The 55,208-nt window shown below is 54.5% G+C and overlaps 3 protein-coding genes and 1 long non-coding RNA gene across 9 annotated transcripts; 2 read left to right on the forward strand and 2 right to left on the reverse strand.

Annotated features, from left to right (window-relative positions):
• Positions 1–6: 6 nt before the first annotated feature.
• Positions 7–8,337, forward strand: LOC116272717 (histone deacetylase 7). The gene is made up of 10 exons (XM_031661482.1): positions 7–1,029; positions 1,264–1,319; positions 1,494–1,581; positions 2,678–2,797; positions 3,034–3,131; positions 4,259–4,377; positions 5,217–5,350; positions 5,631–5,715; positions 6,871–7,009; positions 7,202–8,337. Coding segments are annotated over exons 2-10 (831 nt in total). The 5' UTR covers positions 7–1,029; positions 1,264–1,317; the 3' UTR covers positions 7,248–8,337.
• On the reverse strand, positions 5,100–6,389 carry LOC110740671. Its single transcript, XR_002515632.1, has 2 exons — positions 6,284–6,389; positions 5,100–5,845 (listed from the first exon to the last, which is right to left on the reverse strand). It is a non-coding gene; the product is annotated as an uncharacterized LOC110740671 (long non-coding RNA).
• A 1,052-nt stretch (positions 8,338–9,389) lies between the features above and the next one.
• LOC116272718 (heme transporter HRG1) lies at positions 9,390–31,977 on the reverse strand. 2 transcript variants are annotated; one of them, XM_031661484.1, is made up of 4 exons: positions 31,872–31,977; positions 31,379–31,554; positions 11,841–12,008; positions 9,390–10,912 (listed from the first exon to the last, which is right to left on the reverse strand). In XM_031661484.1, exons 2-4 carry the CDS (start codon positions 31,467–31,469, stop codon positions 10,776–10,778), a joined length of 396 nt encoding a protein of 131 aa, XP_031517344.1. In that variant the 5' UTR covers positions 31,470–31,554; positions 31,872–31,977; the 3' UTR covers positions 9,390–10,775. The 2 variants fall into 2 exon arrangements, with proteins under 2 accessions (XP_031517344.1, XP_031517343.1); XM_031661483.1 differs by lacking the exons at positions 31,379–31,554; positions 31,872–31,977 and adding an exon at positions 17,555–17,826.
• On the forward strand, positions 31,901–54,299 carry LOC101025773 (rap guanine nucleotide exchange factor 3). Of its 5 annotated transcripts, none has more exons than XM_003906264.5 (28): positions 31,901–32,424; positions 32,897–33,109; positions 38,993–39,046; positions 39,133–39,239; positions 39,442–39,563; positions 39,746–39,920; positions 40,539–40,623; positions 40,973–41,033; positions 41,146–41,222; positions 41,419–41,565; positions 42,025–42,137; positions 42,414–42,502; positions 42,804–42,882; positions 43,092–43,242; positions 43,328–43,410; positions 44,055–44,094; positions 46,885–46,966; positions 47,276–47,422; positions 49,356–49,453; positions 49,922–50,047; positions 50,140–50,321; positions 50,567–50,657; positions 50,772–50,822; positions 51,712–51,799; positions 52,624–52,688; positions 53,105–53,159; positions 53,260–53,331; positions 53,669–54,299. In XM_003906264.5, exons 1-28 carry the CDS (start codon positions 32,419–32,421, stop codon positions 53,785–53,787), a joined length of 2,778 nt encoding a protein of 925 aa, XP_003906313.2. In that variant the 5' UTR covers positions 31,901–32,418; the 3' UTR covers positions 53,788–54,299. The 5 variants fall into 5 exon arrangements, 4 of the variants coding, with proteins under 4 accessions (XP_003906313.2, XP_031517339.1, XP_031517340.1 ...); XM_031661479.1 differs by having other exon boundaries at positions 32,252–32,424; positions 44,055–44,178; XR_004181324.1 differs by lacking the exon at positions 50,140–50,321 and having other exon boundaries at positions 32,252–32,424; positions 44,055–44,178.
• Positions 54,300–55,208: the final 909 nt, after the last annotated feature.

Below are 55,208 nucleotides of genomic sequence, written 5' to 3' on the forward strand. Positions count from 1 at the left end.
GTCATGGTGGTGCTTCCAGTGTCCTTGGCGATCCCAGCACTTCCCTACTCCGGGACACAGCCCCAAACTCACGAGCTTTGCTTCCTCAGTCCTCACCCCTTTGTGAAGGGAGCTTCCCGCCCCCTCTGGCTCAGCTCTCCTCGCCTAACACTATCTCTGCAGTAGTTTCTCAAGCAAGGTGTGTAGAGGCAGGGGACAGAGGCCTCATTCTGGAGGGAAAGTGGGAGCTGTAGCTGGTGGGGGACTTTGGGAGGCAGTCAGTGCCCTATTCACAACTTCCCATTTCTTGCCACTTTCTGGTTTTTCCAACTGTTGTTGCTTCTGTTTTCTCCTCCCTCCTCTCCCTCTCTGTCTTTCCCTCTCTCTCTCTTTCTCCAGCCTCTTGCGACTCTCTCTGCCTTCCTCGCCTCTCTTGGTCTGCCTCGCCCTTCCCATCTCCCCATCATGCCCCCCGGCCCCTCCCTAGCCTTGAGGCCCAGGGACTGGGTTTGGGGGGCCTCCCAGCCTGGGCTAGGGGCCCTGAGTGGAAGACAGTGGTGCAGACGGCCCCTCCAGCTCCGACCGTCCCGCAGGGCCTGAGCAGAGTCAGCTGGGGCTTAAAACCCCCTCCCGGCCCAAACCCCAAGTCCCGCCCAGGTAACGCCATGCCCCCTCCCCTGACCGGGGAGGCAGGCGTGATGCTGCCAGCAGAGTGCTGGCCAGATAATGGGCTGGTGCTGGGACTTAAGCTGGGAAAAAGTCATGCTGGGATTGGGGGACACAGGAGGCCTTGCCTTTGGGCGGTGGGGCACTGGGGAGGCAGCGCTGTCTGCCCAGCTCCCTGCCCCTGGGGTCCTGGCCGTGGGGTGGGGACCGCCCCCTTGGGCCCTGGCTCCTGTGTGAAGCCTTGGATGATGCGGGCCCTGACTCTGGCTCCCGCAGGTGGACACTGACACCATCTGGAATGAGCTGCATTCCTCCAATGCAGCCCGCTGGGCCGCTGGCAGTGTCACTGACCTCGCCTTCAAAGTGGCTTCTCGTGAGCTGAAGGTAGGAGGTTTGGGCTGAAGGTGAACACACCACAAAGGAGGCAGCAGAGTGGGGTAGTGCGGAATCCAGGCCCAGAACCCCAGGCATTGCGTTCATCTTAGAAATTGCCACAGGGTTTTCGAGGGGAAATTGAGGGCTCTGGGGACCAGGTTGAGATTTAAACTGTTGGGGTACGTTCATGCAGCTGTGGGAGAGAGCTGTCTGTTGATTGACAAGCATTCTTCCTTTTTCCAGAATGGTTTCGCTGTGGTGCGGCCCCCAGGACACCATGCAGATCATTCAACAGCCATGTAAGGCTAGGGGAAGACCTGGGTGGGATGAGGTGGGGGGCAAGCCCCCAGGAACTTCCTTTAGGGACATTCTTTCTTATTCCCTGAGCTTGCTCAGGCTGGGCCAACCCAGGGGCCTGGGGAGGTGAGGGCATGTGGGGAGAATGGGCTGGCAGGAACTGTCTCTCCTTCCAGGGGCTTCTGCTTCTTCAACTCAGTGGCCATCGCCTGCCGGCAGCTGCAACAGCAGAGCAAAGCTAGCAAGATCCTCATTGTAGACTGGGTAGGTGCCTGTTCGTAGCACCCTCTGATTCGAGAGCCCTGGGGGAAAGGCCCTGAGCCTGAAGTTAAGAGATGTGGCTTCATGTCTTCGTTCTGCAGTAGCCTCTCTGAGCCTCAGTTTCCCCTTGTGTAAAACTTGAGTGAAGATAACACCCACATCACAGTTGGGAGGCCTAGAGGGGATGGTGTGTGGGAACGCATTCAGCCATCGCAAACCCCCGCAATGGGTAGGAGCTGTCATTTGAGTGTTGTCTTTTGACCTCTATTGGCTTCTTTTGGCAGATCTAGTAACTTCTGCATTTCCTGTACAGGTAGTGATGATAAGAATAATAGCAGATAACATCAGTACACCACTAATCACATCCAGACACTGATGGTTTTACACATGATAGATTTAATCCTGACTATAACCCACTTTACAGATGAAAGTGAGCACAGAGAGATTAAGTAACACACACAGTCATTCGTAAGTTGTGAGATGGATTTGAACCCAGCCCGGTTAGCTCTAGAGTGCTTGCATTTAACTGCTAAGCTATGTCCCTTCTGCACTGACAGCTGTGAAAGAGACATTTCTAAGCAGATGTTGAGAACGGTGGAGGACCTTTGCACAGTTGAGTCCCCGCATGGTCCTGTGAGTCAAGTGTAGGGCCCAGCTTTCCCTAAGAGGGATGGGGCTGGGCCTCGTGTACCTGCCACTCTGTAACCGAGCTTGGTTTCTGATCGCCTCATAACTTCATGACTTTATGCAAGACAGAGTGGTTCCTGATGTGTGTAACCCTGAACCTTTCCCTCTCCTTGCCACTAACCCCATGTCCACACAGTTACTCTCTCAGGTGGGCTGGCCTGAGATTGGGACACCTCCTCTCCTTCAGGATCTTATATTACAGCCAGCCCTGTCCAGCACAGAGAGGCCGAGGTTCAGAGCTGGGCAGTGGATTACGTGGGGCCACTCAACCATGTGGCTCTAGGAACCCCAGGTTCCTGATCCCCAGTCTGGGGTCCTGACCTCAGAATGGCCACTGACCTTGAAACCCTTCTAACCTGTCCTGGTCTCTGTCTCTCTGCCTTCCCTAATCACTGCCCATCTCCCTACACAGGACGTGCACCATGGCAACGGCACCCAGCAAACCTTCTACCAAGACCCCAGTGTGCTCTACATCTCCCTGCATCGCCATGACGATGGCAACTTCTTCCCGGGGAGTGGGGCTGTGGATGAGGTAACCGCATGTCAGGGCCACATCCTCCAGCTTCATTGACTCGCCTCCTGGCACTTACTCTGCCTCTGTCGTGATGAGCTGTGTGATCCTGGGTAGACTGCTGAGCCTCTCTGAGCCTCAACTTCCCTATCTGGAAATGAGGAGGCTGGATGAGCTGGGGTGGCAGCTCTAACAAGCTGGTGGTCCCCTTCTGGGACTCTGCTGTCCTCATGTCTCTCTTGCCTCCTGCTTTCCAGGTAGGGGCTGGCAGCGGTGAGGGCTTCAATGTCAATGTGGCCTGGACTGGAGGTCTGGATCCCCCCATGGGGGATCCTGAGTACCTGGCTGCTTTCAGGTATGTCCTCTGGGGGCCCAGAGGGGCAAGGCCACTCTCTCCTGTCCGTTCTCCCAAGAGCACCAGGGTGGAGGTGATCAGTTGGATTGTCAGCCTGTCCCCACCAGTTCCTAGACATTGTAGGTGAACACTAGTGAGAATAGGACACACAGAGAGAAGAACGCAAAAGTCAAAGCGTGCTTTGCAAAGGCATACATTACCAAGAGCCCATGTCAAACTGATTGCTGGCAGATGGGCAGTGGAGTGAGCAGAGCTGGCACATTTAGTCAGAGAAGGCTGCCTGCAGGAGGTGGGCTTTCAGCAGAAGAGCAGAAATTTAAATTGTGGAGAAAGGGAGAAAGCAGATAATGTCCATATTGGGGGAGTAACTTTAAAAAAAGTCATTCTGGAAGAGGGGTCCCTGCACTCCATTTGGGAAAAGAGAATTCTGGAAATGGATCTTCCAACACTTTTCTGGAGTTATCTCCATGACAGCTAATTCTATGAGAGCCCTGGGCTGGAGTTCTTGGAGTCTTCTCAGAGCCCAGGGCTATGAAGAACACCCAAGCAGACCCCAGAGTTGGATCAGGGTAGAGGGAGGCAGTTGTGGGGGAGGGCTGGAAGAGGGAGAGGATGGAGAGAATGTAGCCAGGTGGCCCAGGACCTCAGAGGACCTAGTTGTCCCCACTCACCTCTCAAGTAGTGAGTAGCTAGGTGTGGTCAACTCAGTCCAAAGGACTGAGCATTTCTAGTCCCTGAAGCTTCATGACCAGAGTCCATCTCCGCAAGGCCATGAGATTACCCTTTCCCTGTGGCTCAGGCCACTGCACCCCACAGATGCTTCCATGCACACACACGTGCACACACACATGGTCACACACACTCCTCTTTCATTCCCTCTGGTGCCCCATCCTTGGCTCTTTTCTGCCTCTTGCTAGTTAAGTCCCCTAGGGGGCTGAGTCCAGGGTGTGTGTGCCAGGGACATGGGTGGCCAGCCAAGATCAAGGAGGTCAGAGAAATCTGCCAGTTGTGCTGGGGCATTGGGAGCCTTGGAGGCCTAAGAACAGGGTGCCCCACTGCAACGTTGGCAGAACCGCCCCTGGCAACCCTGCACAGTATGACGATCACCACTTCTTGTGATCTCACAGGACAGTCGTGATGCCCATTGCCCGAGAGTTCTCTCCAGACCTAGTCCTGGTGTCTGCTGGATTTGATGCTGCTGAGGGTCACCCGGCCCCACTGGGTGGCTACCATGTTTCTGCCAAATGTAAGGGAGCCTCAGCTGAGGGGGAGATATAGGGACTGAGAGCCAGGCGGTGCGGGCAGTCGGGAGGCGGTGCGGGGAGTGGGGAGGCGGTGCGGGCAGTGGGGAGGCGGTGCGGGCAGTGGGAAGGTGGTGCGGGCAGTCGGGGGGCGGTGCGGGGAGGGGGGAGGTGGGGCGGGGAGTGGGGAGGCGGTGCGGGGAGTAGGGAGGCACTCCCAAGTCAGAAAGGGAAGGTGGCAGTGGCCAGCCCAGTACTTTCAGCCTGAGGACTGGAGTATGGCGGCTGGCCCCCGGGATCTGAGCACAGCCCAGGCCCTTTCTCAGGACCAGGCTGGTTCACCATAGAGGGCTTGACCAGGTCATACTCATGGGGACTTAATTCCAGCAGGCAGGAAGCTCACCCATGGGACTCCCCACCCCAGCTGGGTTGATTCCAGGGGGGCTGGCAGCTCCTCCAGAGGAAGGGGAGAGGAGCAGCACTCTCAGACTAGAGGGCGCCCACTCAGCCCGCTGGGCCACAGGGCCCACAGGACAGAAGGAGGAGAGGGTGCAGCTCAGTGAAAAAGACACAGGCTAGAGTCAATGACCCGAGTTCAAGTCCTACCTTGCTGCCACTTACTAGCTGTGGGGCCTTTTCCCAGGCCCTTAACCTCCCTGAGCCTTGAGTGAAGCATACTAGTAGGTTTTGCACGACATTCAATGTGAAAGCACTTTGGAAATAGTGATTGATATATGTGAGTCATTCTTTATTAGGGAGGAAGCAAGCAGGGAAGCCACAGGGGTAGGGAACGGGGTCACCTCTCCACTCCCGCCCCTCCCATTTCTCCCCATCCAACCTCTAGGTTTTGGGTACATGACGCAGCAACTGATGAACCTGGCAGGAGGTGCAGTGGTGCTGGCCTTGGAGGGTGGCCATGACCTCACAGCCATCTGTGACGCCTCTGAGGCCTGTGTGGCTGCTCTTCTGGGTAACAAGGTGAGCCATCTCCCTCCCCTATCCGTGTTTCTGTCAGGCAGGTTAGCCTGGCTCTCCCAGGACTACCCAAAGAGCAGGCAGATGGGATGGCACAGGGTGGGAGTGGCCAGGCCTGAAACGAGGTAGGCGAAGCGGAAGCCTCTGTTCCAAGTTAGGTCCGGGCAGCGTCTCCTGGCCTAGGTAGAGTGTGCTTGTGGCTAACAGGCCGGGGCCCCTGGGGTGGGAGTGAGCTGGGCCTGTGGGTCCCTGAGACTGGTGGCTGATGGACTGTTTTCTATAGGTGGATCCCCTTTCAGAAGAAGGCTGGAAACAGAAACCCAACCTCAATGCCATCCGCTCTCTGGAGGCCGTGATCCGGGTGCACAGTAAGTGTGGCGATGGGACACTCGCTGAGCTCAGACTGAGGGATCTTGGTGGTACCCTGTCCCCCGTGGCCAGAGTCCTAGGGCTTCCAGTGCCAGCCAGGTGACCTGCTGTTGGTCTGGAGTAAGATTCCTGTGAATGACCCAGGCAGCAATGGTGAGCATCCCCGAGAGGGGGTGTCCTCTGAGCCCTCCCGATGGACCTAGCAGGGCCCAGCGGACAGTGGCCCCTCAAGGTAGGGACTGGCCTCCATCTCTAGCTACAGTCCTAGACCACAGCCAGGTGAACAGCAACACTCAGGCCTTGTTTGCCAAAAGGCCTGGTTCCCATCCCTCCCCTCAGTCCTGGCCACGGGGGTCTCAGGAGCTCTGCTGGCTTGGGGGCTGGGTCTTAGGATCACCCCCACATTTGTAAAGTACTTTAAATTTTCAACTTCAACTCAATATCTATTGAGCATCTTATGTCAAGACCCATAATCTATACTAGGGATAAAAATGAATAAAATAGATTCCCATATCAAGGGCTGGGTACAGGAGCCATGATGGTAAAGACATGGCTGATTCCTCTTACGGTGGGTACCCCCACACTGAGCCAGGTTCCAGGACATGGTTCCTCACAGCAGCAGGCAGGAGGAGCATTCTTCTGGCCTGGGCACCCATGCAGAGCGGCCGTGGTGATGGTCAGCTCTCCCACGTCGTGTTCTTCCCACGTCCCAGGCCCTGCTTTCCTGAGTGCTGGGCTGAGCACTGGTGGGGGCTGCATTTAAGTGGGAGGCCTGAGCTTGGGGCTCTGGGAGGTCACTGTGACACAGACCCTGTCTGCAGGCAAGCAGGCCCTCCTGATGCTCTCAGGAGCCCCGCACCTGTGGGGGAATGAGTCAGAGGTGGCCTTGCAGCCACAAGGGATGAGAGAAAGGCTGGGCACCTGCTAGGACCCCATCACAGCCATGTTGAACCCACTCTGCTTACCCCGTCAGGCTGTGGGGGAGGGGGAGCGAAGTGAGGAGAGGGGCAGGTGGGAGAGCCAACCCCAAGTGGAGGACAGGCCTGCTACTCCGGGGCCCTGGGCCTGAGACACCAACCTCAATATCCAGTCTAGGACATGGTGTGGGGGGGCTTGCTTTCTCTAACCCTTTCTGACGTGGCATCTTACCCCAGGTAAATACTGGGGCTGCATGCAGCGCCTGGCCTCCTGTCCAGACTCCTGGGTGCCTAGAGTGCCAGGGGCTGACAAAGAAGAAGTGGAGGCAGTGACCGCACTGGCATCCCTCTCTGTGGGCATCCTGGCTGAAGACAGGTAATGCCAGACCCCCCGCCCTGGGCCCACGGCCTCTCCACCGCTTCATTCCTCCCTGCTTGAAGACCCCGGGTCCCCTATGCAGCCACCCCAACCCTCCCAGGCTTCCTGACCAGGGTTGAGAGGAAGCTCAGCTAAGGCCCTTCCTGCAGCCCTGGCGCTCCAGCATCCCACCCTTGTCCCTCCTCGCAGGCCCTCGGAGCAACTGGTGGAGGAGGAAGAACCTATGAATCTCTAAGGCTCTGGAACCATCTGCCCGGCCACCATGCCCTTGGGACCTGGTTCTCTTCTAACCCCTGGCAGTAGCCCCCATTCCTGGGTCTTTAGAGATCCTGTGGGCAGGTAGTTGGGATGAGAGAACAGCCTGCCTGCCTTGACAGTCATCCCAGGGAGCCTGAGAAAATCCCTGGGTCTAGAATGGGGACTGGAGAGGATCCTGAGAGGAGGCAGCTGGGCAGCGACCCCCACAGGGCTCTCGAGAACACATTCTCCCCTCCAGTGTGGGCCCTGGCTGTGGCCCCCATTCCTCAGGACTGCACAGAGGAGGACTGGCTCTGGCTCCGTCGGGCTCACCCTTAACCACTATTCCTGGCTCTGCAAACCCCAGACTTTGCACACAGCCCCGGGCTCCACACAGAAATGTGAACTTGGCCTCAGACAGGCTGGCCCTTCCTAGGCTCTAGGGGCTGGCGGGTAGTGGGAGCCAATAGGTCCCATATTCCTGAGTGCAGGGGGAGTCCCTCTTACCTGCTTCCTCAGATGACTCTGGAAGCTTCCCCTTACCACCGGGCACTGAGACGAAGCTCCCTGACAGCTGAGACTGGCAGCCCTCATCTGGTCTGTGCCCTCGCCAGAGGCCCCCTACATCAACCTCCTGGCGACGGATGGGTGCTCTGGGAGTCCTGTGCTTCCTGATCCAATGGTGCCAAACCCTTCATCTCCCCCAGAAGCACAGCATACCCCTGGGACCCCTCGACCACTGCCCCCTCGGGGAGCCTTCTGTTTCTGGGGTCTCCCCCACCACAGCTCTGACTCCCACCCCACATAGGACTAGCCTGGCTGAGGGGGAAGGGGTGGGAGAGAAGATACAGACATGGTGGAGGGGAGGCTGCTCTGGCAAAGTCTTCAAGGCTTTTGGGGGTCCAGGCCTGGGGTCAAGAAGGAAAATGTGTGTGAGCATGTGCGTGAGTGAGGAGTGTGTGTGAGCGTGTGTGGGGTGTGTGTGTCTTTCCTAGGACCCACCATACCCTGTGTATGTATGCATGTTTTTGTAAAAAGGAACAAAATGGAAAAAAATCTGAACAATAAATGTTTTATTTGCTTTAAAAGTGCCTCTGAAAGGCCCCCCCGGAAGTGAGCAGTGTGCCGTCAAGTGGCTGTGCAGGGCACACAGGTGCACGGCACAGTGTGGGTCTGAGTCAGTGCCGGAGGAGGGACCAGGGTGGTCTGGGCTGCAGCCCCTCTAACTCTTTGCCCTTCGTGCCCTGCAGGAAGAACCCATTCTGAACACACCCTGGCTATCCCTGGCCGCCCCACTTTGGGGTGAAAAAGAGGGGGCAGCCCTGGGCTGAGTCCACAGAGACCAGCCCTGATATGGTGGAAGTGGGGGTCGGGTGGGGGAGTGGGAATACAAGAGCTCAGCCCCAGCTCACCACGGCATCCCCAAACAGTTGTGACTCAGACACACCTGGGTTTAAGTCCCAGCTGGGAGCTCAGGTAAGTCAAATAGTCTTCTGGGGCCTCTGTTTATCAGTAGAAGGCTCCAGAAGTATACACTGTTGATGGTTCCTTCCTGCTCTGATGCACCATGCCTGATTAAGCATACATTGAGCCTAGAAGAGAGAAGGGGTGAGGCACAGGCCTGGACAAGCTCGCCCAGCCTAAGCAGAGAGGAGGAAGGCGCCAGGCTGGCAGCACCTGCCTTTGTGGTTCTGAGTTGGCCCGGTTTTTCCAGCAGGAAGAGGAGCACCTCATTACCTTAGACCTGGCCCAAGCTCCCAGCAGCCTGGCAGGGTGTGAGGGTAGAGGTGTTAATCCCTTTCCCATCTGGCCTGGCCTCTCAGGTGTGGACACCAAATCCCACAGGGGTTGCTGCAGCTATGCCCGTGGGCATCCTTGCCCTGGCTGAGGTGTGCTAGAGAGAGGAGAGCTGGAGGAGGAGAGCTGAGCTGGTGGTTACCCCATGCCAGGAGGGCCAAGGCAAGAGGGCCTCCAGCCCCAGAGAGACTGACCCTGTCCCCTGCCCTCCAGGGCACAATTGAACTAGGGGAATGGCTTAATCAGACAGCCCGAGAACTGCCACTACCACTCCCTCCCTGCCCACTCCTCCCAAAGTCCACCTGTCCCCACAAGATTCCCACCTCACAAGCAACCACCAGAGGCTGATACAAATGGCCGCTGTATTTTTGCTAAAGTGACAGTGACACAGATAAGGCAAAGAGCTGAGGGGCAGGACACATCAGGTGGGAAGGGGGAGACCGTGCAAAATGGCAGTCTAACATAAAATCATCCTTGTAACAACAGCCCCTTCCCTCCCAAGTTAGGTGAGCCCTTGGGCCAGTGTATGGGCAGGAAAGCAGATTTGTGTCCTTCAGAAGGGAAATGTAAAAAGGTGAAAGCTCTAGTTGAAGGGCAGTGAGGGGCTGGAGTGGGAGAGAAGGTCTCTCCTGGCCGGTGGTCTGGGTGCAGTAAGGGCACTCTGAGAAGGCAGAGTGGAAACGCAGGGCTAGAAGGGCATGGGAACACGTTTGGGGGCTCCTTCCAGCCTCTGCCATGTTGCCCCCTTCCCCAAAGCCCTTCCAGGGGCGAGAGCACATTCCCCATGACCCTGAGTCTGGCCTCATTTGGAAGTCCTCTGGGATATATGGATGCCTGTGTGTGTGGGTGAGATGGGTGAGGGGCCATGGCTATCTGGCTGTAGCACACTCATGGGAGACCAGCTCTGGGAACAACAGGATGGGGTGCTGGGATGGGGGCTTAAGAGGTCTCTGCTAGATATTCCTGAACTGACCTCCCCAGGTGCCCATCCCGGCCTTGGGAAGAGAGTGCCTAGGGCAGCAGGGAATGAAAGCCCTTGCCTGCAGCATAGGTCCAGGCCTCATGGCCCTACCCCTTAACCTCTTGACTTTGTTGCCCTGGCCTTACATACAAAGATTCCTCACTGCGTGCTAAGAAAACAGATCCAGGCCGGGCACAGTGGCTCACGCCTGTAATACCAGCACTTTGGAAGGCTGAGACGGGTGAAATCACCTGAGGTCAGGAGTTCAAGACCAGCCTGGCTAACATGGCAAAACCCCGTCTCTACTAAAAACACAAAAATTTGCCAGGCATAGTGGCAGATGCCTGTAATCCCAGCTACTTGGGAGGCCGAGGCAGGAGAATTGCTTGAACCCGGGAGGTGGAGGTTGCAGTGAGCTGAGATTGTGCCACTACACTCCAGCCTGGGTGATAAGAGTAAGACTCCATCTCAAAAAAAAAAAAAAAAAGAAGAAGAAGAAAAGAAAACAGATCCATTTGAAGAGGTCTAAAGCTGCCCTCTGGACAGGCTGATGAGGAGCAACATGGCAGGATCCCCTGTCTACCACACCCAGGTCTCCCCTAAAGGGGAGGGGCGGGACAGCTTCCTGGGAGACCACACTTGTCCTGCTGTGTATTTTCTGCCACAGTTCTGGGGTTCCCAGGGGGTGGGAGTAGCCTCTCCCAACGTCTCAGAGGCTGAGTCCAGGTCCTAAGGACCCCCCCGGGGTACAGAGACCTCACCCCCGGGTCAGAAATCACTGAGGATGCTGATGTCGGCAAAATCAGCCCGGTAGCGGTGGGCATAGAGGCTGAGCAGGAAGGCCCACTTGAAGGAAATGAAGCTCCAGACACTGGAGAGGTAGTAGCTGGTGGGGTCTGTGAGGCCTGCAGGGAGAGAAAAACCCACAGTGACTTGAGCACGCCCTGCCCTCAGCCTCTGCACTGGCCACAAGGCCAGGGCCACCCTCCCCACTCAACATCCCTGCAACCTCCCGGCAGCTGAACCAACCCTTCAGAAAGAGATTGTGATGGAGGTTTTAGAGCCATGGTCCCCAACCTTTTTGGCACCAGGGACTGGTTTTGTGGAAGACAATTATTCCACAAAAAAACTGGGGGAAACGGTTTTGGGATGAAACTGTTCCACCTCAGATCGTCAGGCATTAGATCATCAGGGGCACGCAACCTAGATCCCTCGCATGTGCCTCACAACAGGGTTTGTGCTCCTAATGCCCACCCCTGACCTGACAGGAGGCGGAGCTCAGGCGGTAAGGCTTCCTTGCCCTTCACCTGCTATGCGGCCTGGTTCCTAACAGGCCACGGGCCACTACTGTTCCACGGCCTAGGGGCTGGGGACCGTTTTAGAACATTCCAGGGTTTTCAGGCAGAAGGCCGTGGGGATTAGGGAAGGGCAGGGCTGGCCAATCACAGGTCTGTATCATCCACTCTGCTTCCGTGACAAACCTGCTTTAGTTAGCATCAGACTCCAGGAAGACGGGCCTCTGGTTACTTCCAGCCACAGCCACCAGAGGGCGCGCCCATCCCAGAGCTGGGCAGAGACTAATGGGTCCCAATATCATGGGTGCTTGTATGGGCTATGCACTGCTCAAGACTTCACATCAGTTTCACTGACTCCACCCAACTTGGGAGGTGGGGACTTGTTTTCTCCACTTGAACATAACAAAACCCGTGCCCAGGGAGGTTAAGTGATCCACCCAGTCTCTCTGGAGGTAACCTGTGGAACCAGGATGGGAACGCTGCTAAAATCCCCCCTGCTGTCCCTCCCATGCCCTCTTTCCCTGGGACCCGCCCTCACTCTGATGCCGGGTGATGGCCAGCACGAGGAAGGTGCAGAAGGCAGCGATGGAGACAGCCGAGAAGAGGACACCCACGAAGAAGAAGCCGCGCAGCCCCTTGAGCCAGGTCCTCCAGTAATCTTGCATGTACATAATGTGAGTCACCAGGACCCACAATGCCAGCACCCCTGCAGGAGAGACACATCAGGGCCCATCCCCAGGGTGCTCCAGGGCCTTGTAGATCCACTAGGCCATGCCTATTTGCGTAAGAATACCAAGAATATGGTCTTGTCACTCACTCCCTCATAGAATGGAGTTTTCCTTTTCAGGGGCTGTGATATCAGAAGCAGGTAAGAGACTGAGCTGCCTGCTAGTAAGCCCAACATTAGAGAAACCTGCAGAAATACAAAACCCTACTATTCTCTCTCATTTTTTTTTTGTTTGTTTTGGAAAACATGACTCTCTCACAAAAATGTTATGTTAATTCATGTTATTTTTAGTATTACTTTAAAATGCTAAAAAATGTTCCGTTTTAACTTCTAATATAGTATATATCAATAGATAAAACTCACATACATAAAATTTGCATGGAGTTTCACTACTTTTCAAGAGTATAAAAGGATCCTGAAAACCAGAAAATCTGCGCCTCAGCAGCCCAGCCTGCTTTCTGGGAACTTGTCACTGTCTACCCTGAGGGCCACAGAGCAGGGAAGCCATGCTCCTGCCCCATGCTCCTTCTCCACCCAGCCCTCAGAGGCCACAGTCTCAAAGTCACAGGGCCTGCAGGGCTCTTCCCAAACTGCCTGAGTTGGTTTTGCAGGATGAGGAGGTCCAGCCATGAAGACTCCAGGGTCACGCAGCCCCTGAGTGGCCTTATTGTTCTTAGCCAGACCTCATGCCACTCCCTCCATTTTGCGGCAAAGGGCAGGCCATCACCACCTGTACCCCCCACCCCGTCCCAGCTTTTCCTGGGCCTGGTCTCTGCGCCTGGGTGGACACTTCCCCCAGGATGCCAGCTGCCACCCAGCCAATACAATACAATACAATACAAAACAAGCCTCTGTGCCAGGCAGTGACTGCTGGTGCAGCCCAAAGAGTGGAACAAACATCAACTCCATTGGCAAGGGTCCGGGCAGGGCGGTGGATCCCGGCAAGGGACAAATGAGGAAAGAGGCAGAGCCAGCTGCAGGCTCTCAGCTGGTTGGACTGCAAGGTGTGGGCCACTCAGGCCACTGCATCCTAGGAGTCAGGAGGCCTTTCCAAAAGGCAGCTGCATACATGCCACTCAGAGTAGTTACCAAATGTGCACAGGAAGGATAAGCATCTGGTTGGGGAAAGTGGTTATCTCTGGCAATGCAGACAAGGAAGGGAAGTTGATGGGGCGGTTCGGGTGGGGAAGTGCTTTGAGGGAATCTATGCTATTTTATCTATGCTATTTTCTTAGGCTGGGTGATGAATAAAAGGGTGTTTGTTAAATTGTCTATCCTTTTTTATGTGCCTAAAATATTTCACAGTTTTTTTAAGGGGGAAAAAGGCAGGGGGAAGCTAGTCACCATGGAGCTATGCTCTGGTTACCAGCTCAGAGGCTGTCCCAGTTCGGCTGTCCCCAGGCAGTCCAGTGAAGAACAAAAATCCATGAGACTCCAAGCCAAGAAATCGGGAGCCTGGCACTGCTGTGTCCCAAAGCCTTGGTGTTTCCACATCTAAAAATGGGTGGGCCCAGGGGTCCTGGCAGTTTGGGTAACTGGGCCCAGGGTTCTACCCTAGTGAGGGCGAAGGCCTACCAAGCCTACAGCTTCCCTTAGTCCCTGCCACTGTTTGACCCCTCGAACACTCTCCCAGCCCTGCCCCTGCCCACCTCCACTCTTCCTCAGGGGGTGGGGGCCTAGAATGTGGGTCCCCCTCCCACTGAGATCAGGGTGGGCCAGGACAAGCATCTGTTCCTCCCTACCTATTCTGGATGTTGGAGCGGGCCAGAGGTGGACAGGACAATCATCTCACAGCTTCCTCTTACCTCCTACAAGATTTGGATTTTATACCAGCCACCTTTCCCAGAAGTCCCTCCCACTCCTCACATGTGTCCCATGTTTTCATTGGAGGGAGCTGTTTGGTTTCTTAAAGGGCTCTAGGCACAAGGCTTGTTGTCACTGAGCACACTCAAGGAACAGTCTGATGGGCACCTGTCTGGAACAGGTCCCCTCGCCTTCTGTCTCCTCATATCACAAGGGGTTGGGGAAGTTGAGCTCTAAGATCCTTTCCCACTCAAAGATTCTAGAAGCCAGCTTGGGAGAAAAATAAGGTCAGAACAATTCCTCTGTGACTCAGCAGTTTCTGGGTTAGGAAATGCTGAAATAGGGGCCCGTGAAGATGCCATCTCTTAGTCCACTGATCACGATCCAGTGGTTCCCCAAAACTCCCACCCCCATGTACACGCATGTACCAAAGAGGGCTGACAGCAGGAGGGAGAGGAAGACAGCCATTTGCGGTGTTTCAGGGCCTGTTCTTTGTTAATAAGCAGGCATGGTTTAACCACCTCTCACCTTCCCTCAACCCTGCTCCAGGCCCTACACAGAGGCCTCCCCTCCAGATAAACACACACCAAGTTTGGAGGCAGGCCTGCTGCCCACGCCCTGGCTCCTACCACCCTCCTGGGAAGGGAGCTCTCCACCAGCCCTACCCAAGCGGGTCACTGAAGGAGGTGGAGCCCCTCACTGGTCCCCTCCCACGCATCAGGCAGGAGGCAATGTACCTCCCTAATACCCTTCCTTAGCACACTTGGGGACTCTAGGAAGCCTGGTTTGTAAAACTCGGGGTGGAACGGACAGGTTACCAACCCCAACTAGCTGCAAGCCCACACCAGACCACACCATTGCTCCATCCTACCTGTTTCAAGGAGCAGAGCCCCTGCTTGGCCTCTGGGCGCACAGGCAATAAGCTAAGGGCAAGGAAGGCATAGGGTAGGGCGGTGAAAGTATCCCCAGTGGCTGGGCTGGAGGTGACGAGACAGGAGACACCTGGGGGATCCCACAGGGTAAACGCAGACAAGAAGGACACTGGGCCTAGGTCAGGCCCCTCTACTCCTTCCTAGGAGGAAGACAGTCCTGGAGCTCCAGGGCTCTTGCTCACAGCTCACGTGGGAAAAACCTAGAGCTGTTTAGACTCCAGGAGCACCTTTTCTTTTTCCTCTTTCCTTGGTCTACTAAACCCAGAGCAAGAGTCTGTGTTTTCCCCTAGGGCTCCCACAGCAAAGCCAGACCAGGTAGATCCAACCCACACCTGCCCGCCTCCCCAGGAAAAACAGCCTTGCTTCTGCCACTGCCTTTCTCCAAAGCCACTTCTTTGAAGGTGCCCATCAGGATGGGAGAGGGTGTCCCCACCCGTGAACACTCTGCCCACCAGATCCAGGAGCTCCGTGACTCTGCTCCAGAAACCGGCACACCCAATCAGTCCTTGCCTGATCCAACACGGGAGAAGGAGCACACTGGGGCTGCCCTTGGGTGACTCAGCAGATTCTGAGCTATAAAATGCTGAGTCAGAAGTAGGGTGCTCACAAGTTAGTAAATCTGCTGACACTTTACCCCCAAAAGAGGAAGAAGGCTGACTGGCCACAGACCCTCTGAGAACCCACTCATGGTGGGGAAGGTCGGAGGCCCAGGCTTGGCAATCCCTCTCGCTGCCACCATCCACCACCACCACTACCAAGCAGTTTTGGCTCTTCCACCGCCACTGTCAAAGATCAGACCATCAGGGAGATGCCAGGACCCTACTCCAGCTGGCTGCTGCCCTGGCACCTCTCTCTGAAGGCAGCTCCACAGCTGGCCTGCCACATAGGCCAAGGGAAGCCTGTGGGGAGGGAGAGAGGGCAGTGTTGGGTCGGAAGAAAATCCCAGGCAACTCCCTAGAGTATAAGAAAGAAGGCCTTTTCCACAGCCCTCTAGGAGGCAGCTGGAGACTCAGGGAGTGGGCAGCACTGCAAGATTTCAGATCTGGAGGGAAGTCAGATGTCTTTCGGGGACATCTCCTCCCACTCCCACTCCTAATAGATGAGGAAACTGTGGCCCAGGATGGGGTCAAACGGCCAGGTAGGGCTCACCTCCACTTGCACCAGGCCAGACTCAACACAACCCGCTGAGATGCCAGGCTGGCCCTCCCTCCTCATCCTTCTCTCGCCTTAGGTCTTAGCAATGCAATCACAGGGCTCTGACGCCGCCTTCCAGAGGGGAAAGCAATAGGCCCAATAGGAAACAAAAAAGTGGCAGGGAGAAGTGAACCTTGAAAAACATGGAGGGTGGCGGGGTGCAGAGGGGAAAGGAACTAGGGCTCTGTAGATAATGCGCAGAGATGGGCCAGATGTCCTCAGGAGCCCACAGGTGGTGAGGCAGCTGGACAGGCAGAGAACACCCTAGCCACGGTACTCACCCCCCCTTCTTGGTGACCCAGTGCTTTGTTGGCATTGTGCAGGGTGGGGCCATGTATGCCCCTCTTCTAAGGCATTAACCCCACCTCATGCTGCGACTCTACCCAGGGATGGCACTCAGCAGGCCCCGTGGCAGTGAGTAAATTAGTTATTTTTAGTTATTCCATTTAGGGTTCTTTTGGCAGAGGATTTTAGTAACGGAATATGATCAGCATATGTAAAAGTATTATCCTTATCCGTATTTTCTTCCCAAAGTCCTTTCCCACACATATTATCTCATATAGCTGTGTAATCCCGAGTAAGCAATTTATTTAACTTCAGGCCTCAGTTTCCTTATCTGTAAAATGGACATCATAATAACGCCTACTTCTTGAGACTAATGTAAGGATTACGTGAAATAACGGAAGCAGGTTGCCTACATAGTGCCTGACACGTAGAAAGCATTTTTTTAAATGTTAGAAAGTAGAGATAACATTTTTCATCTTCATATCAATTCTATGGCACAGAGAGGTTAAACTGCGATCCCAAATGTGCACAGCAAGGAGCACTGGTCAGCCCAGAGCCTCCATCAGCGCACCGATGCTTCCCCTTCCCTCCCAGAAGCACAAAAAGGGCGGCTGGGCTGCAGGATTTGGCAGACCTTGGCTGAGGAGCCACAGCAGACGGGTGGCAAAAAGGCACCAACATGGGTCGAAAAGAATGTCCAGTTTCTATGAGATCCCTAACACGGTCCTCCCGGTGGGTCTCAGCAGAGGGCTCTGTGGAGGATGGGGTACACACTGGAAGGAGGCAGATGGGCTTCCCCAGCCACCCCTAGCCCTCTTCCTTTCCCACTTCTCTCTCTGCCCTCACCCAACACCCAGGGAAGGGGCGCCCGGGGGGCAGGGGATCCCTCAGAACAAGCGTGTGTGTGTGTGTGTGTGTGTGTGTGTGTGTGTGTGTGTGTGTGTGGAGATAGGAGAGGACCAGCGCCGCGGGCGCGCGGAGGGGACACTGTCGTGGGGCAACTGGGCGGAGGGCGACAGGCAGTGTGCCGGGACAGATAACCCAGGCGGCGCGGCAGGTCTGTGCAGCCGGCAGTGGCGGGCCGTCGGCACCCCCAGGTGGCGCCCGGCCGGGCATCGGGTCCCGGAGGCACCCAGGAATGCCCAGGAGCCCGGACCCGCGTGGGGCCTGCCGCCGTCAACCGCCGTTTTCCAGTAAACACTCCACCCGTTCCGCGGGGAAGCGCCGCCCGGGAGGAGCGTCCTGGAGCAGCTGACAGCGCCCGCCCCGCAGCCGCGCACCCGCCCCGCGCCGCCCAGCGTCCCGGGGTACCTGCGAGCCCTCCCATGGCCGCGGTCCCCGGCTGTCGGTAGACCACCGTCCAGACGAGGAAGATGGAGAAGCCGGCCACGGAGCTGATGCCGGAGTAGGCGGCGCGGAGGCCGAGCTGCAGCCGGGACGGGGCCATGGGGCTGCGGCGCCAGGCGGGCCGAGGGCTAGCGCTGCCGAGAGTCACAGGTGCAGGGCCCGAAGCCGCCAGCCGGAGCCGCGGGAGCCGCCAGAGCAGCCGGAGCCCCGCGCTCCGCCCCCGGCCCGCCCCCAGAGCCGCCGGCACAGCGCCCTCCCCGGCCGGAGGCCGCCCGCGCCCGGAACCGCAGACGCCACCGCCGCTTTGCTAAGCCCCGGTGTCGTTTGGGGGATTCCTGCTAAAAAGGCGGATTCCTGGGCCCATCCCCAGACCCGCCGTGTCAGGATAGTTGGACCTTGGAAGGGACCGGAAATATGCCTTTATACAAGCCAGCCGCGGGGATTAAAAATATTTACCTCTGAATAAGAGGCGTATTTTCGTTTAAAATTAAAATTAAAATTTCTTGTTAAAAATTAATATGTAAAATGTACGAAATATTAGAGTACGCTGTGAATAGAATTCCTTCTGCCCGTCCCTCTATCAACCAGGTTCCCCCCTACCATATCGCAGAAGATTCCTCCACACACTAAAGTCTGAGAACCCCTGTGACCAACACCTTCTGACTGCAAACACTCTATCCTCACGTACAGCTCCCCACAAATCCCTACTTTTTAATAAAACAAAAACAAACAAACAAACAAAAACAGAGTCTCACTCTGTTGCCCAAGCTGGAGCACAGTGTCCTTCAACACCTGGATTCAAGCAACGCTCTCACCTCAGCCTTCCAAGCAGCCAGGACTACAGGTGTGTGTCACCACGCCTGGTAATATTTTTTGTTATTTATTTTTTCTAGAGATGGTGTCTCGTTATGTTGCCCAGGCTGGTCCCCAACTCCTGGCCTCAAGCTATCTTCCCACCTCGGCCTCCCAAAGCGCTGGAATTACAGGCTTGAGCCACTGCATCCGACCTCACCTTTCCTTTTATCAGCACAAGCCTCATTCTCCTAAACGCCTCACCCTGACCCTCCGGATCAGACTATTGTAAGGAAGAGACAGATTTGTAGCAGGAGTGCACTGAGCTCCCACGTGAGCCCAGCTTCGGCCAGGAGCTGGAGAGAAAATCCCAGCACAATAACAAGGGCTTTGACAGAGCACTTAGGATCCACATGGGGAGGCCCATCATATACCTGCACAAAACATAACCAAGACCCCTTGCATTATTATTATTATTATTATTTTTGCTGCTGTAACAAATTATCACAAATTTACTGACTTAAAATAACACAAACTTATTTTACGGTTCTGTAGGTCAGGAGTCCAAATAATGGTCTCACTGGGCTAAAATCAAAGGGACATCAGGGCTACCTTGCTTCTGGAGGCTCTAGGGGAAAATCAGTTTCGTTGCCTTTTCCAGGTTCTTTTTTTTTTTTTGATACAGAGTCTTGCTCTGTCACCCAGGCTAGAGTGCAGTGGTGCGATCTCAGCTCACTGTAATCTCCGCCTCCTGGGTTCAGGTGATTCTCCTGCTTTAGCCTCCTGAGAAGTTGGGATTGCACGCTTCCACCATCACACCCAGCTAACTTTTGTATTTTTAGTAAAGATGGGGTTTCACCATGTTGGCCAGACTGCTCTCGAACTCCTGACCTCAGATGATCCGCCCACCTCAGCCTCCCAAAGTGCTGGGATTATAGGCGTGAGCCCACTGTGCCTGGCTGCCTTTTCCAGCTTCTAGAGTGAGGCTACCCACATGCCTTAACTCCCACTTCCTCCTTCTTTTCCCTTCTAACGACCCCTGTGATTAAGGGGATAGTCCAGGATAATCTCCCCATCACAAGATCCTTAACTTCATTACATCAGCAAAATAAATCCCTTTGCTGTGGAAGGTGACATGTCCACAGGTTCTGGGATGAGGACGTGAACATCTTTGAGGGCAATTATCCCACCCACCACATCCCCTCTGGACCATAAACTTCATGAGCAGGGACAGTGCCAGTTTTGTTCACATCAACACCTAAAAGTGTGTCTGGCATATAATGACCCCTTAATAAATGTTTGTTGAATAGGTGAGTGTGAGTGAATGAAGGTAAGAATAAAATAAGAACAAAAGCAATTATACACAAGGAATCTAGACAGGGTGTGCTTAATTGCCAAACAAGGGATGTAAACCAGTGTTAAGCACATTTGCCTCACTCTAGAATAATCTGGGAGCTTATTTAAAAATAAAAAAATAAACCCGCCCTACCCCTGCCTATTAAATTTTGAATCTTGGAGTGTGTATTTTAATGAGAAGTGATGTCAAGGCTGTGAGCTCAGCACCAGCCCTCCTTTAGGAGCCGCTGGTGGAGAGTAAGTGCTCGTCCTGTGGAGGAGGGAGCAAGCCCCGTGGTCCGGAGTGCATTGCCATGGATGGCTTCAGAGCTGGCCAGGATGGATGGTACTCCAGGCAGTAGGAACCACATGTGTGACGGCCCGGAGGGAAGAAATAATGTTGCCGCTTTGGGAAACTGTAAGTCATTTGTGGCTGTTATGTCAAGTTTGAAGGTGGAGTAGCGGGTTTGGAGATTAGAAAGGTTCTGAACATAAAGGACCTTGCATGCTCTGTTAAGAAGGCTGTCCCTCTCCCCTTGGGGCTGGGGGAGAAAACTTACAATTCTGTGTTTTAGAACTATGGCCAGAGTCATAGAGTGAAGGCGAACTGCCTGTGAAACACTAGAAGCAGAGAGATGAGTTGGACAAGTTTCACCCCACAGTGCTTTAATTACCATGTCTTTAAAATGGAGACTGCAGTAATACCTACTTCAAAGTGTTATGAAGAGGAGTGCTTGGAAGAGTGCCTAGCACATGGTAGATACTCAATAAATGTCAGGAAGTGGAATTAGTAGCAGCAGAAGGCTGCCATGGCAAGAGATGATGAGGGGCTTCAGAGTCGGTTCAGGCAGAAGCAGTGAGAATGGAAGAGAAGAAACTGCTTCAAGAGCTATTTCAGCTATCTGAACCTAAAGGTCAGGGGAGAATTCATTAGCTGAGCAGACAGAAGGAGGAGAGCAAAAATATTATGAGTGGACATATTGGGAGCATGAAAGAGCAGTGAGCAAGCTTGCTGTGCTGGAAAGTGAGACTGTGCAAGAAAAGAAAGAGAAATAATTATGCATAAGTAGTACTAGACCAGGTTGTACAAGGCTAAGGCCAGGCTTAAACGTTTTTTAAATTGTGGACGCAATAAAGAGCTATTGCAGAGCATTAGGCTCAGGTGGGGTCAGAGGCCCAGCTTCACCATTTGCTGTGACCCTGGGCAAGTGCCCCTAACTCACAGATGTCCAACCCAATCGACTTTCTGCCTGGAAGAAAATATTCCGTATCTGCACCCTCCACAATGGTGGCCACTAATCACATGTGGCTATGGAATACTTGATATGTGACTAGTGTGATTGAAGAACTGAGTTTTTAATTGTATTTAATTTAAATTAATTTAAATTTAACTTATTTAATTTAAATCAATTAAATTAAATTTAATTAATTTAAGTAGCTGCACATGACTTGTGGCTACTGTGTTAGCACAGCAAGAACCTCTCAGGACTCCTGTTGCTCCATCTGTACACAGGGAATGATGATGATACATCATGGGCTTGTTACAAAGATCGAGATATATTGAGATACTACATTCAAAGTGCTCCACACAGTAATTCAACAAATTATTGCTGCTGCTGTTGAAATTGTTATTGTTATTATTGAACAGGGATTGCATGACATAGGCCAAGTCTTAGGAAGATTAATTAGACTATAATATCCAGTTAGATTTGATGTGGGAAAATTGTAGAGGATAAAGCATTCACAAGGTTATTTCAGTGATAAGGTGTGAGAGAATTAAGATCTTATCCAGTGGAAGACCTTGAGAAAGGGAAAGAACGGAATGATTGTTGAGCCGCAAAGCACATGGCTGTGCACCACTCATACACATCCTCTCAAATCAGCTTCCTTCCAAGGTATTCTCAGAGAGCACACTCCCAGCCCAGCCCAGGACAGACACCACTGTGACCCCTACAAGATGCACAGCCATTCTCCCTGCCTGCGCCAGAAACTACTAGCGCTCCACAACATACACCAACATTTGTGTATCTCTTTCTGGGCACAGGACCTCCCAAATTTGAACTACACTTCCCAGCTTCCTTGCAGTCAAACAGATGCCATGGGATCAAGTTCTGAACAATGGAATGAAGGCAGAAGCAATGTATGCCATTTCTAGGCTGGACTCATTTGAAAATCTCCCATACAACCTGCATTCCCTCTTCCCATTCTGTGATGATTTTAGAGGCCATATGTAGCAATACCACAGAATGGAAAGAACCTAGCCTTGAATGAATGGATGGAGGAGAGCTACCCCTGTCCCCTAGAACCTCACTGGACTACAGAACGTGAGTGAGAAGTGTCAGTGGCTTTGTTATAGCTCAGTTGTTTGTTACAGCTAACCTTATTATCCTAATACATCATCCCTCATTCTACTGAAGGTCATCTAAACAGGTCCTATGTAGATTACCCATCTAAACCATCAATCCCTCTGAAGTCTCTTTTGAACTGGGTCCCACCAATACTAAGACAGATTTCTAACTCCCCATCTGTAGACATCCTGCCTGCTGACATTCCTTTCTCACTCCTCCCAAAAACACACATTCCAGACATATCTTCTCCCACAATGCTAGGTCAAGGATACACCTACTGAGCTATCTTCCAGATGATTGAGTTTATTGGACATGCCAGGGCTTCCTCCTCTCTTCTTAATCCCAATGCAGAGAGACCTCTGATGTCCCTGGGGCATGTCCTTGTTTACTGTGGCTCAGACCCAAACCTGGGTGTTATCTCTGAGTCTTCTCTTTCCTTTGCTCCTACATCAAATTCATTACAAAATACAGTTGGATTTGCCCTGTCCTCCTTCTCCATTCCCTCTGCCACCCTAATCCAGCCACCATCATCACCACCTGCCTACCTGCAGCAGCCTCCTAACTGGTCCTCCTCTGTTCATTCTTCCCCCTCTGATCCTCTCTCCACTCAGCAGCTGGACCAATCTTTAAAAAATAATAACCATGGCCAGGTGCAGTGGCTCACGGCTGTAATCCCAGCACTTTGGGAGGCTGAGGTGGGTGGATCAGCTTGAGGTCAGGAGTTTGAGGTCAGCCTGGTCAACATGGCAAAACCCATCTCTACTAAAAATACAAAAATTAACCAGGCGTGGTGGCACGTGCCTGTAATACCAGCTACTTGGGAGGCTGAAGCAGGAGAATCACTTGAACCTGGAAGGTGGAGATTGCAGTGAGCCAAGATCGCACCACTGAACTCCAGCCTGGGCCACAGAGTGAGACTCTATCTCAATCAATCAATCAATCAATCAAACAACCAGAACATGGTACTCCCCTGCTTCAATCACTCTGATAGCTTCCACAGCTCTTAGAGTAAACTGATCGGGGTCTTGCTGGCTCCAACCAGCCTTACTCACCCTTGCTCATTTTACTTCAGACACATTGGCCCTCTTTCTGTTTCTCAAACGTGCCACACTTGTTCCTGTCCCAGCTTTTTTGTGCTTTGTGCCCGGAAAGCTCTTCTCTGAGTGTTTATAAGATTGATCTCTCATTCAAGTCTCAGCTCAAATGTTACCTCCTCAGAGGATTCCTCGCTCTGTTTTATTTCCTCCACAGCACTTACCACGACAAAAAATTGTATTTATACTTTCCACCCCTACTCCTGCTGTCCCTATTGGAACATAATCTCCAGGAAGGCAGGGTAACTGACTCGTCCTGACTCACCGGGGACTTTTCCAGTTTTACCACAAAAAGTTCCATGTCCCAAAAGACCCCTCAACATAGGGTCAACTATGATAGTTATTCACTTTACACCTGCCTTGATCACTTCTGTATTCCCAGTCGCTAGTATAACGCCAGGCGCCTAGGTAGGAACTCAATAAATATTCATTCAATACATATGAAAAGAAGGGCTCAATGTCCTAAAGAATTCTTTGATCCTGGCTCTAGGGGGCAGCCTTCCCCAACCTTGTGCCTGAACAGACAGCTTTGCAGGTTGGGCTGGTAGCTTGTGTACATAGGTAGTTGAGTTCCACAGGATTCTCCCTAGACCTTATGTGGTCTCCTTGCCGCCCCACAACCCACCCCCCTAGCCCTTGTGGAGTTCACAGCTGAGGACCCTGGCTGTGGCAACCCTAGGCTGTGCCTGACACAGAGGTAAATTCCTTTCCTCTCCCCATTTTACCCCACCCAGGCCCCTGCAGCTTCACCTTCCTCCTGAGGTCAGGCTTGTAGACCACAGAGCAGAAAGGGCTGTCCTAGACAGCAGCAGCGGTGGCTGGCTGCAAGGAGGAGCTGGCCCTATCACCATGCATTCTAGGAGGTTGCAGGGAGGACTCAAATCTAAGGGTCACCTTGGACCCAGAATGCTGCTCCCCAGGGCTAGGGCTGCCTTCTGCCCCTTTAGAAGGGGTTCTCCTCATTTCTCAGGGCTAGAGTGAAACTGCTCAGAGTCTGGTTTCTTGCTGAGACCCCATTTCTTCTGCCTGCCCACTGACAGCCTAGAGGTCTATGCGGAGGGCAGGATGGCAAGTGAGAAGATGTTGAGTGGAAACAGCAGGTCTTTGAACTCAGGAGCTAAGAAAGCATCAGAGGCAGGTGGCCTGGGGGGTCATGGGGAGGGGAGGGGGATCACAGGTGCAGCTGCCTGGGGAGAGCAGCGTGAAGGAGCTGGGGCCCAGGCTTGCCTCCCCGTGCTGTGTTCTCTAGCAATCTCCATCTCTTGACCTGAACCCCCAATCACAAGTACCTGATCTGATTCTCTTTCCCCTTTTACGGAGGGAGCTGTTGCTGGATGGGGAGGGTGGGGTGGATAAAGCCTGCAGTTCACTTCCACAGGGACTTGGGCCTGGGGGCAAATGGGGCTGACTGACTTCCTTGACTCCTTGGAAGCTGCCAGGGGTTGGAGAAGGGCAGGTTGCAGCACTGTGAGGAGTGAGAGAATAATAAGGCTTGAGGGCAGGAGGGGAGAGAATTAGCTCTTCCCTGAGGGAAAAGCCTGGCAGAGGGGTTCATCAACATTTGCCCCTTAGATTTGAGTTTGAGAATTGGCTTTACTGAATGAGAAAGTCACCATGGAGCTTTCATCAGGGCATGTGGGTCCCCCTCTAGTCCAGCTGCATGGGCACTGGGTGAAGTAAAAGACTAGAGATAAGGCTCTCACCTGTGCTTAGTCCAGAGCAGGGACCCCAAAAATGGCACCCTAGAGAGACTTGAGTGGCCACATCTCATGATACTTCTTGGAAGAGGAAGCGTTGGACAAAAGATGGAGTAGGACAGTGGGAAGAATGACAATTGGTCAAGACCTGGGTGGACAGGCCCCAGGAAGGAAAGACAAATCTTGGGAAGCTAAGAGGGAGGTGAGAAAGAGCCATGGCAGGAGGGGGAGAAACTTGTTTACTATTAATGCAAGAAACCTCTCCTGAGGGCCTTCTATGTACAAGGCACTGACCACACAAGGCACGCATTTTTGAGCACAGCAGAGCGGCTCTCACCCTCTGGCAGCTAACATTCTCCTGGAGGAGGCAGCATGCAATACTTATGCAACACTTTGATTTCAGTGTGGTGAGTGCCAGGCATGTGGCAGAGAAATGATGCCCTCCAGGGGGAAGCCTGACACAGACCAGGCCCTGAGGTGGGTGCAGAGCCAGACTCAGGGGCAGTGACAGGTCAGAGGCTGCCACTTTGCCTGGTCCCCAGGGCCTAGCAGGTACCCTCAGCTGAGGTCCCAGGAGGCTGGGCTTGGGAAGAACTGAAGCAGTTGGGGATATTAAGTCAGGATTCGGTCCGGCCCTGCAGTGTGGTTAGGTGGAGCTCACGGACCAGGCTCCCCACTTCCACCAGAGGCAAAGCAGGCAAAGAAGCTAGAGCAGGAGGGGCTGAGGCTGAGGGGTGGGAAGGCAGAGCAGTGGGGCTGCCTCTCTATCCCCCGCAAGGCCTGAGGGGGCCTGTGCCCTCTCTCAGGCAGAACTGCAGACTTTCCCTTACTTCTGTTTCCTTCTCTGGACCCCACTTTTCTGTTCCTCTCTCTGGATCCCACTTTTCTGTTTCTCTCTCCAGACCCTCATCTTTGTATCCTCCCCTAATTTCTTTCTTTCTTTTTTTTCTTTTTTTTTTTTTTTTCCCCGAGACAGAGTCTCGCTCTGTTGCCCAGACTGGAGTGCAGTGGTGCGATCTTGACTCACTGCAACCTCCGCCTCCCGGGTTCAAGTGATTCTCCTGCCTTAGCCTCCCAAGTAGTTTGGACTACAGGCACACACCACCGTGCCCAGCTAATTGTTGTGTTTTTAGTAGAAACGGGGTTTCACCATGTTGGCCAGGATGGTCTCGACCTCGTGATCTGCCTGCCTCAGCCTCCCAAAGTGCTGGGATTACCAGCATGAGCCACCGCACCTGGTCTAATTTCTTACCAAGTTCTCTCTGAAGGCAGGAAACAGGCAGTGGATCTGATGCCAGGAAAACTTTGGCCTATTTGGTTTCCTCTCTGACCCCAGCACTTCCAGAGTGGCATTTGGGGGTGGGATGGCTCTGCTCTGATGCTGGGAAGGGGACCTTGGCCCTAGCCTGCTTTCCTTGTTACCCACATCCTCCCCCCACCCCCAGCCAGTGCTCTGGATCCAGCCTGACTGACCAGGCCTGAGAGACAGAACTGGGCATCTCCTGAGCAGGGGCCAGGGCCCTGCTAGGACCCCTCTTTCAGGCTCCTACAGTTGCCCCTACCAAGACTCTGAAACAAAGGGACAAAGTGGGCACAGGGTTTGAGTCCTGAACAGAGTCTGTGAGCCCAGGATGAGTTGGAAGATGGGATCACTTAAGACAAAGGTTTTGGGAAGGCTGGGAAAGTTGCAAAGAGGGGAGTGGTAGGAGGCAGTGGGTGGTGTGGGTGTTCAGCCTCAGAACAGAATACAGGGGTGAGGAGAAAAGTGACTCTTAGGGAAAGTGGCCACAACTGGAATGGGGCAGCCATTGCAGAACACTGGTCACTCAAGGTCAGATGCAGTGTCTCGTAGGACCCAAACAAGACACACACACACACACACACACACACACACACACACACACACACTCTCTCTCTCTCTCTCTCTCTCTCTCTTTCTCTTTCTCTCTCTCCTCGAGAAGCATAAGTTGGGGGGAGAAAGCAGTTACTCGTTTCTGTACATTCCTACAACAGTAAACTTGCCGGGAGTCAGGCTGCTTCCCTCCCTTCCAGGGGCATCTCCAGCCCTGCCCGTCTTCACCTGCTCTTCTGGTTTCTGCCGCCCTGTCCCTACCCTCCAGCCCAGCATCACCACCACAGGTCTGTTCGACGACTATTTCCTCATCTCCGCCATGCACGGCTAGCTTGAGCACCAGCTAGAGGAATGTACCTCCGGGAGAGTGTGGGGTTCCTGCTTTTGCCTCTGCAATTTCCCTGCAGCTCCCAGCCCTGACTGTGAGCCCCAGCTTGCCCACATTGGCCTCCTAGAGGAGGCAGGAGCCCATCCCTCCTGTCCCTCCTATCACTGTCATAAGTGGCTCATGAGTGACTGGTGACCTGTTAGCCCTAGGAAGGTTTGGCTTGGCGCCCATCAAGGCTCCAGCTCCCTGCCCCTGCCGCTGACCCCAGGAATGGGTAGGGGAGGAGATGGAGGAACTGAACTGGAACAGCCCTTGGGGGATGGAGTCTGGGCAAGAGTTAGAGGGCCTTAAACCATGCAGAGCCAGGAGGTAGAGTCCAGAGGAGGATACCTAGATCTCTGCTCAATCTCTTCCCACTGTTGACCAACCATAGGCAAGGTCGACTCCTAGGGGTGTTGTGGGAGGCTCAGCCACAGGCCAAAGTCCTGGCACAGCCCTTATATCCCCTATGGCTTTATCTCCCAGTTGGCCTCCAAGCTGGTCATTTCCCACAGTCCCATGGGAGGCCTATTAGTGAAATTTTCCTCCAGCCTCCCTCTCTCCATCCCACCAATCACTCTCAAATGTCACAGCTGAGCCTTGTGAACAAAGTTGATAGCACAGGATAGAGGAGAAATGAGTAGGAGACAAGAAGGCAGCAAGGAGGGAGGGAGATGGCATGAAAGGCCTTGAAATTGAACTGGGAAACTAGCTCCTCTCCCTTCCATCCTGCTGAGGCTACAGGCCCATAGCAGGCACCAGCTGACTGCTCACTGTTCCTGTTCATTTCATTTCCACCCATAATCATTAAGCATCAACTTCACGCCAGACACTGTGCTGGGGAGGGAGAGCCAATCAGATTAGTGTGTTAGGGAGATAAAAGATAATTCCAATAGGATCTGGGGCCCTGAAGATTTGGGACAGTGTCTGCTGCTCAGTTTGAGCTCTCCAGTTTACAGCAAAGTTCCCGGCACTTAGAGTAAATGTTGTTGAATGAATTCAAGGTTCCTTGAAGATTCTTGTGGCATTGCATAGTAAGGACTGAGCAAGGCAAGTTTGAGAGTAGCGATCGGGGCAGGAGGTAGCAGTGTACAATGGTGTTTAGGAATATGGACTCTGCAGTTAGACTGCCGGAGTCTGGCTGTATTACGTATTAACTGTGTGACCTTGGGAAAGTTACTTCGTCTCCCTGTGACTCAGTTTCCTCACTCACAAATAGGAATTGTTCTGAGGATAAAAAGATGTATATAAAGTGACAAACAGTATTCTGCACATAGTAAATACCGGAAGAGACCATTATTGGGCTAGAACAGTTGCAGTGGGGATGGGGCATAACAGAGAGATGCAAGAGATGCTTCATTGGTTGAATCAACCTGACTTGGTGTGGGAGGAGGAATGTAGGGTATCAGGCTCCTTGCTTAGGCAGTGGTGGAGTTTGGGAACAGGGAGCTGAGAGAGACAGAGCAGGAGGAGAGGCCTCCTGGGGCAGGAAGGGAATATGAGGTTCCTGTGAAGATCCAGGAAACTATGGGCTCACCTTGTGTAGAGCTCAGCAAAGAGGCCAAAGTGGGGAAAATCAAGCCCAGAGTCAAAGGCTGGTCTGAGAAGCCCCCTTCAACCTCCCACCCTCCTTAGCTATCCATGGGAGCCTCTGCCACCTGCTTGAAGGGAATGGGGGAGGGTTCAAGGACGTCCATGCTCTGGCAGGAGCTCATTGTCCGAGTAGAGTGTATTAAGGGGTCCTGCTGATCAGTTTCCATCATCTGTACTAAGGTGTGGGCAAATGGCTGTGGATATGAGTTTTTCCCCCTTTATAGGAGCTGTCAGTATATTTCAGAGGCAGGACTGCAGAGTGGTAAAGCACACAGGGTAGAAACCACCTGGGCAGAGTCACTCACGGCTCTACCACTTCCTAGTGTGGGACCTTGGGCAAGTCATTTAACCTCTTTGTGTCTCAGGTCCCTCATCTGTAAAATGGGCTAACAATAATAACAACCTCATCTCATAGGGTGGTTGTGACAATTCAATCAGTGGATATATATAAAGTATCAAGAACAAGGCCTGGTGCATGTTGACTATTGTTATTATTATTTATCTGTCTTAACACACCTGCCAGGCATTTAATGACAGTCAGTGGAGGGTGGAGGCGGTACCAGGACATGGCATGATTGTCCCCAAGATGATTCACCATCTTGCTTGGATGCGTTTCTCAGACACATTCCCAGTCCTCTGCCCCTTCTAGGCCTTCACCATGATCAAATATCTGCTGAGCAGTAATTCTACTGGCCGGTCCCCATCCAGGGATTCTGAGAAGGCAAAAACCTGCCCCGTCATCTGCTTTGATGGCAGGCTGGGGGCCTTGCCTGTTAGAGATAGGACAAGCTAGAAATGGGACACATAAAAGATCCACTCCCTATGATCTCCCCAGGCTAGGAGCCAATAGGTAATCGCCCCAGGCCCTCTTCTCAGTCTATCTAGAGAGGGGGAATGAAAAAGAGATGGAAAAAAGAAAGGCAAGAATAGTGTTGAAGGGGAACATAGATGGGAAGTGGGTTTGGGACACTTTCATTTTCACTGATTTGAAAGACTTTCTTCCGATCCTTGGCTCCCTGAGGTTCCCCCACATCTCAACACAAACATATTCGATTTTCCCTTTTTTTTTTCTTTTTTTTTTTGTGATGGAGTCTCGCTCTGTCGCCCAGGCTGGAGTTCAGTGGCGTGATCTCGGCTCACTGCAACCTTCGCCTCCCGGGTTCAAGCAATTCTCCCGCCTCAGCCTCCTGAGTAGCTGGGATTACAGGCGTGCACCACCACGCCTGGCTAATTTTTGTATTTTTAGTAGAGACAGGGTTTCACCATGTTGGTCAGGCTGGTCTTGAACTCCTGACCTCGTCGTGATCCAACCCCCCTCAGCCTCCCAAGGTGTTGGGATCACAGGCGTGAGCCACTGTGCCCGGCCTCAATTTCCCTTTTTTGAGTAGACTCTCCTAGGCAGTCTAGTCTACATTAGAAGAGAAAATAGAATACATACAGAGTATACACAGTACACCATGGGGAGTACGTGGAGACAGACAACCTGGATTCATGCCCGAGCTCCACCATTTACTAGCTGTGTGACTTTGGCAATTTACTTAATATCCCTGAGCCTCAGTTTCCCCATCTGTAATGTGAGGATAACAGCAGTACCTACTTCACAGGATTGTGGCAGGGATTAAACACACGGAAAGCACTGCCCGCACATGATTAGCTTTTGTGGCTCTACTGAAATGTCTACAGGTATACAAGTGTCCTGCCTCACTCCCCAGCATCCTTTCCACCTGCTCAGAGTAAGGGCAGCAAGAATAGGAAATAGGGAACCCCTTTGTGACCCTACTGCCAGTCTCAGGAAGCCTTCCTGCAAGAACTTCTAGGCCAGGGCACTGGCCCCAACAACCCAAAACTCATGACTCCATCCCCCTAACTCTTCCCCATGCATACCTGTGACTCCCAACTTGTCATCCTTTCCTACCAGTTTCCAAGTTGCTCTTCCTTCTTCCAAATTACCAGAACTTGGTTGAATGAATTTGGGTCTGAGGTCAGATTCATTCTCAGGCTTCCCTCCTTCCCCAGAGAGGCATTTAAAACTCTACCAGCGTTTCTTAACGTGTGGACACAGCGGATGACCTGGGGTGTTTGTTCAAAATACAGATTTTCCATTTCATGCCAATAGGATTGAATATGAATTGCTGGGGACGGAGCCTGCATTTTAGTAAGCTTCTGGGAAACATTTTTTATACACATATACATTAAAAATGAAATTTTAATCACAATTAAAATTCCTATCCCCACTTTCAAGAAAATAATCATTGGTGGAGGATGGGGGTTTGGCATTCCAAAATTGGGGGTCTAGGCTTTTTAGAGCTACTTCTTCCCAGTCCTCCCCCAACTTCAAGAAGATAATCATGGTGGAGGATGATGGGAGAACATCCCAAAGTTGGGGGTATAGGCTTTTTAGAGATACTTCTTCCCAGTCTGGGCTGGCTCAACAGCAAAGGGAAAAGGGAAGAGAAGAGGCAAAAAAAAGTCCTAAAAAGCTGGTGGCGGGGCGTTCGCCTCCTTCCAAACCCTCATGATCGTCCTGAGCAATTACCGCACGAGTCGCTGTCTCCGGCCACTGTCTCTCCACCCTCTCAGGAGTGGGGCGAAGAGGCCTGCGCTGGGTCACTTGCACCGTGGTGGAAACTGAGGCCCAGGGAGGCGTGGGGCCTAGGTAGTAAGCCTGCTTAGCAGGGCGCTGGAATTCCTGGTCTCTGCCTCAACCTACCCGGCCACCAGGGAGCGCGCGGTAGGGGGCGTGGTCCTCGAACGCCTTCTGCTCCCCTGGAAGCTCTGCCACAACCCCAATCTCCTTTCATGGCCGCGACTCCGGTCCTAACCGTCCTGGCGAGCGGTCCTTCCTCTCCAGCCTCAGTTTCCTCATCTGCTCCCGGTGTGTGTGTGCTGGGGCAGGGGGCAGTGGGGCGTGGGTCTGGGAACCCAACTGCGGGAGGCAAGGCGGCGGGATTCCCCGCGGGAAAGCCGCCTAGTCCCTCCCCCGGGGGGCTGGAGACCCTGAACTGAAACAGAAGGCAGACGCCCCCGGCCGGGAAGCGGCCCCAGCCCGGATTTCCCTCCCGGGTGGGGCCGCAATGACTCACCCCCTCCCCCCTTTCCCCGGTTTCCTTGTTTGCATTTCTCCTCCCGGCCACGTGGCGGCCAGTGCAGCCACTCACCGCCCGATCCCCGACACCCCGGCCGTTGCGGCCTCCTGCACACACCTCGGGGCGGCTCCTGCCCCCTGGGGATGCTCGGCTCAGGCGGATGTCCACTCTACGTACCCCCGGGTGCGGACTCCAAAGCCTGCCGGTGCCCGCCCCCTTCCCCTACGTTCTCCTCTACCTTAAGGCAGGGCGCCTCCTCCCCGCCCCCTCCGCCAGTCAAGGGGAGGGGAAGGGGGCGGGCAGCGCAGGGGGTGTGACAGCTCCCGCCCGGACCGGAGCCAGCGCAGCCTTGCTTCAGCGCCCGGTGCCAGCTGGCTTCTTCGTCTGGGACGAAGGCGGAGGCTCGGGGCTCCTTGTCGCCGGTGGCTGGGTGGCGTCCCCCCACCAAGCCCCCACCCCTCTACTCACCCAAGAGGAGCCTCTCCACCGAGCCCTGCATCCTGCTGCCCTGGCAGCCGGTCCAGCTAGGCACTGGCCCCGTTCGCTGTACCTGGACTTACGCACCGGCTCCCTCCCGATTCCCTTATCAAAGCTGATGGGGGTCGCTGGGGACCGCCCAGCCTTTTGTTAGAGCCTGCACTGCTGTGCGAGCTTGAAAAGAAACATGAAGGTGGGTAAGGTGGGGTCAGGGTTGAAGAGGAGCAGGAGAGGGTGGGAGAGGAAGCTGACACGGTGGGGAGTTTGGGTGGGAGAGAGAGGGTTGGTCAGGGCTGAGGAGGAGGGGAGAAGGGTTTGAGCAGAAGCTGCATTTCTGGGAGACCCAGTAAATCTACAGCCTCATACTGGGAGGTGGTGGAGATCCCTGCAGGGGCATGGGCAGTGAGATGGGACAGAATTCCAAAGAGGGCTAAAAAGGGCCTGATCTTTTCCAAGAGCCAGCTGGAGACCCCTAAGTGCGCCAGACCGGCAGGCCCCAGTAAAGGTCTTCCTGTTCCTCCCCCCAGCTCCTGGCAGGGCTGCAGCACCTCCGCCTGACCAGTCCAGAGGACTCTAAGGAAGTAGTTCTGCCTGGGGCAGTTGAACTGTGGTCCAGCTGCTCCAGTCCCGTCCCATGGCTGTCCACTTTCCTCCCTGTGTCACAGGTGGGCTGGCCAGGTGAGAGCTGCTGGCAGGTGGGCCTGGCTGTGGAGGATAGCCCAGCTCTGGGAGCACCGCGGGTGGGACCCCTCCCTGACGTGGTGCCGGAGGGGACACTACTCAACATGGTGTTGAGGAAGATGCACCGGCCCCGAAGCTGCTCCTACCAGCTGCTGCTGGAGCACCAGCGTCCGAGCTGCATCCAGGGGCTGCGCTGGGTGAGTCCCTTTCACCTGCCCAGGTGCCAGGGTCAGTACCAGGGCTAGAGGGGGGCCTGGATCGTGGCTCGGCATGCTGCTGGTGGTCCAGCTTGCTCTGGGGGTGTAGAGTGGTACAGCTGCCGTAGACAGTGGGTCAGGAAGCTTGTCTGCAGTATGCGTGGGTGGCTCACACAGCTGCAAAGTGTGTGTCTGTGTGTGTGTTCTGCCCAAATGTCTCTGGGCATAGGGGGAAGGGGAACAGGATTTGTTCTCTGTCACCTCTGTGAGCCAGGCATTGAGTGAAGTGCTTGTGTGTTCTCTCCAGGTGAAGGTGGGAGGTATAGGGGCCAGGTCAAGGGGTTGGAGTGAGGTAAGCTTGGTTACGGTTCTTGGGTACGTCACTGTGGCAGCATTCTCCTTTAGTGAGTTACTGAACTGTGCTAATGCTGTGTTTTGGGCTTGGGGTGAGGTGGTCATGTGGACGCTGCTTGGTACCTGCCTTTGGGGTCTCAGGGAAGGATTCTGAGACATTTGGAGAATCTGAGATGACCGAAGTGCCCTTTGCTAGTGAGAAACATTTCTGGACCTGAAAGAATGAAGGAGAGAGCAGGAAGGGGAAAGAATGGTGGGATTTGGGAGGCAAGATAATGGGTGTACTATCCAAATCGGCAGAGACTAAATAGAGTAGCTTAGCTTGAGATTCAGTTACATCTTTACTGCATGTGTCCACCCAGGTTTCGCTATGTTGTCCAGGCTGGTCTTGAACTCCTAGGCCCAAGCAATCCACCTGCCTTGGCCTCCCAAAGTGCTAGTATTACAGGCGTGACCCACCGCGCTTGGCCAGGAGAATTCATTTCTTTTTTCTTTTTCCTTTCTTTTTTTTTTTTTTTTTTAACTGGAGTCTTCCTCTGTCACCAGGCTGGAGTGCAGTGACGCCATCTCGGCTCACTGCAACCTCCGCCTCCCAGGTTCAAGCGATTCTCCTGCCTCAGCCTCCTGAGTAGCTGGGGCTACAGCTGTGCACCACCATGTCCAGCTAATTTTTGTATTTTTAGTAGAGTTGGGGTTTCACCATATTGGCCAGGATGGTCTCGATCTCTTGACCTTGTGACCCGCCTGCCTCAGCCTCCCAAAGTGCTGGGATTACAGGCATGAGCCATTGCACCTGGCCGAGAGTTCATTTCTTATTGGCAAGTGCTTTCTAGTAGAATAACCACTACCTTCTCCCTCCTTCCCCCTACCTTGCCCAACTGCCATTTACGCTGAGGCTGAGTTGAAAAAACTGAGACCCACCAAGATGAGGGGCTCCTCTTTGCACTCAGAATTGAGAGGAGAGTCCAGGTGTCAGTACTGGTAGAGCTGTTCTCTACTAGGGTCTTCCTTATCATGAATCTGGGTCCTCCCCCGCTACCCCTCCAGCTCTCTTCTCTGGGTCATTGGCTGTACCTATTGCCTGGAGCCAGTGGGCTGGAACCCTCCCTCCCTCTTTCCCTCTTAGGCTATAATTATTTGTGCATTTCCTGTCCCCTTCCCAGCTTGCAGAGGCAAGGTAGGGGGTAGGGAGAAGGTCAGGTGCCAGGACAATGAGGTCACTGGAGGATCCCCTGGGACCTGAAGTCTGGGAGGGAGTGGAGGAGGCCACCAGGCTGTTTCCTGACTCCCCTCAGCCCCCAGAAATGAAGGGCTGGTGTGCGTGGGGAGGCTGGAGAGGTGGGGGTGAAGGTTGCTGGAGTGTAAATGGGGTCAAAGGCACAGAAACAAGGCCCTTCCCTGCCAGGCGGGCGTTGGTGACTAGAGGGAACTTAGATTTTTAGTGTTTAGAGGCAGGCGGCTGCTCCCTCTTCTGATGACCATCTTTGGGGACTGGGGTGGGGAGGTTTCATTCCATCATTCCTGTGTTTGAGAGGCTCTGGGTACCTGTGAAGCTGTACCTCTTACCTCTTGATGATGCCTTTAGCCCAGGGAAGGCTTCCATGAGGGAATGAATGAGTGCCAGCTGTGAGCACGCACACCCACGGTAAAGGGGTGGAGCCTGAGTCCCAGGAAGACAGCACTGCCAGTTATTGATGCCAGACCTCCCTCTTCGAAAGCCAAGGGGAAAACCCATTAACCTCCCAGAGAAGAAGTCTGAAGACAGCTCTTTCCGTTCCTACCTAGACCAGGACAAGAGAAAATGCAGGCGGGTTACAGTAGGAGAGCTTGCAGTTAGATACAGACTAAGATAAGACTTAACAGCTATGGCAAAGGTGACACTGGAATGGAATGGAAGAACATCTTTGGAAAACATGAGGGGGGAGGTGAGACCTTGTCTGATGTCTGGGGGCAGGGGCAAGATCAGTGACCTCTGGTGGGTTCTATGAGCTCAGGGAAGTCTGAGATGATTCTCTTTGTGCGACTGTTTTTGGGGAAGTGACCCTATTTTGTAACTCAGAGAACACACTTTCATCCAATCTGTCCAAATAATAGCAGCAGCTAATAGTTATACAGTACTTATGTGCCAGACATTATTGTAAGAGGTTTACCTTTATCATATCAAATAATTCTCACAACAGCCCTGTGAGATAGGTATTAATGTCATCATCTCCATTTTATAGATGTGAAAACGAAGTCACAGAGAGGTTAAGTGACAGGTTCAGAGTTACACAGCTGCTAAGCGACAAAGCTGGGCTTTGGTCCTAGGCAATCTGGCTGCAGAGTCCAAGCTCATAATCACATAACCACCACGCTGCACTTCTCTCTTGCTACAAATAGTAACACCGACACCTTAAGGCATCACCTAACCCCATGCACCCTTCCCCTGTCCCACCACAAGCAGCTTTAGCCTAACATGTTAGCTATGGCCCAAGGGAACTGGTCTGACAGGTCCCCAGGCTGTCTGGCTCTGTGCCTGTCTCTCCAGCCCGGCTCTGACATTCAGTGACAGAGAGTGAGGGTGGGGCAGGCCACAGTGCTGGTGCCAGGGGAGTTAGCGCCTCCTCTTCCACCCTGAAACCTTTCTGTTCAGGAATGAGAGGAGGGAGTGGGTGAGGACCTTCACCTTGACCCATATCAGCTACTTCTTTCCAACTGAGAACCCTGAAACTGACATGGTATAGGTTTTTTTTTTTTTTTTTTTTTTTGCACTGCGTCCTGATAATAGGGCCCATCATGAAATAATAACATCTGATCAAGTCAACTAACATTTACTAAGTAGTTACTATGATCCAGGCACCATTCCAAGTACTTTATGTTATTAACTTTTTGATCCTCATAACCCTTTGTGATAGGTACTATTCTTATCATCAACCCCAGTTTACAGACGAGGAAACTGAAGCACTGAGAACTTCAGTAATCAGCACGAGCTCACATAACCAGATGGTAATGCAGAAGCTAGGATTTGAACCCAAGCATCTGGCTGTGGAGCCCATACACTTGACCACTGACCTTGAATAGCAGCCCTCTCTCGCCCCCATCCTAGAAGGTTGCCATGCACACAAACATCCTGGGGGCACAGAAAGGGTAGAGTAACAAACCTATCTACCTTTGTCTAACCCAGTGGTTTCCAAACTTACTTGCCCACGGAACTTGCCTGAAGGCAGAATACCTCTACTGTCTGTGTCCATAGCACAAAGCTGAGGAAACATGGGGATAGGCATCATGGGAGACGGACGGTAGGGCGTAATGCTAAGAGCATGGCCTTTGGAATCAGACAGACACAGGTATGAATCCTGGTGCCCTTACTGACCAACAGTTAGGGCAGGTTGTAGAACCTTGGAGCTTTCTTTCCTCTAGCTGTGAAATAGGAAACAAATACCTACCTCTGGGGTCAGCACCAGTAGCAGAGTTACTCAGTAGAATCTTACCTTTCTAAATAGTTGTGTGATCTCTCTGGGCTTTTGCTTTCCTTGTCAAAATGAGAGGGATTCCTTAAGGTCCCTTCCTCTGTGCTCATGGGCTAGGGCCTATTCTCTGACCTGCATGCTCATCCCCTGGGGGAGGACAGGAAATGACCAGCCTGGCCATGTGACCCGGCACCTCCCCTCCTAATGTGCCCTCTTCCAGGTCAGAATAATACCAGGAAGGGGCTGGTGCTGGAGCCTGGGTTGTGGGCTCCAGTGGGAGTTGGGGCAGGGACTGGGGCCACCTGGGCATTTTGACATGAACAACAACAAGTCATTAGCACTCAGGCACTGTTTGTTCCTACACAGGGGGCTGGCTGGGTAGCATTCCTGCCCTTCCTCCCTTCCCTGGCTCCTCCTCCTCCTCATTTCCTGTCGTTAAGTCTCCAGGGCTCTGTGTCTGGCACTGGGCTCGGCCCCATGACCTGGGCAGGGATACCCTTGGGACACCTAGTGACTTCCGCCCAGCCCTGGGCCAGGCGCCTGCGCATGCCAGACCTTAGGCCTCTGCCTGGGCACGCAGTGCCAAGATGCCTGTGCTTAGGGCCCTGCCAGCACCAGGCCTGGTTGTACTGCAACTCCCCGGCAGGTCGTTTTCAGGGACCCGAGGGCAGATGGGAAGCTAGGAGAGAGGTGGCTGGTGAGGGGAGAGGAAAGGGGTAGGTGGGGTGGGTGTGGGGAGACTGAGAATGGGAGCACTTCTGGGTGGGAACTTGAACTTCTCCACAGCTGTCTGGCTGTCCCAAGTGTGCACGACTGAGTTACACAAGGTACCTCACCTCCAGGCTTTTATTTCCTCGTAAGTCACAGAGGACAGACAATGCCTGCTCTGCCTATTTTACATCTGATCCTATTTTACATGAGATCCAGTGAAATCAAGGGGGTGGTTGTGCTTTGTAAACTGTAAAGTGCTTTGTAAACTGTACAGTGAGCTCTTTGAGACGGCTCATAGACGGTAGAGCATCTTGTCCAGAGATGCCCACAAACCCCAGTTCTCAGGTGGCAGGAAGAGAAGGGTCGTGAGGGGCTTTCTTGGCCATTATTCCAGGGTATACAGGCCTGGGAATTCCAAATGGCTTGATTGTTACCAACGGCAGGGAATCCTTACTAAGCAGTGTTTCCGTGACAAAGTGCGTCTTCCTGAGCCAGTCCTGTGTGCCACCAAGGACTTATTCACTCTTGCAGGGCATGGGCTGGCAACATCTCAGAGAAGAAAGACGCTTTCCAGCAAGCAGCCCCACCCTAATGCCTCACAGATGAGTACTAGCTAACATGTGCATACAGCTCTATGCCAGGCAATGCTTTAAACATTCGACGTGTAGCAGCTCATTTAATTCTCCCAAAGCCTCATGAGTTGGTATCATTAGTGCTTTATAGATTTTATAGTTAAGGAAACTCAGGTCGGGAGGGAGAGGTTAAATCACTTGTTTCAGGTCACATCTTCAATCAGTAGGGGAGCAGATTTGAATCCAGGAGCCTGGCTCCAGCGTTTGTGTTTTTAACTACCAGGCTGATCCGAGGCCCAGAGATGGCAAGAGACCTGCTCACGGGCCTGTGGAAGGGCACAGAAGCTGGCTGGGGACCAGGCCTGTGACCCCAGCCCAGGAGTGGTCGTTCCTAGGCTTCCTGAGCTGCTCACATCCTGGCTTCCGTCTCACGGGCCTTCTTATCTCATGTTCTCATGCTTCTTTCAGCTCCTTCACTTCTTTCCCCCAACAGTGGCAGTTCACCTGGGGGTGTGGGCACCCCTGGGCCCTGAGTAAGCAGAATGGGTGCCTTGGGGCTCTCACCTGTAAGGAGGCAGTCTTTGGGTTGGGTCTGGTGATCAGGATGGCAGGGTGGGAAGAGGCGATGCCCGAGGCACAGGGTGCTGAGTGAATATTTATTTGCTGAATAAATGGCCACATGGATGCATTTGGGGTTGGGGCCTAGGCAAGGGTGGAAGTGATGGGGGAGGGGAGGTATCCAAGAGCTGGGCTTGAAGGCCTCACACTGATGTGCACACTTTCCCTGCTGCCTCCAGACACCACTCACCAACAGTGAGGAATCCCTGGATTTCAGCGAGAGCCTGGAGCAGGTAGAAGCCTGGGTGGGGTGGAGCTGGGACAGGCAGCACCATGAGGGGTTCAGAGCCTGAATCACTGTGCTCTTCCTCCTTCCAAGGCCTCCACAGAGCGGGTGCTCAGGGCTGGGAGGCAGCTGCATCGGCAACTGCTGGCCACCTGCCCAAACCTCATCCGAGACCGGAAGTACCACCTTAGGCTCTATCGGTGAGTGGAGGCCCTGCTGCGTCCCTGCCCAGCCTCCCTGCTTTCTCTCCGTTCCACTCTATTTCAGGCACCTGGGCCTCACCCTGCTTCTAGCAGAGGGACGAACCAGGCTTGGACCTCAGAGGGTGCCTTTCTAATGCAGAGTTCCTCCCTCTCCTTGCCACCCTCCTTCCACTGGCCTGTCCCCTTCTACCTTCCATAGGCAGTGCTGCTCTGGCAGGGAGCTGGTGGATGGGATCTTGGCCCTGGGACTTGGGGTCCATTCCCGGAGCCAAGTTGTGGGAATCTGCCAGGTGCTGCTGGATGAAGGTGCCCTCTGCCATGGTGAGCCCGAGCCCAGGGTGGGGTGCCCCGGGCTGGGCTGGGCAGTGATGGGGACAGGACAGGGCAGTCCTGGGAAGCAGGCATTACTTGGGGAGTGCTGACGGGTGGCATTGCTGTGGGGTTTCATATCCACATGGCCTCAATTTCCTCTCCTCCCCCATGCCTGGGCCTCTGCCCCCCAGTGAAACACGACTGGGCCTTCCAGGACCGAGATGCCCAATTCTACCGGTTCCCCGGGCCCGAGCCCGAGCCCGAGCCCGTGGGAGCTCATGAGATGGAGGAGGAGTTGGCTGAAGCTGTGGCCCTGCTCTCCCAGCGGGGGCCTGACGCCCTGCTCACTGTGGCACTTCGAAAGCCGTGAGTCAGAATCCCTGCACCCCGTGACCCCAGACCCCACATAGCACTCAGATTCCATGGTTTCTCACACTGATCTCTGGGGACATCCCTCACCTGTTGTGGAGGGAAGGGAACCTGGCTGGCCCAGAAGCCCCTGGCCCTGACTGCCATGGACTCACTGTGTGACCTGGATCCCTCCACACTCCCAAACCGACCCCAAGTCAGTTTCTTCCTCTGTAAATGAGGGTGTTGGGCCAGGGGGATCTCTGAGGACCCTTCCCACTCAGAGACACAGTTGTGGCTGAAAGCAAGGGAGTTTTGGAAACTGCAGTCCGGTGGGTCCAGGTTCAAATTCCAGCTGGACCGGCTACTGGCTGGGTGACCTTGAGCCTCCCCATGCTAGTTCCTGTTCTGTCAAGTGAGGATAATTGAACTGCTCCTTAGGCTTGTTGTGAAACAATGCATGCAAAATGCTCATCACAGGCGCTGCCACATGTGCGCACTCAGTAAAGGTTAGCCGCTGCTGATAACCGTCACTGCTGAGGCACCGTCTGGGCTTCGGCTGGGTGGGTAGAGTGGCTCCCTGCGCCTGGCGGGCCCACAGTTCACGGTGTGCTCCCATCCCTCCTGTCCCTGCAGCCCAGGTCAGCGCACGGATGAAGAGCTGGACCTCATCTTTGAGGAGCTGCTGCACATCAAGGCTGTAGCCCACCTCTCCAACTCGGTCAGTCCCGCCCCTCCCAGCCCTGCCCTGTCCCAGGCATCTCCTCTTCCTGTGACTTCCCTGAAACTCAACTGCTGGGCCAGAGGGCATTTCTCCACTTCCATCTGTGGCTGGAAATTTTCAGTCTGATTTCTTGCCCCCAGCGCTACTCTGTCTGAAAATCCTTCCGCCTCTCTCAGCCCATTTTCTCCACTTGCTTTGTCTCCTGCCAAATCCTGGAAACACCTGACCTGGCCACATTTCTGTCCCTCAGCACTTGTGTCTTTGGACCTAACCACACCCCTAGCAAAAGCCTGGCTGCTCTGCACATGAACTTGTCACCACCGACTCTCCTATCTCCACCACACAGGTGAAGCGAGAATTAGCGGCTGTTCTGCTCTTTGAACCACACAGCAAGGCAGGGACCGTGTGTAAGTCCAGCAGGGCACAAGAAGCCAGGCACAGGGCCTGAACATGGGCAGAAGGATGTGTGAAGGAGTGGTAGGTGCCAGGAGGGCCTGGTCTGAGGTATGCCTCTGTCAGTGTTCAGCCAGGGGGACAAGGGCACTTCATGGTACATTATCTGGAAGGGATCTGTCAACGTGGTGACCCATGGCAAGGTGAGTCCTCCCTCCTCCCCGCCCCAGTGCCCTGGATCCTAACTGCTCCCTGGTCCGTTCCTCATGGGTAGTGCCTTTGTTAGTCTACTGCTGCTGACCCTCTGTGTCTCCTGTCTGGGTTGTTTTCCTGCTGTGGGTCTGTCCTGGCAAGGGCTGGGGCTGGCAGGGGTGGGCTGAGACTGAGGCCTGGCTGCAGGGGCTGGTGACCACCCTGCATGAGGGAGATGACTTTGGACAGCTGGCTCTGGTGAATGATGCACCCCGGGCAGCCACCATCATCTTGCGAGAAGACAACTGTCATTTCCTGCGTGTGGACAAGCAGGACTTCAACCGTATCATCAAGGTGCTGCTGCTGGGGTCGGGGAGGGCAGGGGCCGTTCGTCCAGAGAAGTGATGTGGGGCGAGGAGTAGGGACCAGAGCAGAGGGCCTGTAAGAAGCAGGGCAGGTAGGAGACGCTGGGCTATGACGGCTGGCAGTGGGGACCATGGCCCTGGGTATGTGTGAGAAGGTGAAGCCCATAGGGCACAGCAGGGGTTCAGCGAGACCAGTGACCTCAGGCGCAGTGTGGGAGACCAGGGGAAGGATGAGTGTACACGGGGCAGGGGACTAGGCTGTGGGGCAGGAAGGATGCATGGAAGGAAGGGAAGGCTGAGGAGGTGGAGCCAAAGTCAGAGGTGGGAGAAGGGCTGTGGGTCCCTGTGGGACCCTCATGGGGCTCAGGGGCTGGAATAAAGGAGGTAGATGAGAGGGTCTAAAGCTGGAACATCATGTGTTGAGCATGGGGTGTGGCCTTTTCTCCAGGATGTGGAGGCAAAGACCATGCGGCTGGAAGAACATGGCAAAGTGGTGCTGGTGCTGGAGAGAGCCTCTCAGGGCGCCGGCCCATCTCGACCCCCAACCCCAGGCAGGAACCGGTAACATACCTGCCATGCTCCCTCTCCACACTGTCTCTCCTTTCATTTCCCAGTCTTTGCTCCCTTCCCCTGTGTCATATCCCTGCCCTCTGGCCACCCGTGGATGGAGAGGTATTGAGGGACCAGGATGCACCCGCTGAGTCAGTCTCTTCCCTGCCCTAAGGTGGGACAGGGCTGGCTAATCGAGAAAAATGATGTAATTGGTTATTGATGTCTGCCCAGGTGTGGGAGTGGGGAGTGGTGGCACCAGTGCCATAGATTGGCCATTTCTGCTAGGTATACAGTGATGTCTGGTACCCCAGAGAAGATCCTAGAGCTCCTGTTGGAGGCCATGGGACCAGATTCCAGTGCTCATGACCCAACAGGTAAGGGCAAGAGACACCCTGCCTGCTTTCTGACTCATTGGGTGGTCCATGCAGCCTGGGAGAGAGCCAGGTACCCTGCATCTGACCTCACCGAATGCTGGATTGGTCTGTACAGTGGTTGGCAATAAGTCCTCTTACCTGTGCTCTTGGCTTAGTGGGGGGCACTATCACAGGGGCTGGACACTGCTGGTACCTTGCAGGTGGTGGGATGTGGGGAAAGGTCCTTCCATCTGTCCATACACCTGTGCTCAGCAGACTTGGCCTCTGAAGCCTCCTCCCATCCCCCTACCCTGCCCTACAGAGACATTCCTCAGCGACTTCCTCCTGACCCACAGGGTCTTCATGCCCAGCGCCCAACTCTGTGCCGCCCTTCTGCACCAATATCCTTCCAGCCCCACGGGGATGGTGTGTGTAGGGGATAGGATGGTGCATAGGGTTGAGAGAATCTTACCAGTGTGGCTGTGCTGAGTCCTCTAAATGCCAGCCTGCTGCCAGGCCCAGCTTGCCTGGGGCCTGGGCATCCTGCCCGTCCTTTGCCTCAGGTGGGTGGCCCTGGTTGGATATTGTGGTTCCCTTGACTGGTGCCCACCTTCCATGCGGAGCCTGCGGGTGGCAGTGAGCAGGAACGCAGCACCTACATCTGCAACAAGAGGCAGCAGATCCTGCGGCTGGTCAGCCAGTGGGTGGCCCTGTATGGCTCCATGCTCCACACTGACCCTGTGGCTACCAGCTTCCTCCAGGTACCTGAGAGTGAGGCACAGCAGGGCTGGGCTGCCCGAGGTGGACACAGCTACAGCCATCTCAATGCATCTTGGCTCTTCTTAGAAACTCTCGGACCTGGTGGGCAGGGACGCCCGACTCAGCAACCTGCTGAGGGAGCAGTGGCCAGAGAGGCGGCGACACCACAGGTGATGCTTTGATTCCGTTAATTTGTCATTTCCATAACTGGCAGTGCCACGGGGACCAAGAGCATATGCTCTGGAGTCAAGCACTTGGCTTCAGATCCAGGCTGAACCACTTACTTCAATTCCTTGTTCTTATCAGTCCCCTTGCTGTTCACCCTCACGCCACACGTCCATCCATTCTCATGCGTCATGCACTCATTCATTTATTCATTCTCATATCCTGAGTGTACCTGCTGTTCTCACTTCCTCCATTGGGCATGCATTTATTACCAAATACCCTCAGTGCCAGTTTCTGCCAGCCCCGCCCAGTACATTTCCTAGACTTTACCTTCACCCTTGCAGGTGTTCCCACGGGAGCAGCTGAGATTCAGGGGGATCGGGAGCTCATCTGAAACAGCACTTGATCTGAAACCCTGGGTCTCCATCTGCCTTTAACTTTTTCCTTCCCCTCCTGGCCTTGGAAAATCACAAAGTCCAGGGGCCTGGTTTCAAGACCGTGTTTGCCCCTCTGTATGTGATACTTACCTGGTAGTGCTTACCTCTGAACCACTGGTGAGGGCCGGGGGGAATCCAGAGCCCCAGGGGCCTCCCTGCTGCTGGCCCAGGAATACCCGGGCTTGCTCACCTCCCTTCTCTCTTGTCCGCAGGTTGGAGAACGGCTGTGGGAATGCATCTCCTCAGATGAAGGTGTCTGCCTGGCCCCAGCTTCTTTCCTCTGCTCCTCCTGGACTGCAGGCCCCTCCTTCACCCCCTGACCCTGAGGGGCTCTGTGTGCGTGGGAAGCTCTCCTCCCACAGACACACCCTTGGGTCTGTGACAGGTGTTCACAGGGCCCTTGCTGCATGTGGTGCCCTGGGCCAGGCCGTGCCCGGAGGCGCAGAGGCCTAAGGCGGTCTCCCTCCTCCCCCACTCCCTGACTCCATGGGCCTTTTATTCCTTTTGGGAGGTAATTCATGCCCACAGGTAGAGCCTGGGAGATAAGGAATGGTGGCTGGAGTTGGCCTCTGAGGCCCACAGGGCTCCTGGTGGCCAGTGCTATGGGAGCTCAGAGGAAGGTGAGGCCCCTCCCTGGAAAGTCAGAGGTGGCCCCAGGCCATTCTCAGCTGGGGCTTAAAGGGAAGCAAAGAGGGGACGAGAAGATGTGACTGCAGCCAGGATTTGAGAAGATGTGACTGCAGCCAGGATTTGGTTGAGGAATGGTGGGAGAAAGAACTGGAAAGGTAGAGTGGGTTGGTGGTGGGGAGGGCTGCACTGGGAATAAAATCCAGGGGCCTCACCGGCCAGCAGGCTCCCCGTGCTCCCAGCCTACTGTGCGTCCCAGCCTCTGCCTGCTGGAGGCTCTCACTGGCTTCTTCTCCTCCGAAGGCTAAGCCTGTTATCCCCTCAGGACCTTTGTACTTATCCCTTAGCCTGGAAGCGTCTTTCTCTGGCTCTGCCTGACAGGATCCTTCTTGTTCTCATCTCAGCCAAATGCTGGGTTCCCAGACAGGCCCCCTCCCATCTCCCTATCTGGAGCACCTTCCCCTTTCTCCCCACCGGGCTGTGCCGTGGTGTCCTCTGTGATTTTCTTCAAAGCACTCTTGCCAGGTGGAGTTGTTTTCTTTGCCTACTTGCTTTCTGTCCTTTGGTCTCTCTCCCATCCCACTGGAGGATTGACTTCCCTCCTGCGGGCCCCCACCTCCGCTTCTCCTTGCTCACATGCTGCCTGGCTCTTGGCTGACGCTCAGAAACTGATGTGGGCTCACCCTCGCGGGCTGGGCACTGTGCTAGGTGCTGATGCTGCACTTCAGCCCTGGCCTGTGGGGCTGCAGTCAGGCAAGGGGCAGAGCAGTTAAACAACCCGTGATGTGCAGTGGCACAGGACACTTTCTGAGAATCTGCACTGGAGTCGGCTCCTGAAAATGGGAGGGGAAGGGCCGACTCCAGTGCAGATTCAGGGAAAGTGTCCCATGTAAGCGACTACTGGAGCTGAGAGCTGCAGGGGGCGAGGGTGGAGGAAGAAGAGGATACCTGGCGGGCAAACCCAGGAGGAAAGGGAACCCAGGAGGAGGATCCCTGGAGGAGCGAGAGTGAGAGCAGGGCCCCAGAGCAGGCAGGAAGTGGGCAGGGCCCCATGGGCCAGGGCCAGGGGGTCTGATCTTTGTCCTAAGAGCAGTGCAGACCACTGAAGGGGTTTGAGCCAAGGTTGGCAAAGTCTGATTTGTGTTTTGAATAGGTCAGCTAAAGAGCCTGGGCTTTCTCCAGCAAACAGTGGCCGCCATTGAAGCCGAGGGCGGGAGCTTCACGGGGCTCTGGTCAGGCAGACTGGAGGAGGAGGGTTGGAGGCACCTGGGAGGGAGGAGGAGGAGCATAGTTGGGCCATTGGAGTAGATAAGGAGTGAGGCCTCGTGGGCAGGTGGAACTGAAATTAGCCTGGGCAGGGGAGGAGGGGGCATGGGAGACCCATTTCAAAGAAGAATCCTCAAAGCAAGATGACAAGCTACAGGAAGTGTGGAGGAGCCTGGAGCCTGGGAGAATGGCTGGGGAGCAGAGTGGTCTGGGAGGCAGGATGCAAGGATCCGATGGGTATATGGAGTGTGAGGTAATGGATCACTCATGTGGAAGGATCCAGGGGGTGTTTGAGACCAGGGTTTGGAAGAGAGTTCAGCACTGCTGGTAGTTTTGGGAATCACCCATGTACAGGCGACATATGAGGCAGTGAGGAACTCTGCAGGGGGCCCTGAGATTTGAAAATGTAGGGAAGAGCAATGGATTGAGGTCTGAACCTGGAGCATCTGCCATACGCAGAGCTGGGAGGAGGGACAGAGTCAGTACCAGAGTCGGAAAAAAGCAGGGTGGGAAGGGGAACCTGCGTCAGGAGCCTTGCCTGGTAGGTGCTGCCCCACCAGCAGAGGCTTGGCAGTGGTTTCCACGCACTGCATCTCTGCTGTGGACTGGGACAGGGCCGCTGGCACAGTGTTGGAGCACAGAGAGGGAAAGGAGCAGCAGGGATTCCAACTCTGCCAGTTAGCAGCTGTGTGGCTTTGGGCATGTTACTTAACCTCTCTGAGCCTCATTTATTTCATCCATAAATGGAAATAATAATGCTTTTGTCAAAGGTGCATTGTGAATATTTAGATCCTCAGAATAATGCCTGGCTTGTAGCAAATGGTAGCTGGAGGGAAAGGAAGAAAAAATCCAAGTCAACAGCTGAAGAGTTTTCATATCAGAACTGCTCTGGACCTATCTGGCAGAGGCAGAAGCACACACACGCAGGGGCATGGATTTGCCCCGCCCTTAGACACGTTGTGTCTTCTCCTGGAGCCTTGGTCCCAGGTGCCTTACCTGGGCTCAGGTGAATGTGGCAGGCAGAGCCCTCTGGTGGTGTGAATGCTGTGTGGCGCCCGTGCTCCTGGTGACACAGGGCCCTCACAATCCCTCCCTCCATGCTCTCCTCTCGTCCTCCCAGTCTTATTTTCTCATTCCTCTTCCTCCCAGGCCCGGAACTTGCCTGTTTGGCTCCCCAACCAGGACGAGCCCCTTCCTGGCAGCAGCTGTGCCATCCGAGTTGGGGATAAAGGTTGGTGGTCTGAGCCAGTTGGGCACGCCTGACATCTGCACCCTGCTGTCTCTGCCTCTCTTGTCTTGCTGTTGTCGCTTTTGACCTGGGTGTGCCTGGGCCAAGGTGGCATGCTGTACTCCTCAGGGTCTGTGTTCCAGGCTGCTGGCCACATCTGTCTCCTGTACCTCTTTTTTTTGCTCAGGGCCTCCCCACCTGCAGCTCAGCCTCTTGGGGATTCCTCCCACCCTTACTGCAATAACTGCCCTCTCCCTCCTGGGGTAGAGATCAGGCGGCCCTTCCCACAGTTCAGTCTGGTCTCCTCTTTAGTCCCCTATGACATCTGCCTGCCAGACCACTCAGTGTTGACCCTGCAGCTGCCTGTGACAGCGTCTGTGAGAGAGGTGATGGCGGCGTTGGCTCAGGAGGATGGCTGGACCAAGGGGCAGGTGCTGGTGAAGGTCAATTCTGCAGGTGGTGAGTTATGCCCCTGGATAGACCCCAAGGGAGGGTGGCCCCTCAGATCTGCGCCCAGGTCCCCCAGTCAAGATCATTGTCATCATTGTCATCTTTCTCGTCTTCCTCAGTGTGAATGATGGCTAGCATTCATGGGAGGTGGAGTGCATCTATTTGAAGTGCATTTCATGCAGTGTGTAAGAGCATGAGCTCTGGAGCCTGCTTCTTGCATTTGGCACCAGCCCTTTAGCTCCTTATCTGTGTGTCCTCCGGCAGGGTACTTCATCTCTCTGTGCTCAGTTTTATCATCCGTAAAATGGGAATAGTAGGAGTACTTGCCCCCTGGAGGAACTGTGAGGATCAAATGAGTTCATCTATGAAAGCATTTAGAATGGCGCCTGGCACATAGTGATACATAACTATTAGCTGCTATTACTATCATCATTTGTGTTTAGTCATTTAATATGAAATAATAACAATCTCATGAGGTGCAGGTACTTTTATCCTATTTTCAGACAAGAACACTGAAGCTCAAAGGGTGTGAGCTATTCCTCAAGCTCACACAGTGAGAGTAGCTGGTCTTGGAACTTAGGTAGTCTTCATTTGTTTAGTCACTCAGCAAACATTTTTGAGGATCAGCTATGAGCCAGCAATATGTTAGGAGCTGGAGATACCACAGCAGGTAAAACAGGTCAGCTTGATGGTTAAGAGCATAGACTGTGGACTCCCAGACGTGTGAAGGCATCTTAGGCTCACCATTTACTAGCTGTGTGATGCTGGGGAAGTTGCTTAACCTCTCTGAGCCTGCATTTCCTCACCTGTTAGATGAGGACTGTAATTGTATCTACCAAAGGGTTGTAATGGCTACTAAGTGAGCTAATGTGTGTAAAGCAGCACAGGGTCTGCCACAAAGTCAGTGCTGAGAACATGGTGGGCTCAGGATTATTAAGATGGGCCTCCAGAGAACCTGGAACATTCAAAACCACCATTCTCTGTGGAGGGCATGGGCCTGACAGCTGGAACCCAGGACAGACAAGAATTAGGGGCGTTCAAGAAGTGGGGATGAGAAAAGAAAAGCCTTCTCCTTTCAGTAAGTGGGGAGAGTTGAAGGCCTCCTGTGTGCCCTGCCCTGGGAAGCACTGCCCTCTGCTGGCCATCTGGTGAGTTGCAGTTGCCCAAAGGGCATGTGTATTGAGACCCTACTATGTGCCAGGCACTGTTTAGAGCACTGATCGCCAAAGCACTTGGATTGACACCCATGTCAATAACCAATATTTAATTAAAACCCGCACCCCACGGTGTGAATATTTGTTTGTAAGTAATACACATATATTACTACATTAATATCATAATAAAGATAGATAAAATAGAAATTGATGGAGTAGAAATGCAAAGCAGGTAGAAAAAATAAATGTAAGTAGAAGAGCTCATATTTTCCCCAGGCATGTGAATGATCTGATGTGCCTTACTTTGGAGGCCACTGCTCTAGGGACTGGGAACTCAAGCACAGTCCCAGTCCATGAGGAGCTGATGAAAATCAACACCAAGGCTTATGTAAGACACTTCCCAGTTTTCAAAGAGCTTTTATACATAGCATATACTTATAGCTACTATTTATATACATTATTTTATTTGACTTATGAAATAGTCAGGGCAAGTCTTATTGTCTCCATTTTACCAGGGAGGAAAGTGAGGCTGAGGGAGGATCAGACCCTGCCCAGGTTCTTCCTGACTCACTGAGGATCTTTTCTCATTCTCTTGGATGTGCTTTCCTGGGCAGCGTGGCTGTGTGGGCACATGTACCTGTGTATTCTGAGCACCCGCCCAGGACTTCAACCCCGCTACGAGGAGAAACAACCTCCCAGCCTCCCAAACATCTCTTCCACCCTGTCCTCCAGCTGGTCCCTGGCCTCCCTCCCTTCCCCCACCCAGGCCGCCACTGCTGTCTTTGCAGATGCCATTGGCCTGCAGCCAGATGCCCGTGGTGTGGCCACATCTCTGGGGCTCAATGAGCGGCTCTTTGTTGTCAACCCACAGGAAGTGCATGAGCTGGTAGGGACCAGGCAGGGTGCCAGGGCCCAGGGAGGAGATCTATTTTGAGCCTGGAAGGGGTGGATTCTGGGGAGGGTCCCAGGGAGAAGAGGGAGGAAGGGCCTGGCTCTGGCTGCTGCTGGGTCCTCAGCATACAGAGAAAGGAGTGGGCTTCAGCTGATGGGGAAATTCCCAAGATTGTGCAGGGCAGGGGCTGGTAGCACTGGTTGGGAGCTCCCAAGGAGAAAGAGGAGGACCTGCCCTAGTTAGGGGTTCCCCAGGAGACAGGAGCCTAAAAGGAGGGGTCTCGGCACTGGGGAGCCCTATCCTCCAGCTGCTACAGCCCCTAGACACCCTCTACTCGCCGCTCCTGCCCTCCTAACCCTCCTGCTAACATGAGCATAGAGTCCTTGCCCCAACCCTCTCCCCCTACCCTGTGCCTTTCCCTGGATTCCTCAGGCAGCCCCCTGAGCACTCTCCCACCCGCAGACCCCACACCCTGACCAGCTGGGGCCCACTGTGGGCTCTGCTGAGGGGCTGGACCTGGTGAGTGCCAAGGACCTGGCAGGCCAGCTGACGGACCACGACTGGAGCCTCTTCAACAGCATCCACCAGGTGTGGGAAGCAGAGCTGGGGGAGGAGAGCAGGCGGCAGGAGGCCCGGCTCAGCTCGGCATTCACTGACCTCGCCTGCTGCCCCATGCCCAGGTGGAGCTAATTTACTATGCGCTGGGCCCCCAGCATCTGCGGGATGTCACCACCGCCAACCTGGAGCGCTTCATGCGCCGCTTCAACGAGCTGCAGTACTGGGTGGCCACCGAGCTGTGTCTCTGCCCAGTGCCCGGCCCCCGGGCCCAGCTGCTCAGGAAGTTCATTAAGCTGGCGGCCCAGTGAGTCCCTGTCCAGCGGGTGGGGCGTCGCCAGAGTCCCTGGGCTACCTTTTCCTAAACTCCCCTCTTTGCTTAGTATGTTGCCAAATCTGCCACCCTATTTGTTCCCTGGGTCTCCTGGAGCCTCTGCCTTCCCACCGCATCCAGCTTGGGTCTCTGCAGAGGCTGGCCTGGCCGTTGTCTGGGGACACTGTGGGGGTGGCTGCTTCCCTTACCCTGAGGGTCTCTGGGTCTTCTGCTCACAGCCTCAAGGAGCAGAAGAATCTCAATTCCTTCTTTGCCGTCATGTTTGGCCTCAGCAACTCAGCCATCAGCCGCCTAGCCCACACCTGGGAGGTAGGTGTGGTTTGGAGGGCCCCCCTCCTGAGGTCAGGCCTCAGGCCCTCCTGGGAGTGCTGGATGGGGTTGGGCCTCCCCCAGAGCAGCTGCTCATCTGCCTCCCTTTCACAGCGGCTGCCGCACAAAGTCCGGAAGCTGTACTCCGCCCTCGAGAGGCTGCTGGTGAGTGCTCAGCCCTGCCTGGCCTGGCTCTGCTAGGATCAGCTTGGCTCAGCCCTGCCCTCCAGACATCCTCACTCTTGGCTTCCCCACAGCCCCTATACCTGTCCTTTGTCACTTTCAGGGTTCCCAACCTCGGCCCGGGGCCTAGCTCCGGCCTGTGAGTTTGGGGAGCTGGCTGAGGAGGGGGTGTTCAGCACTAGGATAGGGGTTGCATGGTGCACTCTGGCCCTCAGTGTGTGTCTGCATGGGGGCAGGAGATCCTGTGAGAAGACTGGGCTGGAGCATGTGGGTGTCCGGTCCTGGGGTCTGAGGTACCAGGGCAGCGTCAGGGGCTCCAGAGCCCAAGGGCCTGGCACGGAGCGCCCATGGTGCACCAGGGCCTGTCTGCCCCTCAGGAGCTCCGAGGGGCTTGTAGAACAGGCGAGGAAAGACTTGGGGGTGGAACCTCCCACCTCCAGGAACTTTTGAGGATTTTGACTGTTCTGGAGAGAAGCAGAGAAGAGGTACTTCATCAGCATAGCCTGGGAGCTCTTGAGAGAAAATCCACCTCGTGGGGCTCAAGGGGTTCAAAGGAGTTTACTCTCCAGAGAGAGAAAGGGAGAGAGAGAGGAGGACAGAGAGACAGGGACAGAAAGGGACAGAGAGATGACAGACAGACTTTTCCAAGAAACTTGGGGCCCCTAAGTGCTGTGAATTTTCAGTGCTAATGGGAGGCTGGAAGCCCCGTGCTCGCCTGTGACAGAGCCCGGGTGAAACCTGGGGCTGAGGAGAGGCTGAGCTGGGGCCTCTGCACCTGCTGTGGGATGGGCATGTGGCCCCTCCTTGGTCTGGTAGGGTCTGTGGTGGCTTATGCTGTGTGCAACCCCCTCAGTGTGGCTTCTTCCCCTAGGATCCCTCATGGAACCACCGGGTGTACCGACTGGCCCTCGCCAAGCTCTCCCCTCCTGTCATCCCCTTCATGCCCCTTCTTCTCAAAGGTAACAGGGCTTCCTGCCTCCGTCCCCATTCCCACCTTCCTGCCTCTGTCCCCCCATTCCCATCAAAGCTGATCCTTCGCGCTTGAGCCGGAACTTGATTCTGGCTTTTGCGTTTGATGAAACTTGTTCTTTGCGCCGAGCCGATTCTTTTTCGATCGAAACTTTGCCGGATTTTTCGAACTTCGACGCGTTTCGAATTTCGCCTGATCCTCGATCTCGCAATGAGCGCTGGATTTGATTTTGAGTTTTGAACTTTTCGATCTCTTTGCCGGATTTCTCGATCCTCTTTTGCTGAATTTTTCGTCCTGCCGACTCGACCTGCCTGCCGACTTTGCCGAAAACCCGCATCGATCTCGACTTTGCCTGAAGAACTTTGTTCTGATCGCTTCTGATCTCGCGTTTGAACGCCAGTTTGAAATCCTGGTTTATCGCGATCCATCCCCCATTCCCTGCTTTCTGCCTCCATCTCCTGCTTCCTACCACCATCCCTCCGTTCCCCACTTCTTGCCTCCGTCCCCCATCCCATAGTTATCTGTGTGTGCACTCACACTGTTGGAGAGATTACACCTCAAGTGCTGATGCCTCGGGGAGCGCAGAGATGAATTAGGAGTTCTTAGGCTGGAAGAATTAAGACATCCAGACAAATACGGGCTGCCTTTCAGGGCCTGAGAGATACAAGGAAATGCTGCTGGGGCCTGGAGCGGGCAGAGGCAGGGGCTCTATGGGGTGAGGTAGGCCCAAGGGAGCCGTTATGCCCTTCACCTTTTCTGGGCTACAGAGGGCAGAAGTTTGGGGACCTATGAACAAAACCTGTCTCTTTGCAGACATGACCTTCATTCATGAGGGAAACCACACACTAGTGGAGAACCTCATCAACTTTGAGAAGATGGTGAGTTCAGGGAGCAGGTGTTGACTACTAACATAGGTTGGGGGACATGACTGTGGCCTGGGAAGGGGCAGGGCTTGGAGGCGGCTTAAACTTGTTATGAATAATATGAGGACGAATACTTACTGTGTAATAGCCCCTGCCTTATTCCACTGCAACTGGAAGGTCTGCCAGGGTGCCAGCCTCAGAGATCTCACGATTCAACAAGAGCCCTTCCAGCCCTCTTCTCTCTAAGCCTTTCTCACCTGGCCTCTGCCTCCTGTCCTCTGCCTGGTCCCCTCTGGGGCGAAGTACACATGACCCCAGCTCTTACAGCCCCTTATCCTTGGTTCAGAGGGAGCTTGGCCTCCCTGCTGCTGCACAGGGCAGGACAGGGTTTCTCCCTCAGGCAAGAGCTCATGTCCCGGTGTTGTCCACAGAGAATGATGGCCAGAGCTGCGCGGATGCTGCACCACTGCCGAAGCCACAATCCTGGTGAGAGGGCGGGTCCCCGGGGCGGGCAGTCCCCCACCCTACATCCTCTGTGAAGCTCCAGGGTGGCCCTGACTCCGTGACCCCTCCCCACCCCCCGCAGTGCCTCTCTCACCACTCAGAAGCCGAGTTTCCCACCTCCACGAGGACAGCCAGGTGGCGAGGATTTCCACATGTAAGTGGCTGGCGGTGGGAGGTGGGCGGGGAGGGAGTCCTCATGGTAGTTACTCATGGCTGGCACATCCTGGGCACTTGCCATGTGCCAGACACAGAGCCCGGCCCTTCCATACATGATGCTGATAATGTTCAGACTCTGTGCTCTGAGCCACAGGACTCTTCTGTCCCCTCACCTGTGGGGTGGGCAGGGACAGCCATCTTTAGGAATTGGTGATGGGAAGTGGTTGGTGGGTGGTGGAGAGCAAGAAGGCAGATGTAATATGGCTCCTTGGAGGGGGAAACGTTGAGTTCCACAAAGGGACGTCGGTGCCTCCCTGACCGCTCTCCTCCACCAGGCTCGGAGCAGTCCCTGAGCACCCGGAGTCCAGCCAGCACCTGGGCTTATGTCCAGCAGCTGAAGGTCATCGACAACCAGCGGGAACTCTCCCGCCTCTCCCGAGAGCTGGAGCCATGAGGAGGGGCTGGGACTAGAGCTGGAGCAGGCACTTGTGGTCTGGAAAGCCAGGGCGTGCCGGGCCAAGATACCCACAGGCTGGCCACAGCTGAGCAGGGCTCTCTGTGGAGTGGACTCGAGTCCCTGGAGCAGGCAGCGTGGAGGCAGCCGTCCCCTGTGATGACTGGCGGCTAAGGAGGACCTTGGAGTGGACCCAAGCCGGGAATAAGGAATGACCCAAGGCCAAGGAAAGGGGGACAGAGAGGCCCCAGGAGTGGGTGGAGAGTGGAGTGCGCTGGGATGTTGTGTGCAATAGAGAGCTCTCCACACCAGGTGTTTTCCAGATTCTGTGCCTCTGGCTTTGTTGTCCAGCCAGGCCTGCAGTTTGTTTTCACAGTGGACACAGAGAGAGGCTGCATGTGTGTACCGTGTGTGGCAAGGGCAGGGCCTTGGCCTGGGGCAGGGGCCCCCTGCTTTCTTTCTACAGCATCTGAGATAAACATCGGGCAGTGGGGCTTGGGGCTGCGAGCCTGTGCAGTGGTCCCTGAGAAGCTTTATTGTTACTATCAACATAGTAGTGTGCTCCAGGTCAGCCTGGAAGGGGCGTGGCAGGGAGGCTGAGGCCCCGCCCTCTGGGAAGGAGCTATGGAGGAGAAGCGGCCCCATATTGGGCACGGGCCAGGCCGGGTCCAAGATCCTGATGCCACCCAGATGGGCCTCCGGGGCTCTGGCCACAGGGTGGGCTGGAGCCTGGAGCCCCTGTCAGCAGCCAGCCAGGGTGACCATAAGCTCCCCATGGTGATCCAATATGACTTTACAGTCCAGATGTAACTGGCAGCTTCCTCCCTACTACAATCCCTGCTGCTCCACACTTGAGCTCATCCTGGCCTGTTGGGTGGTGTTCAGGCTTCTGGGGTCTTCTGGGGGTGGCTTGTGATAGAAACAATGCTGAAGCTTCCACGGAGAGCCCATCGCTTGTTGAGGCCTGACAGACTTCCAGGAAATCAGGGTTTATCATCAGTGTTGAGAATGGTCCCAGCAAGCTCTGGTCACATGAATTCCTCTCTTCCCTTCCCCTTCAGCACTTCCCCTAGGAACCAGCTACTGCGGGACCCCTCCTGCGAGGCAGAGCTCACCCAGGAAGCTCCAGGGACTCCACCCTTTTGCCTCACTATTGCCCTGAGTCCTGGCAGCAGGAGGCACTTGTCTGGCCAGAGAGAGATCTCATGGCCCCTGGCATGGCTCCTGGCATGACCCCTGAGTAGGTATTGAGGCCGCAGGGTCTTGGGCGTCTGGAGGCAGCTGGTTTGGCCCCTCTGCACTTCAGCTCCATGGCTGTGGATAGACAGGCCCCCTGCTTCCAGAAAGGGTCAGAGCCTTTAGCAGGGAGGCAGCACAGCTGGGCTTAGACCTCAAGTCACTAAGTGAATCTGAGCAAGTCA

The sequence above is a fragment of the Papio anubis genome, unplaced genomic scaffold (genome assembly GCF_008728515.1).
Source record: "Papio anubis isolate 15944 unplaced genomic scaffold, Panubis1.0 scaffold173, whole genome shotgun sequence".
NCBI classification, from domain to species: Eukaryota; Metazoa; Chordata; class Mammalia; order Primates; family Cercopithecidae; genus Papio; species Papio anubis.

Excerpts from the sequence above, each read along its gene's own strand:
- LOC116272717 (XM_031661482.1), top strand. Across the intron at positions 3,132-4,258 it reads GAGTACCTGGCTGCTTTCAG|GACAGTCGTGATGCCCATTG; the intron begins GTATGTCCTCTG and ends GTGATCTCACAG. Across the intron at positions 5,351-5,630 it reads CTGCTCTTCTGGGTAACAAG|GTGGATCCCCTTTCAGAAGA; the intron begins GTGAGCCATCTC and ends TGTTTTCTATAG.
- LOC116272718 (XM_031661483.1), bottom strand. The coding sequence starts at position 17,690 with ATGGCCCCGTCCCGGCTGCAGCTCGGCCTCCGCGCCGCCTACTCCGGC. Across the intron at positions 12,009-17,554 it reads GGCCATGGGAGGGCTCGCAG|GGGTGCTGGCATTGTGGGTC; the intron begins GTACCCCGGGAC and ends TCTCTCCTGCAG. Across the intron at positions 10,913-11,840 it reads GGCCATCACCCGGCATCAGA|GCCTCACAGACCCCACCAGC; the intron begins GTGAGGGCGGGT and ends CTCTCCCTGCAG.
- LOC101025773 (XM_031661479.1), top strand. Across the intron at positions 42,138-42,413 it reads CCAACCCCAGGCAGGAACCG|GTATACAGTGATGTCTGGTA; the intron begins GTAACATACCTG and ends CATTTCTGCTAG. Across the intron at positions 46,967-47,275 it reads CATCCGAGTTGGGGATAAAG|TCCCCTATGACATCTGCCTG; the intron begins GTTGGTGGTCTG and ends TCTCCTCTTTAG.